The sequence below is a fragment of the Temnothorax nylanderi genome, unplaced genomic scaffold, assembly GCF_030848795.1.
Source record: "Temnothorax nylanderi isolate EJ_2023f unplaced genomic scaffold, tnyl_v1.0 TNYL_tig0755_pilon, whole genome shotgun sequence".
NCBI lineage: Eukaryota > Metazoa > Arthropoda > Insecta > Hymenoptera > Formicidae > Temnothorax > Temnothorax nylanderi.
The window spans coordinates 1-70,124 of NW_027249817.1; the positions used below are offsets into that span (position 1 = coordinate 1).

The 70,124-nt window shown below is 38.1% G+C and overlaps 7 protein-coding genes and 2 long non-coding RNA genes across 15 annotated transcripts; 5 read left to right on the plus strand and 4 right to left on the minus strand.

Annotated features, from left to right (window-relative positions):
* Positions 1 to 3,732: 3,732 nt before the first annotated feature.
* Positions 3,733 to 6,844, plus strand: LOC139785213 (uncharacterized). Its single transcript, XR_011721856.1, has 4 exons — positions 3,733 to 4,297; positions 4,867 to 5,074; positions 5,172 to 5,377; positions 6,656 to 6,844. It is a non-coding gene; the product is annotated as an uncharacterized lncRNA (long non-coding RNA).
* Positions 6,845 to 13,154: 6,310 nt separating this feature from the next.
* On the minus strand, positions 13,155 to 21,391 carry LOC139785209 (uncharacterized). Of its 3 annotated transcripts, none has more exons than XM_071724373.1 (8): positions 21,116 to 21,374; positions 16,835 to 17,048; positions 16,187 to 16,756; positions 15,908 to 16,102; positions 15,244 to 15,360; positions 14,746 to 14,975; positions 14,500 to 14,671; positions 13,155 to 14,420 (listed from the first exon to the last, which is right to left on the minus strand). In XM_071724373.1, exons 1-8 carry the CDS (start codon positions 21,128 to 21,130, stop codon positions 14,326 to 14,328), a joined length of 1,608 nt encoding a protein of 535 aa, XP_071580474.1. In that variant the 5' UTR covers positions 21,131 to 21,374; the 3' UTR covers positions 13,155 to 14,325. The 3 variants fall into 3 exon arrangements, 2 of the variants coding, with proteins under 2 accessions (XP_071580474.1, XP_071580473.1); XM_071724372.1 differs by lacking the exon at positions 21,116 to 21,374 and adding an exon at positions 18,219 to 18,708 and having other exon boundaries at positions 16,835 to 18,113; XR_011721854.1 differs by lacking the exons at positions 13,155 to 14,420; positions 14,500 to 14,671; positions 14,746 to 14,975; ... (2 more) ...; positions 16,187 to 16,756; positions 16,835 to 17,048 and adding an exon at positions 18,124 to 20,869 and having other exon boundaries at positions 21,116 to 21,391.
* A 4,032-nt stretch (positions 21,392 to 25,423) lies between these two features.
* Positions 25,424 to 34,088, plus strand: LOC139785205 (uncharacterized). Of its 3 annotated transcripts, XM_071724364.1 has the most exons (8): positions 25,424 to 25,683; positions 29,750 to 29,963; positions 30,041 to 30,610; positions 30,695 to 30,889; positions 31,436 to 31,552; positions 31,821 to 32,050; positions 32,125 to 32,296; positions 32,376 to 33,641. In XM_071724364.1, exons 1-8 carry the CDS (start codon positions 25,669 to 25,671, stop codon positions 32,468 to 32,470), a joined length of 1,608 nt encoding a protein of 535 aa, XP_071580465.1. In that variant the 5' UTR covers positions 25,424 to 25,668; the 3' UTR covers positions 32,471 to 33,641. The 3 variants fall into 3 exon arrangements, with proteins under 3 accessions (XP_071580465.1, XP_071580466.1, XP_071580464.1); XM_071724365.1 differs by lacking the exons at positions 25,424 to 25,683; positions 32,376 to 33,641 and adding an exon at positions 33,950 to 34,088 and having other exon boundaries at positions 29,496 to 29,963; XM_071724363.1 differs by lacking the exon at positions 25,424 to 25,683 and having other exon boundaries at positions 29,496 to 29,963.
* LOC139785207 (uncharacterized) lies at positions 28,108 to 29,480 on the plus strand. 3 transcript variants are annotated; one of them, XM_071724368.1, is made up of 2 exons: positions 28,108 to 28,579; positions 28,685 to 29,480. In XM_071724368.1, exon 2 carries the CDS (start codon positions 28,695 to 28,697, stop codon positions 29,394 to 29,396), a length of 702 nt encoding a protein of 233 aa, XP_071580469.1. In that variant the 5' UTR covers positions 28,108 to 28,579; positions 28,685 to 28,694; the 3' UTR covers positions 29,397 to 29,480. The 3 variants fall into 3 exon arrangements, with proteins under 3 accessions (XP_071580469.1, XP_071580470.1, XP_071580468.1); XM_071724369.1 differs by having other exon boundaries at positions 28,108 to 28,468; XM_071724367.1 differs by having other exon boundaries at positions 28,108 to 28,248.
* Positions 34,089 to 34,357: 269 nt separating the features above from the next.
* LOC139785206 (putative nuclease HARBI1) lies at positions 34,358 to 35,923 on the plus strand. The gene is made up of 3 exons (XM_071724366.1): positions 34,358 to 34,491; positions 34,566 to 34,803; positions 34,870 to 35,923. The coding sequence occupies exons 1-3, from the start codon at positions 34,358 to 34,360 to the stop codon at positions 35,575 to 35,577; spliced, it is 1,080 nt and encodes a 359-aa protein (XP_071580467.1). The 3' UTR covers positions 35,578 to 35,923.
* Positions 35,924 to 36,496: 573 nt separating this feature from the next.
* LOC139785208 (uncharacterized) lies at positions 36,497 to 39,141 on the minus strand. Its single transcript, XM_071724371.1, has 6 exons — positions 38,443 to 39,141; positions 38,280 to 38,372; positions 37,829 to 38,035; positions 37,589 to 37,760; positions 37,413 to 37,513; positions 36,497 to 36,863 (listed from the first exon to the last, which is right to left on the minus strand). Exons 1-4 carry the CDS (start codon positions 38,447 to 38,449, stop codon positions 37,735 to 37,737), a joined length of 333 nt encoding a protein of 110 aa, XP_071580472.1. The 5' UTR covers positions 38,450 to 39,141; the 3' UTR covers positions 36,497 to 36,863; positions 37,413 to 37,513; positions 37,589 to 37,734.
* Positions 39,142 to 43,435: 4,294 nt separating this feature from the next.
* LOC139785212 (putative nuclease HARBI1) lies at positions 43,436 to 49,992 on the plus strand. Its single transcript, XM_071724375.1, has 5 exons — positions 43,436 to 43,662; positions 43,759 to 44,088; positions 44,163 to 44,222; positions 48,887 to 48,971; positions 49,173 to 49,992. The coding sequence occupies exons 1-5, from the start codon at positions 43,462 to 43,464 to the stop codon at positions 49,580 to 49,582; spliced, it is 1,086 nt and encodes a 361-aa protein (XP_071580476.1). The 5' UTR covers positions 43,436 to 43,461; the 3' UTR covers positions 49,583 to 49,992.
* Positions 49,993 to 50,219: 227 nt separating this feature from the next.
* On the minus strand, positions 50,220 to 53,576 carry LOC139785211 (uncharacterized). Its single transcript, XM_071724374.1, has 8 exons — positions 53,356 to 53,576; positions 52,931 to 53,129; positions 52,471 to 52,659; positions 52,255 to 52,369; positions 51,678 to 51,956; positions 51,268 to 51,531; positions 51,048 to 51,130; positions 50,220 to 50,956 (listed from the first exon to the last, which is right to left on the minus strand). The coding sequence occupies exons 1-8, from the start codon at positions 53,454 to 53,456 to the stop codon at positions 50,750 to 50,752; spliced, it is 1,437 nt and encodes a 478-aa protein (XP_071580475.1). The 5' UTR covers positions 53,457 to 53,576; the 3' UTR covers positions 50,220 to 50,749.
* Positions 53,577 to 54,545: 969 nt separating this feature from the next.
* Positions 54,546 to 55,480, minus strand: LOC139785210 (uncharacterized). Its single transcript, XR_011721855.1, has 2 exons — positions 54,911 to 55,480; positions 54,546 to 54,832 (listed from the first exon to the last, which is right to left on the minus strand). It is a non-coding gene; the product is annotated as an uncharacterized lncRNA (long non-coding RNA).
* Positions 55,481 to 70,124: the final 14,644 nt, after the last annotated feature.

Genomic DNA, 70,124 nt, shown 5'->3' on the forward strand with positions numbered 1-70,124 from the left:
CGCCTTAACAGAGAGATCCGGCATGTCGCGAATCACGGGGAAATCTGGCGTCCCCGTCGCCGGTGTCTGCCTCCAACTGCTGCGCCGGCGATGCTATCCCGACAGATCGTGCGGATCGCCTGGTCCGTCATCCGCCGCAGAATTACCCGCGGTGACCCCACGCGTCCGCGTCGCGACGCTGATGCGCGCGGTCGCAAGATTCCAGTGTGATAGAGAGTCCCGGCGCAGATCTTCGTAGCCTATTAAGGACAATCTTATAAGGGAGACCCCACGGGTCGTCATCTAGGGTCAATATTAACTCCTGCCATGACTGTGTTTTTGCTTTCCGAATTTCCAACTTAAATTCCCTATTAGCAAGAATAAAGACGGCACGCTTGTGAGCTACATCTTCGGGTGAATCCCTGTGACGACTTCTCGACCAAAACTCTTCTCGCAGCGATAGTCCTCTTCCTGAGTCGGGCAATTTCCGAATTCCACCAATACGTAGATCTCTTACGGTCGCGAACGCGGGGAACTGCAGCCTTACACGCGTTAGAAATACATAGGTGAATCCATTTGTCTGGTTTTAAAATCTATCAAGTATCATCGTTATTAGGAGTGATTGCACAAGTCCACTCTATTGAAGCTTGGTAAATATCCGTGTCCATCCTGCGGAAATTCCATCTAGGAGCTCGTCTCGGTATGGTATTCACGGTCGGAGAATCGGAAATCGTGAAGGTTATGTATGCGTGGTCAGACAGAGATTCCATCTCGTCACGAACGGCCCAATTGCGAATTCTGCCCAAAAGACCAGGGGAAGCCCAAGTAAGGTCTATAATCGAGCTTCCCTGTGCGGAGGCAAATGTAGCTTTGTTTCCAACGTTAATCAGTCGCACGTCCATTTGGGCCGCCCAATCCTCCAGCAGGTCGCCCTTATAATCTCGATGCCGAGGGTCCCAAAGAGAAGAGTGGGCATTAAAATCGCCACAAATCAGTAGATTGTGATTGTTCTGAATGTTCGAACACAGAATGGTGAGTTCATCGATGAAGCTGGAGTATCCGTTGTAATCCGTATTGGAGGACATGTAGCAAGAGGCGATGCATATATCTCCATATCCAATGATGACGGAGAAACGACCAGCGGCGAGTAGGGTCGTGGGGTACCTCGCGACACAATTATTAATATAGAATGATGCAAGACCATTTCCACTGCGAAACCATTGTTGGGAGTCGGGTGTGCGGGCAGGCTCAGATATCACGCACACCGCAGCCCCCAACTCCTCGGCCTGGTGCAGAAGTAGATCCTGAGCCTGTCTACTTTTGTTCAAGTTGGTTTGGATCAGAGTAATGAAAATTCAAATTAAAAATAATGCATTACTTATTAATTTTTTAATAAGTAATTATTTCTTTATTTATTAATTATTAAAAAAGTAATCCGAAATGGAAAAACCGCATTAATTATTTAAAAAATAATGCGTAATGAAAAAAATCGCATTGATTATTTAAAAAGTAATGCGTAATAAACAAAATCGCATTGATTATTTAAAAAGTAATGCGTAATAACAAAATCGCATTAATTATTTAAAAAGTAATGCGTAATGAAAAAAATCGCATTAATTATTTAAAAAGTAATGCGTAATGAAAAAAAATCGCATTGATTATTTAAAAAGTAATGCGTAATGAAAAAAATCGCATTAATTATTTAAAAAGTAATGCGTAATGAAAAAATTGCATTGATTATTTAAAAAGTAATGCGTAATGAAAAAATCGCATTGATTATTTAAAAAGTAATGCGTAATGAAAAAAATCGCATTAATTATTTAAAAAGTAATGCGTAATGAAAAAAATCGCATTGATTATTTAAAAAGTAATGCGTAATGAAAAAAATCGCATTGATTATTTAAAAAGTAATGCGTAATAAAAAAATCGCATTGATTATTTAAAAAGTAATGCGTAATGAAAAAAAAAACGCATTAATTATTTAAAAAGTCATCCGTAATGGAAAAAATCGTTGAAATTTTTGTTTATCATTCGTTTTATGTACGGATTATTGAAAATAAATATTACTGTTCATCCCTGCTTAATACACACATATAGTAGGCGAAGAACGAATATAGTACGTAAATTGTACGTGTACATAACATTGTGGTCCTCTCATTTTCCATGGGCGCCATCATGTTGATTGACGAGAGACATAGCAGTAACATTAATTGTCATGTATCTATAGATATGATCCTCTCAACGGTCAATCGATTATTGCGAATATCGGGAGATAGCGTTGTCACTTATAATTTGGCAAACTTTAGACGGATGAGATCATAGAGATATAAAGCCTTGTGTACACGCTACTAGAAATCGGTCCGAGTTTCGGTTTAAACCAATGAAACTGCTGCTTTTCTGTAAGAGCTGCATGTTGATTGGCTTAAACCGAAACTCGGACCGATTTCTAGTATCGTGTACACAAGGCTTAAGAATAGAGTGCGCTCGCTCGCGCACTCTATTCTTATATCTCTATGGATGAGGTGCACGATAGAGGAGGGTCACCATCTTGGTGTCATTTACTCTGTGGATTCCATAGAACGTGAACGTATGTTTGTACTCAAAAACATTATATCGCGTATTATTGTGAGATATATAATCAGTGCAGGTGATTATTGAGTGTGACTAGTTGGGGTGTTTGATTATTGTGCACAATTTTTCGATTACAGCGGATTGTAAGTATTTTTTGTATTATGTAAATGTAGAGTGTAACCACGCTTGGCACCGGTGTTACCAATTCCATTGTTAATTATAAATTATAATACATAGTGAAGCAGCAGCAATAGTTATTTGTGTAACAAGTGCGGGAAGTTGAGAATTGGACACGAGTGCGAAGTGGACGCACGAGCCGAAGGCGAGTGCGATCACCCGCACGAGTGTCCAATTCTCAACCCGCACGTGTTACACACCCTATTTTATATTACAAAGTGCGTGGAAAGTGGCCTATTGCGCGCGCGCCATCCGTCGCACAGATGGCGCGCGCGGAATGGGCCACTTTCCATGCACGTGTGATATAATAATTATTTTCCGGATTCTTTTCGTATTTCAGTGTATACCCGTTCATTATCCGCTTAGTTAAGAAATAATTGTTTAATATATTATTTTTGTTAAAAAGTTATTAGTGTCGTTCGAGAGTGCCAGCACAAACAGTGTTATATATAATCATAGTGTACAGTCGGTACCAAAAATTTTTCACTTAGGTTAATAATCCATTGTTTGTTTATAGATAAATTTATAAATTATTAGTGATTTAGAGAATTATATAACAGTGATTATTGGAATATATCGATAATAATACAATTTCATTCAACAATCAGATAACATAAAAAGAAAAGATAAATTTTTGTTATATTTTGATTGTATCATGAAGGAGAATAATTATTCAAGTTGTACAATTCTTTGTCGGATTACCCACACAATAATACAGATTCATTTTTTTGAAATAACTTTGTTAATTTAATTGAAACAATACTCAATTCATTTTGTGATTAATTCTTTTTGCATTAATATTCGCCAAACAAATTTAATCTTTGTGATAGATATTATCATTTTTTTGACAAGTTGAATATTTCCATTATTAATAATTTAAGTAAACAATTCACATTTTGCTTTTAATTTTTCAATTCAATTTTTAATTATTGTAAAATTTGTTAACTTCAATTTAACTATTATTGTAGTTTATTTATAAATAAAAATAATAATAATAATAGACCTAAATAGATATAATTGGATCTTTTAAGATCTAGTTTGATTCAGTTAGATTCAAAATTTGGGAAAAATTAAATCTAACTAGATCTAATCAGGTATTAGATCTACTTGGGTCAATTTTTTTTCGAGCTATTTATCGAAAGATTTTTATGATTTTCTTTTTAGATTTAACATGGACTCAACAAACTCTCCAATTTGCAAAAAGATAAGAACAAAGCAATCAGGTTCTGTGATTTTAAATAAAAAAAATCAAAATGTGGAGTTACAAAGAACTCTTAGTCAAATTTCAATTGCATCTTCTATCTCAAGTATTGATGAAGAGGAAAATAACAGTGAGGAAAATTCCGATGCAAGTAATGATGATGATATAAAGACTAATATAACTGAAGAACAAAAGATGTTAGCTGCCATCAATAAATCAACATGTCTTGATGGAACGTACTTTAAGGTTGACAAGTCAAAATCAAGTACAGTAACAGGAGATGTTGTTGCTGTATGTCAATTTTGTAATCCTACGAGAGCACTTAAAGGAAAATTTAGAATTATTTCTAACTTTACAACGCATTTGAAGGTAAATTAAATTAATCCTAATGCATTATTTAAAATAAATAACTGAAGATAAACAATTTTTATTTTTTAAAAAACAAATTGATATTTTTTTATCCGATTTTTGATCACGTGACGTCTTTACACCAATAACGAAAAGTGGCTTCACTCTTTTGGGATTCTGCTCACGAGCTTTAGTATTTGTTAGCAATGTGTTGTTGAACCAAATAATTTTCTTCCAATCATCTCCATGACCAAATTTCTACTCAATTTTTTTATTTTCTCCTTAATTTTTTTGAATTATTTCATGCAACGGTTTTTTTTATTTGAAAAATAATTTATAAAATTCACCAAATAATCTATAGTATTAAAAAAAATTCAAAAACTCTACTTCTTGCAAATTAGAATAATATCGATGACTTATAGTTAATTATCAGAAATAATATTTATATTACGAATTATTGTAAAAAAACGTTTATTGCAACTTTAAAAAAATCTCATAGCTATTGCCAATTAAAAACAATTAAAAAAAAGTATATCATAGAATATTTCCTTATTATCAATTTTATTTAATATTCTATATATTTTTTCTAGAGAAAACATGCAAATGTTTATAATGAGTATTTAGAATATGCAAAACAAAAGCGACATGGTGTGGAAAATACTTCCGTTATTGATAGAAAGCGCTGGTCGTGTGTTTTAAATCAAGAAGAATTTGAGCAAAATATCACAAATTTTGTATTAAAGTATATGATACCATTCAGAGCGGTTGAAGATCCGTCTTTCAGAAAAATTTTTGATGGTACGTATGATTATACAGTTATAATATTTTAATAAACTGAAGACTGCCGCAAAATTCTGATTTTGTCAGCCCAACTTATCACCTATTTGCTTTACAGATTTCAAAATAAAGAGAGGTGATACTCGGTTGAAGCACTTGACATGTTACTCTTTGGCAAAAAGAGTCGACAGAAGTTTTAAGGAGATGTTACAAGAAATTGGTGATGCAATGAGTTCGGTGATCAATGGTGGTGGTTTTGTTTGTACTACGGCTGATGTATGGACAGGAGGATCACGCAGATATCTAGGTGTCACAGCTAGTTGGGTAAACAATTTCACTTGATATGATATATACAATTCAATATTGTTTCTTATTTGAAATATGAAATTATAGAGAAATAAATTCGGGGCACGTACAATTACATAACTGGCAGTTTATCATAAAATACATTGCGACAAATTATGAATAATCGTATATAATAATTTAAATTTATCTTAACCCTCTTATTTACCAATGTTCTCCCCACTTTCAAACCGCACGATCGTGAGCTGTGGAGGGGCAGTGGTACGCAGTGCCGTATCATTTCCGTCATTGGCGCCAAATAGCAAATTCGAATTATACTTACCGCTAAACTTTCAAAATATGTTTTATTTTAGTGCAAAACGTTAAAAATATTTTTGTTTATTTTAACACATTTACAAATACATTCGCAAACATTTCATTTTTTTTCATGATTTAACATTAAATTGTGCATTATACCTTTTTTTAAAATAAATATAATTCAATTTATAATTTTCATTTGCCTACAAAAATTTACTTTAAAGAGTTCTAATTGTTATTCCAATCCTCATTGTTATTATTATTGTGAAATTTCATGAAACATTTAAACTTACAAAGCGCTACCAGACACTGCTTGCAATGCCATTTTGTTCGAATATTTAATCAACTGTCTGATCTTCTCCCTTCTTTATTATATTGTTTGCACAGCTTTGCTGTTCCACTGACCAAAACATGCTTTACATCAATCCTCGGTGGGTTGATTTCTGACATTAGTTTCTTACGTGAACAAAAATCGCCAATGAGTTTTTTTTATTCATTGTTGCCGAAGTTGTAGATGATTGAGTGATTTGGATCGATCTGGTGAATTTTCCAATGAGTACAATTCGAAGGCATTTATGATACAAATATCAATCACGTAGTGAAATACGTATTTCCCCCATTTTTTGCTAGGTCTTCCTACTTTGTAGTAAGAGCGTTTCTGATCGCTCAAGTCAACGCCACCTATTCCTCTTATGTATTTTTCAACTGACAGTGGACATTTTACGATAATTTTTTCACTGTTTCTTTGTCGCCTTCCTATATATAATTTTTCTATGCACGAATACTGCTAATACATAACTAAAAAAATTTATTATTTTTATTTCTTGCATTTCATACATATTTCCTTCAAATTCATAAGCACGCTTTATCATTCATTTAAATTATTAGTGTCTCAAGAAAAAAATTATACGTCTCACATGTACTCTAGTGAATATGCTTGTAGTCCGCATTTCCTGTGTTTTGATATTGAATCAATACAACAATTTAACTTTACTTGTACAGATACATCCTGAAACATTGGAAAAAAAGTCGGCTGCACTTGCATGCAAGAGATTCTCCGGAACGCACTGCTTTGATGCTGTTGCAGATCTGTTGTCAAAAATTCATGTTTCATTCAAGTTAACGCCTGAGACAATAAGAGCGACCGTTACCGATAACGGATCTAATTTTATTAAGGCTTTCAAAGAATTCGGTATTGTAATTCCGAATGACTCTTCTAGTAGTAAGTAAAAAATAAGAAATTTCTCTTTCTTCAACTTGGCTAATTGGCTTTTACGTCTTATAGTTCTTGAATATAGTTATTCCAAGTGTTTTCTTTTTTTTATTGTAGATAATTCTCAAGATGAGTATGAAAATAATGATGATGCTTTTGACGTTAGCATATTTGACGAGGATGTTGATTCTGATGAAAATTGTATTCAGATTGACAATGAATTTAGCAATGAGTGTGACGCAAAATTACCTCGGCATATCAGATGTGCTAGCCACACATTAAACCTTATAGCTAAAACTGATGTTTTGAAAGCTATAAAAAATTGTAAACGATTAAATTCAAAGCATAATAATGTCATGCACAAATGCACAGCAATATGGAAGTCGTTGCGTTCTCCGAAGTTTAATGAAAATTTGAAGGCATACCTTGGCATTGCACTTCAACGACCAGTCGTAACTCGCTGGAACTCGAGTTATGATTGTATCAAAAAATTATTGACTGTGAAAGAGAAGCTATTGAATAACGATTCAATTAAATTCAAAAAACCCTTGAATGACTTAGATTTTCAATATTTGGAAGAATACGTGCGATGTGCTGCTCCTCTCGCAAATGCTATTGATCGTTTACAAGCTGATAACTGCTATTACGGTATTCTTCTTCCGACATTGGTGTCTTTAAAGTATCAAATGAATATGTTAATCATTAATGAAGATATTATTGACTGTAAACCAATGATTGAAGCAATTGTTGATGGTGTTGATCGTCGTTTTGAGAAAATTTTCGATTTTTCGAAACCCGATATCGATGCAGTCATAGCTGCTATTTCTCATCCCCAATTCAAAGGTCGTTGGCTAGTACCGTATTCACGAGATGTGCAAAAAAATATTCATGAACGCTTTCTTGTGGCAGTATCTCGAGAATCGTCACAAGAAGTACAAAGCTCTGTCAATCAGAACTATGACGACGATTTTGAATTTGGACACACCAATTTGACAATCGATGAGTTCCGACCATCTCTATCTCAGGGAGAATTAACAGCAGAAGTAACGCGTTATTTAAAAAGTAAAGAAATCCAACTCGATATGTTGGAAAACTATCCATCGATTCGGAAAACGTTTGTAAAGTATAATACACCGTTGCCGTCATCTGCTCCCGTGGAAAGGATGTTCAGTTATACAACTATGATGAATTTACCAAAATACAATCGACTTAAGGATGAGCATTTTGAGCAACGAGTATTATTAAAAGCAAATGCAGGAAAAAAATACCGTTAACTTAGAACATTTGTATGTGTAACATAGTTAAAAAATGTAATGTAAATTAAAATATAATATGAATTTGTTTCGGTACCGAACATGAGAATAAAAATAAAAAATAATCAATAGTCAATACTAATAATAAATAACAATAAAAGGCAAAAAAAATTGGATGGATAATCGCATTCTCAATACAATAGTAATACGCAAAATATAACGTGTAATAAAAATATTGATTATTATAATGTATATCATATCCATTAAATATTTATGGTGTGTAAAATTTAACTTCATACCGTGTGTTTGATAAAGCGTAATTTAAATAAAATAATTTTTAGTTTTCAACATGCGAATAAGTCCAGCGAAATTAAGAAAAAAAAAGAATGATATTACATTAGTTATTTATCTCTTGTTCCCGTCCTCCGTCTCCACCCCATCCCCGTCCCCGTCCCCCGTCCCCGTCCCCGTTGCTCCCAATATTACCTCCTACCCACTGTTGGGAAAGACGTAGTTCTACGTCAAAAATATATATACTTGTACAATTTATATTGATTGTATTCAATTAAACCATTAATCAAAATTTTATTTTCATTATTATTTTTTAGCAAATATATAAGAATCCTGATTGAGCATACTTGGGTGAAGTAGTAAAACATACAAAAATCAAAGAAATTATTTCAATAATTTATAAATATATAATAATTCGTTGGAAGAATGGCTGAAAAGACTCATCATAACCACAATAATCACAATGCGTGCTGTAACGCAAATGTAACTGGACTCAGAGTAATGAAAATTCAAATTAAAATTAATGCATTACTTATTAATTTTTTTAAAAGTAATTATTTCTTTACTTATTAATTATTAAAAAAGTAATCCGAAATGGAAAAACCGCATTAATTATTTAAAAAATAATGCGTAATGAAAAAAATTGCATTGATTATTTAAAAAGTAATGCGTAATAAACAAAATCGCATTGATTATTTAAAAAGTAATGCGTAATGAAAAAAATCACATTGATTATTTAAAAAGTAATGCGTAATGAAAAAAATCGCATTGATTATTTAAAAAGTAATGCGTAATGAAAAAAATCGCATTGATTATTTAAAAAGTAATGCGTAATGAAAAAAATCGCATTGATTATTTAAAAAGTAATGCGTAATGAAAAAAATCACATTGATTATTTAAAAAGTAATGCGTAATGAAAAAAATCGCATTGATTATTTAAAAAGTAATGCGTAATGAAAAAAATCGCATTAATTATTTTAAAAGTAATGCGTAATGAAAAAAATCGCATTAATTATTTAAAAAGTAATGCGTAATGGAAAAAACCGCATTGATTATTTGAAAAGTAATGCGTAATGAAAAAAATCGCACTAATTATTTAAAAAGTAATGCGTAATTGAAAACCTTCGTATTGGTTATTAAAAAAATAATCTTTAATGAAACCGTAATACATTACAAAAAGTAATGCATTATTTTGAACCCTGGTTTGGATTATGATGGACATCGCAACTATCTCTTTCTAGAGCCAATTCGTGGCTTCGGAGCGTTATCCCTGGCAAAGCAAACATTAGAGGATCCTAGTCGGTGGTTAAACTGTCTGCCAGCATCCTCACATACCACGCAGTGTGGAACCGCGTCGCATGTTCCAACCTGGTGGTCACGCGCACCGCACCTGAAACAGGACCCGGTACGGTCCTCCGGGTAGTTGCATGTATTTCTAACATGACCATACCTCCAACATTTGAAGCACTGGACGGGTCTCGCGTCCAGAAGCTCCACGCGAGCAACCGTCCAGCCTAGCTTCAGTTTTCCAGAATCACTTGCTTTAATAGCAGCGGCCAACGGACATTTGATCCATACGGAGTTTAGGCCGTTTCGCATTGATCGAATATTTCCAATCTTTATATCGAATTCTTCACAATCCCCGATGGTAGAGACGATATTCAGGATATCAGATTTAGATATGGAATCGTCGAAATTCCACAGTCTTATTTCACCCATGGCGGTGGGTCTATTAATTCGAGCCTCGGAACTACCCAACACCTCTTTTAGTTTCTTAAATAGAACATCAGCTTTAGAAGTAGCATCCTCGCCGGGAATTTCAATAACTACGCCTCCATTAATTCCTCGGCGTATTTTAGAATTCTCAATACCAAGAGAATTGAGTTCGATTTTTTCTCGTGCCTTCTTGAGAATATCTGCGTACGAGGTTTCCGAATTTATTTTAGTTATTGTTATAGCCGCAGATTTAGGAGGTCTACGACGAGGGGCTTTATGAGGGGTTTTGCCCGTACCACTAGTTGTCGGATTTTTGGAAACACGTCGAGCCTCATTCTCAACAACACTGTCGAAATTCTTGGAAATTTCCCTTTGGGTGTTCCCAGGCGTCTGTAGCTCTGTATGTACCTCTGTATGTGTTGCAAGTTTTAGACGAATTTGGCGTTTGCGATCAGCTAGACACTTCATCTGTTCTTTAATTTGGTTTAATTCCGAATCAAGTTCCTCACTTTCAGCCGCTTCAGAGTCGTTGATGAACTCTATGTCACGGCCAGAATCGTCTTCCGGATTTTCGATCGGAAGCTTGTTGAGGCGAGGACGAACCTTCTCAGATTTATTGCTATTTAAAGGAGAAGTCTTCGTTTTTCTTCCGGAAACGCCACGTCTTCTGGTACGGTTTGCAACAGAGTGCGATTCCGTGCCGGATTCACTAGAAAGCAGTGGGGGGAGTACTGTCATCTTATTTGTAAAGAGTTGATTCTCAGAAATCCTTGGTTTCCTCTGCGGGAGAGGACGTTCCATGCTTCGATTATCATCAGGTCTTTTAAATGGTTCTGTATGTTTAACCTGTTTGGAGGTTTTACCATTTTTGACAGGTGTTTTCTTATTTAATTCCTCCTTTTCTGTTTCCTCGGTATCAACCTGGAAGTCAGAGAAGTCGGTGTCTATCTCCTGGTGTTTTCCACACTCGTTCAGTCTTTCGTCATTCCTCGTAATTGGAGAAGTCTTCGAAAAGGAACCGGGAGGTTTTTGTTTCTTCCATTTTGTAACCTCCTCTCGAAGAACCTTGAGCTCCTCACGGAGTTCTTCATTTTCTCTCCGCAGCTGGGAGCATTCTTGCTTCTGTATTTCCTGTTCTCGTGTGATGTTGCGTAATTGAGCCGTTAGGTTTTTGTTCTGGAGTTTTAGGTTCGAGATATCTCCAGCAGCTTCCAACCGTTCTCCATATACAGTGATGATTTCCATGACGTTACTTAGGCCGTCCCTGAGGTATCCGGTGAAATTACATTTAATATTTTTACTACGAGAGCGTATAGACTCCATTTTACTAATGCAATCAGAAGCATATTCTGTTAATTGTTCTGTATTATACTCCCGTAGTTTGTCAACAGAAATTAATTTTATACTATCTTTGTGAATGGTTTTCACAACTGGGGAGAGAACCATATCACCAGAAGTGGTAGACCTCCTTTTAACGGGAAGTTTAGCAGGAGGAGAAAGAACAGGAAAAGAAAGATCTCGCGAATGGGGCGATGATTGTGCCTTCCTCTTCTCACTCCGGAATGGAGTTGGCGGAAGCCGAGAGTCCTCATCATCGTCTAACATAATTATCTCGTCGGCAATCTCTTCGTCCTGTTCCTTATGCCGATCCTCCCTAGAGAGGGTTCTAGTGAGGTCAGATCCCAAGTCCTTATTATCCAAAAGAGATGTTGTCTCTTCAGTATCAGGTATTCTTCTGGTAGAATTAAACGCTGGGAAGTCTTCGCGAGTGAGATCATCCAACGGAAGATCAATATTCTCATTCTGATCCATTCTGGATAAATATTCTCCCTCCAAAATGTACTTGGTTAATGTCCTAGAGGGGGATCCTAGGTTCTCCCCAGTATCGCTTCTACCGGTGCCCGTGGGTAACGCCGATGGCAATCGTGATTCAGTCGCCCATTCTGGGCGTAGATTCGCATCAATTGCAATTTCCTTTCCTTTTTTATTTCCTTTTCCATCTACGGTTGCTTTATTTCCGCCATCGCCCGTAGGTAACGCTGACGGCCCCTTGCTCGTTAACGACGGCTCCTTCGGGGGAGGAGAGCGCCGGTCACCAGGCATCCGACTTCCTGGTGGGGTTTTATCTCTGTCCGTTTGCATTGCCATATTCATTATAATGGTTTTTTATCGGGGTGGCCTTCCCCTAGGACTATTGCCAGACAGATACAATTCGTCCGTTTTGTATCCGATCGTAGTTGATGTTGAAACTACGAAAGAAAAAACTGCGTCATCAGGCAGTACGCAGAGAATGTTGTATATATCCTCGGTTTGAAGATCCCTCATAATAGATAAGACTCAGAGAGTCAATAGTCTATCCTAATAGTTAATTGTGTTCTCAAAAGAATTGAGGATCCTATTCTAGATACAACGCGGTTTCATAATGAATTTGTATCCTCATTATTAGAAATCCCCTGTATAATATACGAAGCAGGATATCTCAAACAATCAAACATTCATTGCCTGGCATATCTTTATTTTATTTTGTTTTGTGTTGTTTTATTTTGTTTTTATTTATTTTTATTTATTTTATTTGTTTTATTTTATTTTACTTTTCTATTTTGTTTATTTTCATGTTTAGACCGCCGTGAGACAGGTTAGTTTTACCCTACTGATGACCAGTCATTGCGATAGTAATCCTGCTCAGTACGAGAGGAACCGCAGGTTCGGACATTTGGTTCACGCACTCGGTCGAGCGGCCGGTGGTGCGAAGCTACCATCCGTGGGATTATGCCTGAACGCCTCTAAGGCCGTATCCCCAAGTAGAACAAATCAGTCACGAAAATATCAAAATGACATCATTTTGTAATCATTTTTTAAGCGTCATCGTGACGTCAAAATGGCCCGTTAGGAGCATATAATCTTGACATCATCTTGACATCAAGATGACGTAAAAATGACCTTTTTTTACAAAGCAGGTATAATTGATGTTATACATTAGAAGTGTGGATTGGAGTAATATTAAATAAGCATAATAGAGGACAACATGTAAGGAATATATAATTACATATGAGACTTCTTTATTATATAAAAATATGTCTTACAGAGACGAAGCTATTCTAAATCTTAAGAAAAATTAAATACTAAGGCATGGTTGCATAACTTTAACCAACGTCGCATAACTTTAACCTTAGCTTAATTCACTCTTCGTCTGTTTCTAAGGAAAACAGTTAGACTAACTGTTCCCCTTAGAAAGAGACGAAGATTGAGTTGAACTGAAGTTATGCGACATTGGTGCATTTCGGCTTAATACAATTTGATAAAAAAACATAAAACAAAACAAAATAATCTTTGGTAATTATTGAAGATTTTAAGAACAATTAAATGTACTAAATACGTGTACTAAAATGTACAGACGGCGTCATTAATGCCTTCCACCTGAAGTCACAGTACATGTAACGTGCACTATAGAAATCTCCAGAACACAGCTAGGAAAGCATTAATGACGCCGTCTGTACTATACATATAACACAAAATAACTTTTAGAACTTATCTAATACCTGAACAAAAATAAATGTATTTATACATTCTATTATTGCACGGTATTATTGCATGGTATTATTTCACAGTCAAAATAAAAGTTTTTTGTCATGGTTTCATAACATCAAAAATAAAAAAAAATAAAATTCTCGTTGATTGGCTTCTGGTCTTTTTCCGTCATCATTGAGATCGTGACGTCAGAGACGAGAAATCTGCACACGCTAAGAATTCTTGAGTGCATTTCCAAATAAAAAGATATTTGCATAAAATAACACTTCAGATCACTTCAGCATACTTCAATAATACTTCGAAAATATTTCTTTTCTTTGACAATTAATAAATAGGAGTAAAAAGAATGTAATATGAATGTAGGCTTATAATATAGACGCAGTCGCATAACTAGGCTTTGTATTATATTTATTTTACGGCTGTTTATTAACTGTCAAGGGAATGGAATAGTTTTCAGGGTATTTTTGAAATGTGCTAAAATGATCTAAAATGTTATTTTACGCAAATATCTTTTTATTTGGAAATGGCACTCAAGATCGAATTCTCAGCGTGTCATTTCTAGCCTCTGACGTCACGATCTCACATAATGACGGGAGAAACCCAGGAGCCTTAACATTAAATATCACAAAGGCAAGTAATTCTCCCATGACTAGAAAAATTTGAAAAAATAATTAAATTTTTCTTTGGTTTCCCGTATAAAGCCATCTTTGTATTTTTAACTTCACTAGTTTTAAATCACTTTTGGGATGGTTTTTCAGAACAGCGCCTACAATTTTAACTTATTATTTATTTCTTATCTACTATATTTTAGTAAAAGACGGTAATTTATATAGAATTGTACTCACAGGAAACAGCGTCCATAATTTTACTGTTTGCTAGTGCGATCTTGGTGTCTTTGGTACCTCCCCAACTTATTGCTCTTGCTAATTTGTTACTTATTAGCAGTTTCGATACTAAGTATACAGCACTTTGCCAGTCACTACCTTGACTAACCATACGGCCCGCAAAATATTGTACCTAAATATCACATATTTTAGTACAAAGAACAAAATCATAAATGTAACAAATAATTCTATTTAGTTCAAACGTACCACTGTTGAGAAATTCGTGCCATCATTTAAAAACTCTTCAAACTTATCATATTCATCAACTGACTTCAGAGGAAGCGCTGGAAGGTTATCTGGTCTTAAAAGAAGACTTTCCTCTGGTGCTAAGTAGGTAAGTATTTTTGTTGTGTTCATCATTACAAAATCAAGTTTACTACTTATTTCTTGAAGTAACTCTGTCTTAATTATTTTTATGGCAGCATCAGTGTTATCACCTAATTAATGCAAACAAATTATTAATGTAATGTAAAAAATATTCTCAATCTCCAACGAAAGATCGATCACGTTTTGAATATAGGCAAAGTAAAGTAGGGAGAGCGTGTCGCGCTACTAAATACCATATACGTAAATATGGCACGTTCGCTGTGGAGGAGGGCTTTCTAGACGTTCTATAGACAGACACCTGCGCAAAACATACGAGTTTTCGTCCAATCTCTGTGATCGATTTTTTGTTGGACGGAATATACATATATAAATGCTTACTTGATGATTGGTGCTTACTGGAAGAAGGAGAAACCGATTTTGTAAGTAAATTTTTACAGTTTGCATCATAAGATCTATTTTCTTTGGAATGCTTTCCACTGGATACAGCTTTAACACCTGAGTGTAAATACATAAAATATCAAAAATATGATTACTTGTACAGAAATAATAAATATACAATTACTGATTGAATTATAGAAAATGTGTTTAATTTGTAAAGAGTAATAACTCCTTTTGTAAGTAAGATTTTTTGTTCATGTCTAACTTATATTTTTTATCTCAAGTTATAGACAGCAAATTTCTATATAAATAAAATTATACTATTGATGAAATAAATAAATAGCTGTAGTATAAATGTATGTGCATAGCATTGCCAGATGTGTTATAAAGCTTTGTTTCAACCACTTATTTTTCAAAGGACTGAATAATATAAAAGATGTTTGTTATCTCAAGAATAATCTCATGAAAAAAATACATAAAATTTTTAGAAATCTGTTATAACTTAAGACTACTTATCAAAAAACTGCTGCTAATATAACTTTTTTGCTTTTCAGTAGTGAAACACGAGAGTTTCGGAGAGTAAGTATTTGAGAAACTTGCTTAGTTATCTTCTAACAATCTGTAAATGTTATTGTTTAGAAACATCCTGTACAATTATATTTACCTGTAGGTTGATCTGTGACAGAAGTAATTATTTTTCTCTGTTCATCACTTAAGTCAGAAGACTGACTTAATTTCTGCGAGATATTTATGCTCCCATATTTATTATCTGTTGCAGCATTAATTTTTTCTCTACTTTCTTCTTGTATAATTTCTGGACTGGATGGTAAAACAGATTCTGACTGTTGAAGATCATTTCCTACAGACGTATACAAAAAATAAATTAATGTAGCAGTCAATACTTTCTTGTACTGACTAATTTAAAGCCTAGAAAATTATTTACCTAACAAAAGTTGTTCTTTCATTCTATCTATATTCATTCTATCATCATATTGTCGGTGAAATTGCAGAGGAGACGAAGCAGGGGTACTAGGAAACGACATAGGGGTTATTGCTTCTGTTGTTGCATGCGAAACATCTGTCAGATTATATGTTTTTTTAGAACGTGGGTCACTTCCTATAGTATCATTTAAACCAACAGAACGGTTCTGTTCTAAATCGAGTGTTTTAATTAAATTTTTGGATTTGGTAACCATGGAAACCTCCTTGTTTTGAGAAACTTGCGGTTTTCTATTATTTCTCTTGGCTAGTAATGCTGCAACTTTTGCCCGAACAGCTTTTTCTTCCATTTCTTCATTTTCACTATCGCTAGACTGATCTCTCAATTTATTTTTTCTGCTCTTCTTAACAGTGTGAGTATTACATTTATATTCGGATTCGGATGACTCTGTGACATTATATTTCGGATTTTTCTTTCTTTTTCTGGGCTGGTCTATATCACTAACTTCTGTCCCTACTGTTCGATCTTCATCATTTTGAAGATTAGCTGCCTTTCGTGCCTTATTGTACGTGTCTAAAAAAATTTTGCATTAAAAATGATAATTACAAATCTTAAAAAATGTATATAAATGAATGTAATATAAACATTTACCATAGCCGTGACAAAATTTAACATCGTATGTAGGCCAGCTTTTATCCGGTTCAGCTAAACTTAATATTAATTTTGATCGTTTATCTGTATTCCCACGTTTAGGAAAATTAGGCCAGTAAGCCTTTGTATTCTTAGCAAGTAGCCAACAAGTGGGTACAACGTCACTTGTTGGTTCAGTATCCTTATCATTTGGAAGAAAAGTAACAACTGCATACTGAAACAGATACAAATTTTCAATAGGCACAAAATAAAATGGTGGATTGTTAAATAATACAAAACTCGCACTAACCATATTTAAACAATATTAATAATAAAATAGATATGTGAATATTCTATATATGTATGTAAATTTATTGCCTTCCCCGCAGGGTTTACAAGGCGTTTTTGAGAGGAACGTTCCCAAACCTCGTACAACACACAGTACCCTTACCCTGGTCTCTTACGACCTCACAATTATTAATTTCCCCTCCCCCCCTCGCATCCTGCCCTCTCCTCTTCCTCTTCCTCAGCATCCTCCGCGACTTCTTCTGCTACCTCCCTCCTTCCTTTGCGTCTCCCTTCCGCTCTCTATTTTGCCCATTCCCTCTTCCTCTTGCCTTTTTCCTCCTCATCCGAATCCATGAGGAGCTTCTCTTCCATTCCTCTAGAAATCTCCTCCTCCTCGGATCTCGTTTCGCTCCTGGCATCCTCCCTACTCCTTTCTAACCTCTTCCCTTTCTCTTCTCTCTCTCTATCCCTCCTCTCCACCGATTTATCTTCATCTAACTTCACCCCCATACTGCTCCCTGCTCTCCTCCTTGCTTCCAGGACTCGCCGCTTCTCCTCCTCGCCCCCCAGTCTCACTAAGAACGTCAGCCACGCACCTCTCTGTCCGATCAGCCTTACTTCCCTTACCTCCACTCTCACCTTTAGTCCTTCTGTGAACAATTCCTTAACCTTCTCCCAATTCGATTCTTTTCCTTCCCATTTCTCTTTCTCTATCCTTAGAATCACATTTCTCTTCCTCAGCTCTTCCTCGTTTTCACCCCCCACCCCCCACCATTTCTTCTTCTCAGGTCTCCTTTCCTCGTACTCTTCCCTCTTCCTTTTACCTCCATTCTGCTCCATTCTTTCCACCTTCCTTTTCAATCTCCTTACTTCCTCCTCCAGCTCCTCCATCCTCTCCTCCTTCCTTTTATTGTCCTCCTTCCCCTCCTTCAGCATCCTCCTCACTTTCTCCTCCATCATCCTCTCTACCGCGTCCACTAAAGCTCCTCCTTTTTCTTCCATCCTGAGACAACTGAAAATGCACTTATATTAACCACCTCTCTTTTGCTCCGCTCTCTCTCTCTCCTTCCTCTCCTCCTCTGACCTATCGCCCTTCTCTCTTTCACCTCCACCTTACCTTCGCTCCTTCCGCCTCCAATTCTTTCTCTGGCAACCGCTTACTCTTTTCCACCACTCGCACTCGTCTCCTCGGTCCGCCTTCTCTACTGCCGCCACGTGTTTACCTTACCTGTTCACCTCGCTCCGTTGTCCCCTCCCTTCGCTCTCTCGATCTCGCCGCTTGTCCCTGCCACCCGTTGCAGTGCTGCGTGTTGCGAATCCGCCTTAACTGTCGTGCCGCTCTCGCCTCTCGTGCCATCTGCTTCCTCTCCCGTGTTCCCGTCGACCTAACCTCATTCTCCGGCCTCCTCATCTCTGACCAATTTCTGCCGTCTCCTCTTCCTATTCACCTCACCTCCATTTGCTCCACCTCCTCTCTGCTTCCTTCACCCCTATCGCTCTTCCTCCGCCTTCCCTCCTCTCCGTGTCACCCTTTTCCGTAACTCTTCTTCGCTCTCTCTCTGTACTGCCTGTTCCCCCGCCGAGGGCTACGGGGGACCTCTCTCATGAATATTCTATATATTTACACTATATTATTTACTTATAAAGTCAGTTATGACTATGTATAAGAGGAATTGTAAGAAATTCTTCATTTTCCAAAAGTAATAAAACACATTTTGCAGCAAATTGTGAAATATTCCAAGCATAAACTTGAAGATTTAATGAGCTCACTTTCCAGATACCCAATTGTGAAGAATTACATGGATAAGTGTAATAGTCAGTCATAGTGCAAAATTTCTGACCGTTTAATTTTATCCTGCCTTCAAATGTATGAATGATATTTCTTAGCAGTACTACTGTATTGCATTTGGTAAGAAAACATCGATTAGCTAGATTAGTATTTAAACAAATTCCATCAATCTCAATGGAAGAGTACATGTCACCTTCTATATTATCTACTATATTTTCGCATAAGCCATTTAACTTTACTGTTCGATCATCTGGCTGGAATATTTTCGATGTTAGACGACCTTTGGTCTCAAAATCCCTGTTAACCAGTTGCTCAAGAGGTTTATAAGTTGAACGCAAACAATTCTTTATTGTCATAAAAAAATTCTCATACTTAAATGCGCTAAAAGAATCAATAGCACCGTGCAAACGACATTCCTCTGACAAATGGCATAAGCTGTGCACATTATATACCACAAACTGTTTTCCAAATACTTTAATGGCATGTTTTATAAATTGGCGGATTATTACATCAGCTGCAGGTGTCATATGTTGTACTAAATCAGGTCTTGCCAACATATAAATTGATGATTGCAAGAGAATATAGCTTTTCCACAATTTCTTGTCTAAGTGTTTAAACACAATTAATCCATCATAAAGCAGCATACGTCTGAACTCTGTACCTTTAAATTTTGCAAAATATTTAACTGTTCGTGGTCTTCGATTAAAGATCTTAGGAATGTACGGTGTCAACTGTAATATTTTATTGTTTATTTCTTGTACGTCAGCATCTGATGCAATACCACGTCTGTTCTTTAAACCCAAGACAAAAGTAAGCCACCTTTTCCAAACACCTGCCCAAACTAAATGTAAAGCATCCAACCTAAATTGTGAAACCATTCCAGTAGGAATTCTTTCCAAAGGTGAATTACCAGTATGATGAAAAATATTTGATCGAGTACGAAATGACTCATCCGTTCTTAACTCAGCATCCAAATTTAAAAAGATTTGTCTTGACAGATAGTATTCTCCTTTAACTTCACATTTCTCACATGCAAAGCGACCATTATGACCAATTATACATTTAATTAATGATCTTGCCGGGGCATCAAGCACATAATTGCGGACTCGAAAAGGATAAATATGTTTGAATATTTCAACACCTTGCTCCTGTAATTCTTTTACTTCTTCCACATATTGTCCTAAAAATGTTTCCATATCGGAAGGCTTTCCTTTTCCAAAATAGACAGCAATTATAAATGGCTGAGGATCATCTTCAAAGCAGCCAATTATTGGCCAAAAACAATCATTTGTACTTTCAAATGGATCCAAACCATCTATGTTTACATCAATTATTATCTCTTGATGATCCACGAAATACTGTTCTAAAAGTCTTTCATCAATATTTTTTCTGATACCTTTGTAAAAAAATTGTCCATTTCCAAGAGCAACAGTAACTGTTTTACGAGGTGTATGCAAAAGACTTTTACAGCTCTTAGGCAGATTGGGAAATAAGGTTCTAAGTATTTTCAAAAGATTATCTACTTTGACAAAGCTTACACCTTTCATTGCCCATTCTCTTAAATTTGTTAACAAATACATTTCCTTTTCAATATCATTCTGTAGAAAGTGATCTATATTATTAGTATTTATTTCAAAAATTTCACTCAAAGTACTTAAGACTTCATTGCTATCATCGGTACTGTGAGTGTTATCAATATTAGGATCGAGCTCATCATTGTTCATATTATTATCAACTGTATTACAGTTATCTGTGTTAACACTGTAAAAATTATTGCCATTTGTGTTGTCATATCGAATATTACCACTGGCTGTATTTATACTACTGTCACTATTATTTCTGCTCAAATTTGAAAAGTCGTCAAGCAACTGCAAATCATCATCCATAGGAATTCCTGCATTAACTTGAAATCCTAATTTAACCACTTTCATCCTTTGCGTTACTTCTCGTTTAGCATGCCTTGCTCTACGCCGTTTACTCTGTGACAATATTTATATGCAATTATAAATACACTAACGTTCAACATAGCTTTAATAAAGGATTGCACTAATATAACGAGTTGTATTAATATAAAATTTGAATGCTTGAGTAAGGCGTAAAAAATCAAAAGTAAAAGCACTATTTTTTTTAAGTATCTATATTACATGCAATTATTGTCAGTATTCGTAAAAAAATACTACATGCAACCTATCATATATATATATTTGCAAGAATTAACTACTTACCGGTCTATCAGTCATATTGAATCACCCAATGTCCACATGTATCAATGTTGTTATAGGTTAGGGATATAAAACTTACAGTTTTCTCAAAGAAAAGAAGAAAATTTCAAGCACATATATATGTACACACTGAATAAAATGTTAAGATTACACGATAGGAATGACGCCGAGACATATATGTACGGATCGATATAATTATAAGGACTATAAAATTCTCGCGACGAGACACGACGGATGATGCAAGATGGAGGGAAAAAATCGCACAAGCGCACGAGTACGTTCCCGCGCGCGGTGCTCGCGATCGCGCGATGTCTGCGCTCCGTGATCTGTTCTTTTTCGCTGCACTTTCTGCACTAACTTACACTACAATACTTCTCTTTGACTTTTATTTGATCTTTTCGTTGACTTTTATTTGATCTTTTCTATTTAAGGGTATACTCGAAATATGTTATGAGAACTGAAGAAAATTATGACTGATCATGCAATTTGTAACAATATATACTGTTACATATATCGCGAGTCTCATAAAACAGCATATCACAAGCCAGTCATTTCAAACTGATTCTTGACATTGACCATATGATGACAAAAAATTCATCATTTTAATGTCATCTTGACGGTTTTGTGATTAACTTGTTCTACTTGGGTCCTCTCTAGTCAAAGGTGGCAATGATATCTCTAGGAGTCTCGTGAGTCGAAAGGCTCAAAACAATGTGACACACTACTAGGCGGCCGGTCCTCGCGGGCCGGTCGTCGCACGAGCCCGGTTTGCCGTACGGCGCCTCTGCCCGTCGTCGGGATCTCACCGCTTACGACGGCACGGCGTCTAACGGTCGAACATGAGTTTCGCGAGTTCGATGTCGAGACTCGGAATCGTCTGTAGACGACTTAGGTATCCCGATCCTCGCGCGCGCGCACGCACGAAAACCGCCGATGCCAGTACAATATGAAATACAAGAGCCGGTGTATAGCTCGGTAATGCGTAACGGCATTCGGCCGCACAACCCACGGCACCCGTCCCAGTCCTCCGGGAGATCGGCCCGACGGTGCCGACCCCAGAACACGCAACGATTCGCATAGACACGGCCGAGCATCGGCCACCATTTCGCATATGCATAATTCGTCACTAAGTCAACCATTATCACAAGGCGAATATAGTTTAATTCACATATAGCTATTTATGCTCAATCTTCAGTAGACAGGATCTCGGTTTCCTCGAATATTGGCCACTATTACAACACGAGGACGAAATGTCTCGATCTCAAAAGATGGCGGCGTAACGGCAAATATAAAGACGAACATTTAAAACAAGAATCACACTTATTCACACTCAACTCACCGCAAGAGATATGAACGTCTTGCGTCCTTCAATAATTATTGTTAATTTGTTAATTTGGAGCCCTTAGGACCGGGGGGTTTTCCTTCAGATTTAATCAGCCGTTATATAAAGTTTGTCCTCTCATGCGTGCCAGTCGTATCATACGTGGAAAAGTGATATGCCGATTCATGGGCGTGGCCGTATGAAGTATAAAATTATCCATATCTTAACAATCTTTAGGATATCAGTAATAAATTGTATATCACTCGAGTCAGAAAAACGGCACAGATCACCACATATATAAATATATTCAGTAAAACAGTTTTATAAAGTACTTATATAACACATATGCGGAGCGTGCACGAGGCACGTCCACACCCCACGAAGGACCAAGCGGACTCAAACTATCCACCTTGAACTGCGTGACACGACCAGAACCAATGACTTCTGTAACAGAAGGCTGTGTCAATGATTTCTTGGCCAACTTGTCAGCACCTGAATCATCCACCTTCCTCTTGAGAGTATTTAGCTTTTCAATTGCGCTAGGATGTGATGTCTGTAACATAAATTACATAATGTAACTAATTTTACTGTAATTTTAATTATAATACTGTAATTTTATAATATGGTAATAAAAATAATAACAGTGAACAGAGCACGGGAACACGCATCGAAGCGTTTACAGCTAATTTACAGCCACACGATTTACAGCTAATATCGTCCCTGAACTCAAGCGTCTGAAGTTTCCGCGAGTTGCCAAGATTTTACGAAACAAAAGGAGTGAAGATGGCAATAGATAAAATCGGCCGAAAAATGCAAACCGGCCGCAGGCCTGTCTTAAAAGCTCAGGATACTGTCATTGTCAGTCTGTCAATAGCGGTTCGTCTGATTTTTAATTCCTCATTTCACCAATCACCAGTTTTTCACTTTCATAGTCAATCTTAGTCCATTTCACTTTTAGTTTCTCATCAATCATCTCATTGTTTTAAGATACTGGCCAGTTTTCGGACAACCCGCATTCACGTCAATGCAGGCAGTACGGTTTAGGGTTAGTCGGTTAAGGTTATGTTAGGTTAGGGCTCGCATTCGCCGCATCATCCCGCATACCCGCATTATTCTAAATACACACACTGCCCGTATAATTACTAATTTCTTAGTTCTTACCTCCAGATGCTTCTTTAAATTCGACGTACTCTTCACCGAAGTTCTGTAGGTCTTCTTTGTCGACGGACATAGCCGACATTTCACATCGATGTTTTTCCCATCTTTCGTAATCGTTCGGAGTTCAAAGAATTCCGTGTACACGGATCGTTCAAATGAACTTCGACCTTCCATTGGGAATTAAATACTATTTAGCGTGAATGAAAGCGGAAAATAAACGCACATCACGTGTGACGTCACCATAGAGTAGACATAGACAGTGATGCCAGGTTTCGAGACGCGCAACACGCCAAATTGTAATAGAGGGGAATCCTCCCTGATTCAGGGGATACATACACAAGGGACAAGGGTGACCGTGTACACTACCCGACAATGGCCGCGTTCAGCAGACTCAACAGTTGAGCAACGTTACTAGATTTATCTATATTGGCTGCATTCCGATATTCACTGTCAGTAACTTTCAGTACTAAAAAACTATAGTATACGTGACGTAAAATATAGATTTGCAGTACTGACAGTGAATATCGGAATGCAGCCATTATATCTTCATATATTATAGAAAAATCTAGTAAAGTTGCTCAACTGTTGAATCTGCTGAACGCGGCCAATAATTCGTTCCTTGGCCCCTCCACGGGGCAAGGGGAACGTACAAGTAAATCCATGGCGCCATCGGCCGATGACCAATCAGCGCCAGTCGTAAAAGTAACGCAAAAGTAATGCACATTTGCGTTACTAGTAACTGTAAAAAGTAATATATTACTATTACTACGTTACTATATTGAAAAGTAGCGCGTTATATTACTAGTTACTAGCAAAAGTAATATATTACAGTAACGCGTTACTTTTGTAACGCGTTACTCCCATCACTGGTTATATGTCTTTACTGTTCACTTGCTACCTTTAGATACACACATATATATATGCACTCATGCCTTTAATACGAATATCACTTTGATAATTATTTTGTCACTACGGTAGGTAATTGTTTACATTTTTATTATTAAACATACGCGTACAGGTTATAAAGATCGATTGCGCGCGTGAGTTCTTCTGTCTATGCACATATTTTGTACATAGAAGGGAAACCCTCTATGATCTAGGGATTTTTCACTAGGGTTGATCCACATGTGTACATATTATTCTAGAGTTTTCAAATAAGTTTGGACAATCTCTATGAATGTTATTAATTGTAAGTTTTACTTGACTTTACGTTAGATCTTTAAGCATAAATTAAATATTTACATAAATATTCAGACTTGTCCAAACATTAGCGATATTTCTTATTATGATAGTCTTGACGACTCAGCTATGGATAATCCTGTATATATGCGCTTGGTTTTCTGAGTTTAATTTATTTTTACATGAAATTTATAAATATTTAGTTATTCTAGTCACTCTTTGAAATGCTGGTTAATATTTTATTGCACTTCTGGGCATATATACCGGTACCCAAGTAGAACAAGTTAATCACAAAACCGTCAAGATGACATTAAAATGATGAATTTTTTGTCATCATATGGTCAATGTCAAGAATCAGTTTGAAATGACTGGCTTGTGATATGCTGTTTTATGAGACTCGCGATATATGTAACAGTATATATTGTTACAAATTGCATGATCAGTCATAATTTTCTTCAGTTCTCATAACATATTTCGAGTATACCCTTAAATAGAAAAGATCAAATAAAAGTCAACGAAAAGATCAAATAAAAGTCAAAGAGAAGTATTGTAGTGTAAGTTAGTGCAGAAAGTGCAGCGAAAAAGAACAGATCACGGAGCGCAGACATCGCGCGATCGCGAGCACCGCGCGCGGGAACGTACTCGTGCGCTTGTGCGATTTTTTCCCTCCATCTTGCATCATCCGTCGTGTCTCGTCGCGAGAATTTTATAGTCCTTATAATTATATCGATCCGTACATATATGTCTCGGCGTCATTCCTATCGTGTAATCTTAACATTTTATTCAGTGTGTACATATATATGTGCTTGAAATTTTCTTCTTTTCTTTGAGAAAACTGTAAGTTTTATATCCCTAACCTATAACAACATTGATACATGTGGACATTGGGTGATTCAATATGACTGATAGACCGGTAAGTAGTTAATTCTTGCAAATATATATATATGATAGGTTGCATGTAGTATTTTTTTACGAATACTGACAATAATTGCATGTAATATAGATACTTAAAAAAAATAGTGCTTTTACTTTTGATTTTTTACGCCTTACTCAAGCATTCAAATTTTATATTAATACAACTCGTTATATTAGTGCAATCCTTTATTAAAGCTATGTTGAACGTTAGTGTATTTATAATTGCATATAAATATTGTCACAGAGTAAACGGCGTAGAGCAAGGCATGCTAAACGAGAAGTAACGCAAAGGATGAAAGTGGTTAAATTAGGATTTCAAGTTAATGCAGGAATTCCTATGGATGATGATTTGCAGTTGCTTGACGACTTTTCAAATTTGAGCAGAAATAATAGTGACAGTAGTATAAATACAGCCAGTGGTAATATTCGATATGACAACACAAATGGCAATAATTTTTACAGTGTTAACACAGATAACTGTAATACAGTTGATAATAATATGAACAATGATGAGCTCGATCCTAATATTGATAACACTCACAGTACCGATGATAGCAATGAAGTCTTAAGTACTTTGAGTGAAATTTTTGAAATAAATACTAATAATATAGATCACTTTCTACAGAATGATATTGAAAAGGAAATGTATTTGTTAACAAATTTAAGAGAATGGGCAATGAAAGGTGTAAGCTTTGTCAAAGTAGATAATCTTTTGAAAATACTTAGAACCTTATTTCCCAATCTGCCTAAGAGCTGTAAAAGTCTTTTGCATACACCTCGTAAAACAGTTACTGTTGCTCTTGGAAATGGACAATTTTTTTACAAAGGTATCAGAAAAAATATTGATGAAAGACTTTTAGAACAGTATTTCGTGGATCATCAAGAGATAATAATTGATGTAAACATAGATGGTTTGGATCCATTTGAAAGTACAAATGATTGTTTTTGGCCAATAATTGGCTGCTTTGAAGATGATCCTCAGCCATTTATAATTGCTGTCTATTTTGGAAAAGGAAAGCCTTCCGATATGGAAACATTTTTAGGACAATATGTGGAAGAAGTAAAAGAATTACAGGAGCAAGGTGTTGAAATATTCAAACATATTTATCCTTTTCGAGTCCGCAATTATGTGCTTGATGCCCCGGCAAGATCATTAATTAAATGTATAATTGGTCATAATGGTCGCTTTGCATGTGAGAAATGTGAAGTTAAAGGAGAATACTATCTGTCAAGACAAATCTTTTTAAATTTGGATGCTGAGTTAAGAACGGATGAGTCATTTCGTACTCGATCAAATATTTTTCATCATACTGGTAATTCACCTTTGGAAAGAATTCCTACTGGAATGGTTTCACAATTTAGGTTGGATGCTTTACATTTAGTTTGGGCAGGTGTTTGGAAAAGGTGGCTTACTTTTGTCTTGGGTTTAAAGAACAGACGTGGTATTGCATCAGATGCTGACGTACAAGAAATAAACAATAAAATATTACAGTTGACACCGTACATTCCTAAGATCTTTAATCGAAGACCACGAACAGTTAAATATTTTGCAAAATTTAAAGGTACAGAGTTCAGACGTATGCTGCTTTATGATGGATTAATTGTGTTTAAACACTTAGACAAGAAATTGTGGAAAAGCTATATTCTCTTGCAATCATCAATTTATATGTTGGCAAGACCTGATTTAGTACAACATATGACACCTGCAGCTGATGTAATAATCCGCCAATTTATAAAACATGCCATTAAAGTATTTGGAAAACAGTTTGTGGTATATAATGTGCACAGCTTATGCCATTTGTCAGAGGAATGTCGTTTGCACGGTGCTATTGATTCTTTTAGCGCATTTAAGTATGAGAATTTTTTTATGACAATAAAGAATTGTTTGCGTTCAACTTATAAACCTCTTGAGCAACTGGTTAACAGGGATTTTGAGACCAAAGGTCGTCTAACATCGAAAATATTCCAGCCAGATGATCGAACAGTAAAGTTAAATGGCTTATGCGAAAATATAGTAGATAATATAGAAGGTGACATGTACTCTTCCATTGAGATTGATGGAATTTGTTTAAATACTAATCTAGCTAATCGATGTTTTCTTACCAAATGCAATACAGTAGTACTGCTAAGAAATATCATTCATACATTTGAAGGCAGGATAAAATTAAACGGTCAGAAATTTTGCACTATGACTGACTATTACACTTATCCATGTAATTCTTCACAATTGGGTATCTGGAAAGTGAGCTCATTAAATCTTCAAGTTTATGCTTGGAATATTTCACAATTTGCTGCAAAATGTGTTTTATTACTTTTGGAAAATGAAGAATTTCTTACAATTCCTCTTATACATAGTCATAACTGACTTTATAAGTAAATAATATAGTGTAATATATAGAATATTCATGAGAGAGGTCCCCCGTAGCCCTCGGCGGGGGAACAGGCAGTACAGAGAGAGAGCGAAGAAGAGTTACGGAAAAGGGTGACACGGAGAGGAGGGAAGGCGGAGGAAGAGCGATAGGGGTGAAGGAAGCAGAGAGGAGGTGGAGCAAATGGAGGTGAGGTGAATAGGAAGAGGAGACGGCAGAAATTGGTCAGAGATGAGGAGGCCGGAGAATGAGGTTAGGTCGACGGGAACACGGGAGAGGAAGCAGATGGCACGAGAGGCGAGAGCGGCACGACAGTTAAGGCGGATTCGCAACACGCAGCACTGCAACGGGTGGCAGGGACAAGCGGCGAGATCGAGAGAGCGAAGGGAGGGGACAACGGAGCGAGGTGAACAGGTAAGGTAAACACGTGGCGGCAGTAGAGAAGGCGGACCGAGGAGACGAGTGCGAGTGGTGGAAAAGAGTAAGCGGTTGCCAGAGAAAGAATTGGAGGCGGAAGGAGCGAAGGTAAGGTGGAGGTGAAAGAGAGAAGGGCGATAGGTCAGAGGAGGAGAGGAAGGAGAGAGAGAGAGCGGAGCAAAAGAGAGGTGGTTAATATAAGTGCATTTTCAGTTGTCTCAGGATGGAAGAAAAAGGAGGAGCTTTAGTGGACGCGGTAGAGAGGATGATGGAGGAGAAAGTGAGGAGGATGCTGAAGGAGGGGAAGGAGGACAATAAAAGGAAGGAGGAGAGGATGGAGGAGCTGGAGGAGGAAGTAAGGAGATTGAAAAGGAAGGTGGAAAGAATGGAGCAGAATGGAGGTAAAAGGAAGAGGGAAGAGTACGAGGAAAGGAGACCTGAGAAGAAGAAATGGTGGGGGGTGGGGGGTGAAAACGAGGAAGAGCTGAGGAAGAGAAATGTGATTCTAAGGATAGAGAAAGAGAAATGGGAAGGAAAAGAATCGAATTGGGAGAAGGTTAAGGAATTGTTCACAGAAGGACTAAAGGTGAGAGTGGAGGTAAGGGAAGTAAGGCTGATCGGACAGAGAGGTGCGTGGCTGACGTTCTTAGTGAGACTGGGGGGCGAGGAGGAGAAGCGGCGAGTCCTGGAAGCAAGGAGGAGAGCAGGGAGCAGTATGGGGGTGAAGTTAGATGAAGATAAATCGGTGGAGAGGAGGGATAGAGAGAGAGAAGAGAAAGGGAAGAGGTTAGAAAGGAGTAGGGAGGATGCCAGGAGCGAAACGAGATCCGAGGAGGAGGAGATTTCTAGAGGAATGGAAGAGAAGCTCCTCATGGATTCGGATGAGGAGGAAAAAGGCAAGAGGAAGAGGGAATGGGCAAAATAGAGAGCGGAAGGGAGACGCAAAGGAAGGAGGGAGGTAGCAGAAGAAGTCGCGGAGGATGCTGAGGAAGAGGAAGAGGAGAGGGCAGGATGCAAGGGGGGGAGGGGAAATTAATAATTGTGAGGTCGTAAGAGACCAGGGTAAGGGTACTGTGTGTTGTACGAGGTTTGGGAACGTTCCTCTCAAAAACGCCTTGTAAACCCTGCGGGGAAGGCAATAAATTTACATACATATATAGAATATTCACATATCTATTTTATTATTAATATTGTTTAAATATGGTTAGTGCGAGTTTTGTATTATTTAACAATCCACCATTTTATTTTGTGCCTATTGAAAATTTGTATCTGTTTCAGTATGCAGTTGTTACTTTTCTTCCAAATGATAAGGATACTGAACCAACAAGTGACGTTGTACCCACTTGTTGGCTACTTGCTAAGAATACAAAGGCTTACTGGCCTAATTTTCCTAAACGTGGGAATACAGATAAACGATCAAAATTAATATTAAGTTTAGCTGAACCGGATAAAAGCTGGCCTACATACGATGTTAAATTTTGTCACGGCTATGGTAAATGTTTATATTACATTCATTTATATACATTTTTTAAGATTTGTAATTATCATTTTTAATGCAAAATTTTTTAGACACGTACAATAAGGCACGAAAGGCAGCTAATCTTCAAAATGATGAAGATCGAACAGTAGGGACAGAAGTTAGTGATATAGACCAGCCCAGAAAAAGAAAGAAAAATCCGAAATATAATGTCACAGAGTCATCCGAATCCGAATATAAATGTAATACTCACACTGTTAAGAAGAGCAGAAAAAATAAATTGAGAGATCAGTCTAGCGATAGTGAAAATGAAGAAATGGAAGAAAAAGCTGTTCGGGCAAAAGTTGCAGCATTACTAGCCAAGAGAAATAATAGAAAACCGCAAGTTTCTCAAAACAAGGAGGTTTCCATGGTTACCAAATCCAAAAATTTAATTAAAACACTCGATTTAGAACAGAACCGTTCTGTTGGTTTAAATGATACTATAGGAAGTGACCCACGTTCTAAAAAAACATATAATCTGACAGATGTTTCGCATGCAACAACAGAAGCAATAACCCCTATGTCGTTTCCTAGTACCCCTGCTTCGTCTCCTCTGCAATTTCACCGACAATATGATGATAGAATGAATATAGATAGAATGAAAGAACAACTTTTGTTAGGTAAATAATTTTCTAGGCTTTAAATTAGTCAGTACAAGAAAGTATTGACTGCTACATTAATTTATTTTTTGTATACGTCTGTAGGAAATGATCTTCAACAGTCAGAATCTGTTTTACCATCCAGTCCAGAAATTATACAAGAAGAAAGTAGAGAAAAAATTAATGCTGCAACAGATAATAAATATGGGAGCATAAATATCTCGCAGAAATTAAGTCAGTCTTCTGACTTAAGTGATGAACAGAGAAAAATAATTACTTCTGTCACAGATCAACCTACAGGTAAATATAATTGTACAGGATGTTTCTAAACAATAACATTTACAGATTGTTAGAAGATAACTAAGCAAGTTTCTCAAATACTTACTCTCCGAAACTCTCGTGTTTCACTACTGAAAAGCAAAAAGTTATATTAGCAGCAGTTTTTTGATAAGTAGTCTTAAGTTATAACAGATTTCTAAAAATTTTATGTATTTTTTTCATGAGATTATTCTTGAGATAACAAACATCTTTTATATTATTCAGTCCTTTGAAAAATAAGTGGTTGAAACAAAGCTTTATAACACATCTGGCAATGCTATGCACATACATTTATACTACAGCTATTTATTTATTTCATCAATAGTATAATTTTATTTATATAGAAATTTGCTGTCTATAACTTGAGATAAAAAATATAAGTTAGACATGAACAAAAAATCTTACTTACAAAAGGAGTTATTACTCTTTACAAATTAAACACATTTTCTATAATTCAATCAGTAATTGTATATTTATTATTTCTGTACAAGTAATCATATTTTTGATATTTTATGTATTTACACTCAGGTGTTAAAGCTGTATCCAGTGGAAAGCATTCCAAAGAAAATAGATCTTATGATGCAAACTGTAAAAATTTACTTACAAAATCGGTTTCTCCTTCTTCCAGTAAGCACCAATCATCAAGTAAGCATTTATATATGTATATTCCGTCCAACAAAAAATCGATCACAGAGATTGGACGAAAACTCGTATGTTTTGCGCAGGTGTCTGTCTATAGAACGTCTAGAAAGCCCTCCTCCACAGCGAACGTGCCATATTTACGTATATGGTATTTAGTAGCGCGACACGCTCTCCCTACTTTACTTTGCCTATATTCAAAACGTGATCGATCTTTCGTTGGAGATTGAGAATATTTTTTACATTACATTAATAATTTGTTTGCATTAATTAGGTGATAACACTGATGCTGCCATAAAAATAATTAAGACAGAGTTACTTCAAGAAATAAGTAGTAAACTTGATTTTGTAATGATGAACACAACAAAAATACTTACCTACTTAGCACCAGAGGAAAGTCTTCTTTTAAGACCAGATAACCTTCCAGCGCTTCCTCTGAAGTCAGTTGATGAATATGATAAGTTTGAAGAGTTTTTAAATGATGGCACGAATTTCTCAACAGTGGTACGTTTGAACTAAATAGAATTATTTGTTACATTTATGATTTTGTTCTTTGTACTAAAATATGTGATATTTAGGTACAATATTTTGCGGGCCGTATGGTTAGTCAAGGTAGTGACTGGCAAAGTGCTGTATACTTAGTATCGAAACTGCTAATAAGTAACAAATTAGCAAGAGCAATAAGTTGGGGAGGTACCAAAGACACCAAGATCGCACTAGCAAACAGTAAAATTATGGACGCTGTTTCCTGTGAGTACAATTCTATATAAATTACCGTCTTTTACTAAAATATAGTAGATAAGAAATAAATAATAAGTTAAAATTGTAGGCGCTGTTCTGAAAAACCATCCCAAAAGTGATTTAAAACTAGTGAAGTTAAAAATACAAAGATGGCTTTATACGGGAAACCAAAGAAAAATTTAATTATTTTTTCAAATTTTTCTAGTCATGGGAGAATTACTTGCCTTTGTGATATTTAATGTTAAGGCTCCTGGGTTTCTCCCGTCATTATGTGAGATCGTGACGTCAGAGGCTAGAAATGACACGCTGAGAATTCGATCTTGAGTGCCATTTCCAAATAAAAAGATATTTGCGTAAAATAACATTTTAGATCATTTTAGCACATTTCAAAAATACCCTGAAAACTATTCCATTCCCTTGACAGTTAATAAACAGCCGTAAAATAAATATAATACAAAGCCTAGTTATGCGACTGCGTCTATATTATAAGCCTACATTCATATTACATTCTTTTTACTCCTATTTATTAATTGTCAAAGAAAAGAAATATTTTCGAAGTATTATTGAAGTATGCTGAAGTGATCTGAAGTGTTATTTTATGCAAATATCTTTTTATTTGGAAATGCACTCAAGAATTCTTAGCGTGTGCAGATTTCTCGTCTCTGACGTCACGATCTCAATGATGACGGAAAAAGACCAGAAGCCAATCAACGAGAATTTTATTTTTTTTTATTTTTGATGTTATGAAACCATGACAAAAAACTTTTATTTTGACTGTGAAATAATACCATGCAATAATACCGTGCAATAATAGAATGTATAAATACATTTATTTTTGTTCAGGTATTAGATAAGTTCTAAAAGTTATTTTGTGTTATATGTATAGTACAGACGGCGTCATTAATGCTTTCCTAGCTGTGTTCTGGAGATTTCTATAGTGCACGTTACATGTACTGTGACTTCAGGTGGAAGGCATTAATGACGCCGTCTGTACATTTTAGTACACGTATTTAGTACATTTAATTGTTCTTAAAATCTTCAATAATTACCAAAGATTATTTTGTTTTGTTTTATGTTTTTTTATCAAATTGTATTAAGCCGAAATGCACCAATGTCGCATAACTTCAGTTCAACTCAATCTTCGTCTCTTTCTAAGGGGAACAGTTAGTCTAACTGTTTTCCTTAGAAACAGACGAAGAGTGAATTAAGCTAAGGTTAAAGTTATGCGACGTTGGTTAAAGTTATGCAACCATGCCTTAGTATTTAATTTTTCTTAAGATTTAGAATAGCTTCGTCTCTGTAAGACATATTTTTATATAATAAAGAAGTCTCATATGTAATTATATATTCCTTACATGTTGTCCTCTATTATGCTTATTTAATATTACTCCAATCCACACTTCTAATGTATAACATCAATTATACCTGCTTTGTAAAAAAAGGTCATTTTTACGTCATCTTGATGTCAAGATGATGTCAAGATTATATGCTCCTAACGGGCCATTTTGACGTCACGATGACGCTTAAAAAATGATTACAAAATGATGTCATTTTGATATTTTCGTGACTGATTTGTTCTACTTGGGTACTTCAACCTATTATAATGACTTTTGTTACTTTTGTTAATTTTGTCTTGATTATTGAATCTCTCTGATGTTTAAGGTACAATTTCACGATGACGCTCGACGCTGGATTCGAGCGTCAAATCTGGTCACGTGACTACATTTGACGCTTTATCTGTGGAGGGGGCAATAGCGTCAAACAGCCAGCATCCATACTTGTTTGAGCGTCTGCGGAGTCTATGGGTATAAGTGACAACACGCGCAATGTTTAGTGCATACAAATATCAGGCATGGATTACTGAGTGCCAGAGAATTATTGATAGAGAAAACAGAAATAAATTGAAGCTAAAAAGAGTTGCGGCAGCTCTTATTATTAATGAAATGAGAAAGAAGAAAAAGAGGCCTTATAAAAAGAAAAGTTTTTGGGTTCGTCCATTAATTATTTGAACTGCGACAGATTTATGGCTTTTACGAAGCCATATTTTCTACACTTTCTTTGGACGAAGACATGTTCAAAAAGTATTTATGTATGACAACAAGTCAATTCGAGGAACTGCTTAGTTTGGTTGGGCCTCTTATTTCTAAAGAGAGTACAATAAGAAATCCTGTACCTGCTGCAGCACGATTGGCTATGACATTGAGGTTAGTTTCTTATAGCAATTTTAATTCATTATTTTCGATTGTCTACATTGTTAAAACTAATGAATTATATGCAGATACTTGGCAACAGGTGACTGCATGACTTCGACTGCCTACCAGTATCTTGTTGGGTTTACTACAGCAAGTAACATTATTGGGGAAACATGCGAAGCCCTTTGGAATTGTCTCAACAAGGAAGTACTACCGTTTCCATTGAAAACAACAGACTGGTTGAACATTGCTCAAGAATTTGAAAACCAATGGCAGTTCAATCATTGTATAGGTGCTATTGACGGGAAACATATATTAATTAAGGTATGTAGAAATATTAAAGAGTTTAATGAGTGATAAATTACATCAGTGAATAATATTTTTTTGTAGTGTCCTGACAATGCTGGCTCCGCATATTTCAACTATAAAAATGCTCACAGCATTGTATTGTTGGGAATCTGTGATGCCAAATATATATTCACATTAGTCGAAATAGGTGCTTATGGCCGTCGCAGTGATGGCGGAATTTTTAGAGATTCCATAATGGGCCAAAAATTCAACGAGAGACAAATGAATGTACCGAAACCAAAACGGCTGACAGTTGATGGAATGCCTTTGCCGTATGTTTTTGTCGGCGACGAAGCATTTCAACTAAGTGATTATCTACTTCGGCCGTATCCTGGCAGAGGAGGTCTTAGCCAAGATCGGAGTATTTTTAACTATCGTCTCAGCCGTGCTCGAAGAACTATTGAAAATGCCTTCGGAATATTGGTCAGTCAGTGGAGAATTCTGAAAAGACCCATCGATGCTACTGTTGATAACACAATTAACATGATTAAGGCCATCATATGTCTCCATAATTGGCTTCGAAAGCGTGACGATACAAATGAGTATGTTTCACCAAATATGATTGATCAATATGGCTCTAACGGTTTAATTCCTGCATCTTGGAGACAAGAAGTAGGGGATTCGGCACTCCAAGATGTTAGTATTTACGGTAACCATAACAGTAGCCGATCTGCCATAGCTATTAGGGAAGAATTTTCTGATTTTTTCAATGGAGAAGGAGCTGTTCCCTGGCAATATAATCGTAATTAAAACAATCCCTTTAATTTGAGCGATGATGAAATAGCTTAGTACATTTTAAGTAGGATTAATTCATATGCGCGTGTAATTTTTTTTAATTTTATTTTTAATACGCTCTCTGTCCGGTATGTAAATATTCTGCTGTAAATAAATTTCGCAAAAATTCGCAAAATAAAAATAAAGCACCCGTTGCAGTTTCATTATAGGTAAAGGATTAAATAAAAATTACAACTGAATTTGGCACTTGTATTGCACGCTTCAATGTCGCACGCTGTCATATTAATGTATTAAACTATTACATTTTTATATGTAATGTATAAACTATATTTTAAACGAAAACATAATGTTTTTATTGCATTTCCTCGATATTCGTTTTATTGCGTTTCCTCATTCATCAGTCGAGTGTGAACCATTTGTATGATGTCCAAAAGTGTTTCCATCCGTCTCGCGTACGGTACACGGGAAAAAATTTTAAGTCTCTACAGCCGATGGCCACGGCTATTATGACCTGACTCTGTTAAGCCGGCGGGTGAAGTTACAGAAGCTTCGGCACTCAGGCAGTTTTAGCCTGGGAGTGTCAAGCAGTTTGTACGGTACAGCGAACAAGCCGCGCTTGCCTGAGAGACCAGTCATAGAGGCTAACTCTCACTGTATATTTCTTCTGTGTGTGTATACACACACACACACGACTGACAGATGACAGAAAGATATATAGATTATGTAAACTAAATACGTTGTATAAAATTATCAAATTTCCACTCCTTCAATATTTGCACTGTAAAATTGTCCATTGTTTCTTCAAACAGTCTCAATGTATTTGTTAACTATATATATTACGCACAACAACACAAATCACAATCACAAATCACAATATGAGCGACGATTGAGAGACGAACTTACGTATGTGCTTACTAAAACGGTCACATATGCCGGTCCGCACGGTAATTTCGGCAGGACAGCTGTTTGGTTAAAACAACCGAAATAGTAAACAACGACAACTGAAGAGCGCCGTAAAAATTACTTTACCGTCGGGCCGCACCAGCTTGACAAGACCAAGGCTATTTTGGCCTGGCAGTTTCAGGTGATTTTAACTTAAAATTTTTTCCCGTGTAGTCGACGCAATTGAAGTCCTGCTGCATGCAACATAGCGTCAACTTCATCCGATTGAGGGAGTGCTGGTAAAACGATATTTGACTCCTCGCTAGACAAGGCATCTGCAATTCTATTCATTACGCTTACAGATTCTTCATCTGTGACTGTGTTTCTACGAGATCTTCTATTACGTAAGTCTGCTGAAGCTGTAACATAATCATCATTGCCATTATTATCATTATCACTATTGCTATTATTATTATTATTATTATTATTCATCTGTTTACTCTAAGAAAAAGAAAGAAATAGAAGGATATTGGTATTTGACCTTAAGAAAATCGATAAAACATTTTAAGGAGGTTCGAGTTTTCAGAAAATGTGTTTTTACGCTGGAAAGTTCTGAAAATTTGTGATAGCTGGCTACATTTTTATACGCTAATACAGCATCATAAAAGATATGTATGTATAAAATATAAAATTGCTAAGAAAATTTAGATTTTCAGAGAATTGAAATTTGAAAAAAAATTATTTTTCACGCAAACTTTATAAAAAAAGCGTGCAAATTAGAAACTTGCCATTGCTTTCTCATCAGTTCAAATCAATTTCGTTCTCGAAGCTTCCTCTATGGGGAAACAAAAATTGAAAGATCCTCTTGCTCAGAGAAGCTTTTTATGATCGAAATAAAATAATGATGCAACGTGCAAGTTTCTAATTTGCACGATTTTTATAATGGAATATCTATGAATTTCCCATACTTGATATTGTGGTGCTAATGTCATCTCTGTCGCCATCATTTGGTGTAGTTGTATGATCAGCTTCTTCTTCTTGCAAATCCTGACTCACATTTGTGTGGGTTCTACCAAAAAATTGTAATAATAATTATTATTATTATAAAGCCAACACTAATAAGATTTAAAGAAAGAAGTATTACGGTCGTAACAGGCAAGAATCGCGCAGAAATTCCATCGTGTCGTAATATTTCCACTTCTCCTTGATGTCAATTCTTGCGGAACCGCTGGCATGCTGCTCAGCTTGAACAAGTTTTCGGAATGTGTCTCGCAAGCTTTTAAATTTTTTTTAAGCTTCTGCTGCATTTAGTTTGCCTATAACGGTAAATTACAATCAAGACGAGGCTCAAATCACTTATGTGAAGAGACATATTATTCCTCACCATTCAGTTCTGCGGAGACTTCATCCCAGAGACGCCGTACAGTCTCTCGATTTCTTTGCTCCAACGGTAATGAGATATCCCATAAAGGAGTTCGTTTCTGCACTTCCAGGATGAGAAGTTCCACGTCTACATCGGTCAGTTTTTTGTTTCGGGCAGTTTTTGCGATGGGTACTCCAGTAGATTTTCTGGAGAGTCTGACCGGTTCAGCTGCAAAATGACGAATTACAAGGATTTGTCATTCTCAAAGAATTTTCAAAGTGTCTGGTTGTGCGGCAACCGCACGAATAACTATATATTAATGTCCAAATATAACGTAAATATTGACTAAATTTAAGGGGATTTTGTCGAACGAAAAACAGACGTTTATTCACATGCGTTGCCAGATAAGCAGACACAGCCAAAAGTTTTAGCAAAATTATATTCTAAAATTCGTGACGTGTTGTTTACTTACGAATATTCGGATTTAAATTCTCCTGATTATCCATAACGATTGCCTCTTTGTTGCCTGGCATCATACTCCGTCTGATAATACTTTTTCCATCATCTGTAAAATTATTTTTTGTTGTTCATTTGCCTAATTAACTTTAAAATAAAAACAATTATACATCACATACCTAACATGGGGTAAAAGTAGTGATTCTGGTCAATGTAAAGCCTGGTGTAACCCTCTAGACAGGGATGACCTGGAATCTCCTCGCAAATTTCTTCGCACAAACCACAAGTATACACAACACGAATTTGCTAAATATATGTAAAAAAAATGTATCATTAATTATTCTATTTTTTTCTGTAAAAAAAGCATATTTGGAGGTTAGATTAATACCATTATAATTTTGATATTTACCTCTTGGGAATCCATCTTGCTCTTTATTATAATAGATATTTAAAATAATACCGAAATCAATGTGACTTTGTAACAAACAGGCCTTTGTTTAAAAATTCAGAGGGACGCGAAATATAACCTAACCACTGGATTGACTGAAATGAGCGTCGAGCGTCAAAGCTAAACACAGTTTAGCTTTTTTCACTCGACGCGTAATTAAGAAATCTATCACGTGACCAGATTTGACGCTCGAATCCAGCGTCGAGCGTCATCGTGAAATTGTACCTTTATTGTTTATTGTTAAATACTGAACTTTGTTGATGCGAAATTTGAAATCTGATTCGCTTTTGTAAACTGCCTGGTATTGGAATAACGGAAAAGAAAAGAAAAGAAAATATAAATAAACAAGACAATTAAATAAAACAAAATAAAATAAAATAAAATAAAATAAACAAAATATAGACATACCTGGCAGTCTATTAGTATTTATTAAGTTTATTATTGTATTGGTTATTAGAAGTTTATGAGAATCCTGATTTTACAAGTTTGATAATCTATGGCGTGTAAATTGCGATCTCTTTGTAGTTGCATTATATTGTGGGATCTTCATATTTGAAGATATTATACTATTTCCCTGCGTACTGCCTCTTAGCGCAGAGATTTTCTCAGTAATCATTATTTCAAGAAAGGTGCGTTGAGTACACGACCCGTCCTTGACTGGGATGTGATTTAAACATACGGATTACATAATTATCGATTTTTTTTATATATATTGGCACTTTTGTTAATGACTATTTTGACAAGGACACACTTACATATATTTAAAATTAGTTAGCTAGCGTCCACATTGTCTAACTATGCTTTTGCGAAACTGCGAACTATTTTTCACAACTTTGTCCTTTGAAAATTAACCTCTTCGATACCAACATACTTTGTGAAATTGAATTTGTTTAGACATAATCCTCACGAATTTGAGAAATGTCTTTCATAACTTTTTCATGTAACATGCTGGGAAGAATATTTTCCACGACTCGCTGTGTAGAAATCTCAGCGTGTTTTCATAATTATATTCGGGCTCGTTCCTCGAGCAATATTAAAATCACCCACGTATTGCCCATGTTTTGCGAGGGTCCAGTTTTAAAATTACAATTTATAACAACAACTGTAATAATTGCAAGAATGCACTCCGGACAGGGCGCATCTCTTGTGGGTTATGTCCTAGGGGAAGGTCACCCCGATAAAAACCAATCTATAATGACACATGGCTATGCACAAAGGTAAAGGAAATTCACCGCTGGATTCGGATACCAGCGACCGTCGCGTCGGCTCTATTGTCCCTGGAGTCGGCACGACGTTAGTATGCGAAGGGCTACCGCCGGTGTTGACCTCGGGCACCGGTGAAGAATTGACTACCGAGAAGACCGGAGGTGGAACACAACACCCGTCTACCCCGGTTACTACGTCTGATGTGGCAATGCACAAAGACGAATCTGGCGGAGAAACTTCGACTCAGTTAACTTCGACTTCGACTGAGATCGATCCCGCCATCACTTTGATGAGAGACATTCTCGACTACGATCGTTTGGAGCGACCTGTTTCTCCCGACCCTTCGGTTACGGAACGAGATGCGGATGAGGAATTTATGCCTTTCAATGTGAGGCCGCCACATGGATATAACGTGGACGATGGGGACTCTGCTACCGACGACAATCGGAACGAGGACATGGTTATAGTTCTCTCTTCGGACGAGGAAACCTCATCTAAAAGAGGATTAAAGAGGAAGGTGGTGTCTTCTCCACATTCTCAGAATTCGGCTGAATCACCGTTGAATAAAAGCTTTAGCCTCTCAAAAAGCCTAAACCGTCACGGGTTAAAGTGAGAGACCCGCCATCATCGGCGACTTCTTTGGATGGAAAGACTCGGATGGAGATTGTGCCAGTGGATGAGTTGAGGAGCCTGGACTCGGACGGGCTGTCCGATCTTACTTCGGGTCTTCTTGAGAAGATGGAGATGATTCGCAACGACAGCAAAAGCATACAGGGATCTCTCAGTGGCTCCCTCAAACGCGGTCTTTTGAACATCTCTGAGATCTTTTGCATCCTGTTTGATAGATTGGAGGCGACGGGTAATGATTCCTCGCTCAAGGCGCAGAATGCGGAACTCACCGCACAAATGAGGGCCCTCAAGCGTGAGGAAATAGTGAACAAGAAGGAGCAACTTTTACTAAGAAGCGAAAATGACGATCTTAGGAGGGAAATCAAGGCTCTTCGAGACAGAGTATCTAAACTCGAGTCTCAGAATACTGAACCTATACCTCCGATTACTGTTCCGAGTTCACCGGTCTTCGTCTTCGGAAGACCTCAACCGGATGACCCGAATTACGGTGGGACTTCACCGCAGAAGAAGATAAACGCTAGTAAAAATATATCACGAACTACGGACCGGATGCCCCAACAGGAAAGTGCACCGTTACCGCAGAGATTGCCGAGAAAGATTGATGATCGACCCTTCACCGGCAAGTTGACCATTACTAAGAGACCGGATAGTGACACGGTTAAATTTAATACCCCTACTACTACAAAAAGCAGAGACACTAATAGGACTGCTCGCAGCACCAGACATCGTTCTGGGGTGTCCACTTCTGATTACCCTGACGATTCAGATGATGGAGCTAACACCCGGGAGATTGCCTGGATTAATGAGGAGATGTCAAAATTGGCAAATTGTCGACGGGAGCTGAAGTCTGTGAATTCGGATCGAGCACGGATTTCTTCGAAAGTAACTGCTGCCTATAATTCCACTGACGCTGAGTCTCAAAGAAGGGGACCTACCGTTAAGAACAGAAAATCTCGGGAACCTTCGTATGATCTTCCACAAGTCCGAGAACCTCTTCCTCCTCCTACAAATAGGACTGGAGGAGCATATCGCGGAGTCAACCGTCGCAGACCTCCCAAAACTGCGGCGGTATCTATTACTAATTTAGATGAAAATATGACGTATGCTAACATTTTGAAGAAGGCTCGCGATAAAATTGCCCTCGATGAACTCGGCACTGAGAACTCGAGAATTCGCAAAGGTATCAGCGAAGGTCTCATTATAGAGATACCAGGAAGTGATGTTCTGGCCAGGAAGCTTAGGGAAGTACTAGGTCCTAATTCACGCGTAACCAGACCAAAGACCATGGCGGAACTAAGGATTTGGAATCTGGACGATTCAATCACCCCAGTAGCGGGATTCTCTAACTCATTAACGACGAAAATCGCTATCGTTAACTATCGATATCGATGATTATTGCAGAAGGTTATTTTGCAACTAGCAGTTATCGACAACTCTCGATAATGTAAGTCGTTATATTCCGACAAATGTCGAAGTCGTGTCGATGCGTTTGCGATCGATACCGGAGGTCTCGCTAAGCCGTTAACGATAGTCGGTGTGTCGGTGGTATGTTGGTGTATGGAACGTATGCATATATGTGTACATAGATGTGACTTGAGCATGAGCGGCGATCCAGTGACAATCCACTTAACCCTAACAGTAAGTAACATTGAAAATACTTCGAAGTACTCCTTTTCTCCTCTTTCAATAAAAAATAAAGACTTAAAGCATTTGTAGCATTTAACTGTAGCCAGTGTCGGAAGTTGCTGAATAATATCTAATGGTAAGATGAATAAAACATAACCTCATTGTTAGATGAGCAATGCAAAATAATGCTCAGTACGTGATCGAAATCTTTCTCGCCTCTTGTTAGAAATTGTAGATGATTCTTCTTTTCACCGCATTTTGACATAAATTATCACAATATTTGTTGTGCTACGTATATTTCAACACACGTTGTACTGTCTGTGTAGATCCCTAACCCGGATTCTCGTTTGAATCCGAGCCAGTCCGAAAATCCATGTTGATTCTAAAAGTCAGGTGGGTTCGCATTCTCTCTCTCTCTCTCTCTCTCTCTCTCTCTCTCTCTCTCTCTCTCTCTCTCTCTCTCTCTCTCTCCTCTCTCTCTCTCTCTCTCTCTCTCTCTCTCTCTCTCTCTCTCTCTCTCTCTCTCTCTCTCTCTCTCTCTCTCTCTCCTCTCTCTCTCTCTCTCTCTCTCTCTCTCTCTCTCTCTCTCTCTCTCTCTCTCTCTCTCTCTCTCTCTCTCTCTCTCTCTCTCTCTCTCTCTCTCTCTCTCTCTCTCTCTCTCTCTCTCTCTCTCTCTCTCTCTCTCTCTCTCTCTCTCTCTCTCTCTCTCTCTCTCTCTCTCTCCTCTCTCTCTCTCTCTCTCTCTCTCTCTCTCTCTCTCTCTCTCTCTCTCTCTCTCTCTCTCTCTCTCTCTCTCTCTCTCTCTCTCTCTCTCTCTCTCTCTCTCTCTCTCTCTCTCTCTCTCTCTCTCTCTCTCTCTCTCTCTCTCTCTCTCTCTCTCTCTCTCTCTCTCTCTCTCTCTCTCTCTCTCTCTCTCTCTCTCTCTCTCTCTCTCTCTCTCTCTCTCTCTCTCATTCTCGTTTATGACCTTGGTTCTAAAAAAGTTTGTATTATAGTTGATTTAACCCTGAGTCCCTTCAAGGAGACACTGGCCAGTTTGCTGCTATTTGCATGCAAATAGGAAATAGGACTGAACAATATATCGGAAGTCTTTCTCTGTACATTTTTATTTTAATATCTCTGTTTTCTTATTTCCGCTTTGAATGCAAATAAAGGCAAAACGGTTTCATCTTTGGCCAATCTCTCCCTGGAGAATCTCAAGGTTTGACCGGTTTTACTTTTCCCGATAAAATTATTTCTCAACTTTTTTTATAAAATGGCTCTCGACTATCTTCATTTAGATTTATTAATGATGGAAAATCGTGTTCAACGCATTGAACGAAGGGTGCAACGACAAATATGTAGAGCAACAGAGGATCCGTTTGATTTGACAAACAATGAATTTAAAGAACTATATCGCCTAACACCGGACTTGATTTTTGATCTCGTCGATGTATTAGAACCTCGATTGCAGCGGACAAGGATTACCGGGCTGTCTGTAGAAAAGCAGGTAATACAAATTGTTGTAACTATATATTTTTCTGTCATTACAACGATTATATTAATTTTTTTATTTCAGTTTGTTTATAATAATTATATATTACAGGTATTATCGGCAGTAAGATTTTACGCAACTGGCTGTTTTCAACGTCCTGTGGGTGAGCAGTGGGGCATTTCTATGAGCCAGACATCGATTAGCAGAACTGTACACAAAGTGACTGATGCGATCAATGACTTAATATTTAGACAATGGATACAATTTCCCATAACTCCAGGAGCCAGGCAACTAGCAAGAATGCAATTTCAAAATGCACATCAGCCGTTTGAAGGGGCTATCGGAGCGATTGATTGCACTCATGTTGCGATCCTTGCCCCTAAAGAGCATGAAGAAGCCTATATAAATCATCACGGATATCATTCATTGAATGTGCAAATGGTAAATATTTAAATCATTAATTCGTACAACATGCTTTGTGTATTAATAACTAATTACAATCAATGATTTCTTAGATATGTGATCCAAATTTAAAAATATTAAATGTCAATGCAAGGTATCCCGGAGCACGTCACGACCCGAGAAAAAATGATTAGATATAATCACATATAATTATATAAAATCGACATTAGATATAATTAGATATAAAAAATGAGCTGATAAAATTGTATATAATTGTATATAATTATATATAACCACATATAATTATATAACCATATATGGTTATATATAATTGTATGTGGTTATATGTAATTATATACAATTATATCGGGCCATTTTTTATATCTAATTATATCTAATGTCAATTTTATATATAATCATATGTGATTATATCTAACATAATAAATATTTTATATATATTAAAAAAGAATTCTGTTAACTTCGATTAAGGAATAAAGCATTGATAAATTTAGTGTATATTTTTTCAAAAGCTAGAATCAAAAGTGAAATGATTTACATATAACTTGGCGCTGCTTGGCGTGAGATACTGCCGTGTCTCTTGATATCATTCTTATACCATTGTTTGTCAAATTTTAAATACGAGAAATAAATCCTATCGGATGCCATCTATCGGATAATCCGAATTTAAGTTTATATATGGTTATATATAATCATATATAATCTACATGGATAAATGCTTAATTCTTATATATATACTTTATATATAAATTATATGAACTTATATATAATCATGTCAAAATGTATGTGAAACTTTTTATATAATATATATATTCGATAGGATTCGTTTCTCGTATTTAAAATTTGACGGACAGTGGTATAAAAACGGTATCAAGAGACACGGCACTGTCTCATGTCAAGCAGTGCCAAGTTGTAATATATGGAATAAATTATTTCACTTTTGATTATATAGCCTTTGAAAAAATATACATCTTAATTTATCAATGCTTTATTATCGAAGTTAACAGTTCTTTTCCAATATATATTGACTATATATGGTCATATATGATTATATATGATTATATATAATTATATATGATCATATAGAGACAAAATTCATATATAATTGCATTATATATAATCATATATATTTATATATAATTATATATAATTTTTTTTTCCCAGGCAAGTTCCATACGCACACATGACCTGCAATATTATTTTATAATACTGAATTATATAATATTATGTAACGAATTTTTGAATTTAATATCTATAATATATATAAAAACAATTAAAATAAATTTTTAAATTTAGGATTAAATATCTGCAGCATATATGATGACTTGCGAATCTATATCTATACAGATATAGTGCTATATCTGGTTGTACATAGGACAAGATTAGTCACATTAATATATCTGGCTATATATGACTTCATATATAGTTGTATATAATGCTATATCTAGTTATATGTAGGGTGCACTACTCATATATCATTATATCTGGCTTCACATACATTTATATACGATTAGATATGGTGCTATATCTGGTTGTATATAGCGCCAAATTAGTCACATTAATATATCTGGCTATATATGACTGCATATATAGTTGTATATAATGCTATATCTAGTTACATGTAGGGTGCACTACTCATATATCATTTTATCTGGCTTCACATACATTTATATACGATTAGATATGGTGCTATATCTGGTTGTACATAGGACAAGATTAGTCACATTAATATATCCGGCTATATATGACTGCATATAGGGCTGCCATCTGTAATTTCACTAACCTAGGACTGAAAGGTTTAAAACCCCGGACTTTTCCGACTAAAACCCGGACACCTATAATTTATAACGTGAAATTATTGCAATTGTTGATAAAGCGAATAAAAGTAAAAGAATCTTTTATTTTGAATTACAAAACATACAAATAACATACCATACATACAAAATAACGAATATATTGTAAAATAATCTAAATTTTTCTCATATTTTTCACCCTTTCCAATTGCAATTAAAACTTCTTTTTTTGTTAGAAGAAATTTATAAAATTCAGAGCAACTAAATTGTTTAAAATTGTATTTTAACTTTATTAATGAAGAAACAGTATTTAATTCCAAAGCGTTACGTTCCTTAGTCCACTGAGACGTTATTAAAGAGAAAATTCTTTCAATGGAAGCGTTGTGAGCAGGAATGCTAAAAAAATACTGCGTGATTTTTATTAATTCAGTATAAATATTAGCATTAGGCGTTTTGAAAAATTTTAGCCATAATTCATTCATATTCAATTTTTTATCTTGTTCAGTTAGATCTTGACAGAATGTCTTTAAATTTATCCATTCATCAAACAATTTGGAATCATCTATTGTAATATTTTTTTCATTTAAAAATGAAATGCAGGATTGAATACTGCTCCATGGAATATGTTCAGTTATCGTTGCTAAATCCATCCATTCAAATACAGTAAACTCATTTAAGGGTTCAATCCAGCTTTGGATATATTCTTTTATTTCTTTATAAAAAGATATAGAATTGTTTAGAAAATCTTTTTTTATATGTTCATCTGAGAACTTTTTCAAAATACTTTGAACTTTGAGCGGTATGAAATTATTTGTTATTCTGTCTTCCAAATTTTTAGTGATAGATAGCAGTATCTTTTTTGTTTCGATAATAGAATTATCATCTTTTTCTAATTTTTCGATTTTTGTATGGAATATATTCATAGTCGAGTGAATGAGGAACATGAAGGATTCTGATAGTTCATTGTCGAAGAATTTTTTTATCAGAACTGGTGGTTTCTCTACAGAGTCAAAGTAATCTTTTAAGGGCTCATAAAGTTGAAGAATTCGTTCAATCGCCGGAAACAAACTTAACCACCGAGTTTTTGAATGATACAATAACTGTCTATGTTGTATATCAGCCTCAGCACAGAATTCTTTCAAAGTTTCAGTCCGTACTGTGTAAATTGAAAAATAGTTATAAATCTTCATTATAATAGATTCCACATCCAGAGGTAAGATGTCACATCCATGTTGAACAGCATTGTTGATAATATGCGCTGAACAACCTACACCCATAATATTACTTTGCAATTGTGATTTTAATTTGGTGAAAACATTATTTGTTCCTGATCGTTGTCTTCCGCCGAAATTTGTGTTGCAGTTATCTCCGGAAAATGCAATACACTTAGATAAAATATTGAATTTTTTAAGTTGTTTTATAATCAAGCCAGTAATTGTATCAGATGTTTCATTTACGGCATTTTCTATTTCCAACAGCTTTGAGGTGATTCCATTTGCTCGATAATCGAAGTACTGAATAACAACCGGAATTAATTTGATGCTTCCGTGATTACTAGCATCAGTAGATACGCTTACAAATTCAACGTTTTGCAAGTCGTTCAGAAGTTCAGTGGTTGACAAAGGAGCCAGCACGTTGTTCACTATTGCAGTTGCCTTAGTGCGATTGCACGATATCTTCTTTGCCGTATTTGAGTCCGAAAACAATTCCTTGTTCAAGGAATTTGTACAGTCTAATGAATTGAAAGACATATGGTGACTAACTGTGTGAAATGCTATAGCACCTTCTGCTGCTCTAATACTGTCATCGGTTTCAAGCTTAGTAATATATGTTTCCATGACAGATCTTGAAGTTCCTGCTTGACTTTGGAGTCTCGTTTTATGTTTTAATGTGGCAATATGCTCATTTATATCAGCGACTCCCTTATTAGCAATTGAAATTTTTGAATTGCATATTGTACATAAAACTTCCCAATCAACTTTCTGTTTTTTGAACATCGGAAACTTTTGTTGTAATTCAGTATTGAATGTACATTTACGTTTTGGCATATTGATAAAAATATAATGTTTGCCCTGAAAATGTAAGTTAGAAAAGATTATCCACGAAACAAAAAACAGAATAACAAAAATTTATTGCTGTAGTACCCAAAAAAGCAAATTTCCTCGCTCGGCTCGCTCCACTGCCACCCTTCAACCGCTACAGCTACAGGCTAATGTATACAATACAATTATCAACAGACACAGAGCGTATTCAGCAGAACAAACCGCTTAGTAACAATCGAACGTGATTGGCTCTTAAGCTTAAGTCTTACTTTCAGAACTAACGAATCAACGTAAAGTGTTGATGCTGATACAAGATATACCACTGCGCATAATGGCGATTTTAGGGACAATCTCTGATTGGTCTGATTAGGCACATATAGTGTAAAGAAACAGTTTCGAAATGTGACGAGCGCCGTAACGCACCGCCTTATGTCACGCGCTCGAAAAACCCGGACTAATTTGAAAAATCCCCCCGGACGTCCCCGGACGCTCGCAAAACTAGGACAAATCCGGGGAAAACCGGACGGATGGCAGCTCTAACTGCATATATAGTTGTATATAATACTATATCTAGTTATATGTCGGGTGCAGTACTCACATATCATCATATCTGGCTTCACATACATTTATATACGATTAGATATGGTGCTATATCTGGTTGTATATAGCGCCAGATTAGTCACATTAATATATCTGGCTATATATGACTGCATATATAGTTGTATATAATACTATATCTAATTATATGTAGAGTGCACTACTCACATATCATTATATCTGGCTTCACATAAAATTATATACATTTATATACAAGTAGATATGGTGCTATATCTGGTTGTATGTGGGACCACTGATTGCACATGTGGCCATGTATAATTAGATATGACCCCATATAAAAACATATATAATTATATATAATTATATATAATTATATATATACCAGATATAATTATATATGATTATATCTAATCATTTTTTCCCGGGGATGCATATATATGGAGTGCTTCTGCGGCGCGACGAGTCATGGAACGCGCATACAATCGTGGTGAACGACGAACATATCTCATTGGTAATTGTTGTCTTAATTTTCTATGTTAGAAATTATTGCTGTGGAAAGCAACTTTCATTGTCGATTTTCTACATAGTACATTATGTATTTTAAATTATTTGTTCTAGTTCATGAATTTTTTAATTTCTTTTATTTAATCTAAATTGTATTGAAAAACTTTAAATGGAGTTGAAATAAATATAGCATATTTTGTTTACGTAGGTGATTCAGGTTATCCATTGGAACCGTGGCTTTTAACTCCTTTACCCCGAGAGCCAGAAGGAACTCCACGTTTCGCATATAACGAAGCATTATGCAGCGCAAGAAATTGTGTCGAACGTCTTTTTGGTGTATTGAAATCTACCTGGAGATGTCTTTCTCGACACAGAGTCTTGCAGTATGAGCCTGGCTTCGCTGGGAGAATTGTCAACGCTTGCGCAGTTCTCCATAATATACGTAATGCTCACGGCATATTTAATGATGATGATCTATTCAATGAAATTGATCATGAAAACGTGTATGATAATTATGATAATGCTTGTGATATTTATTTGAATAATAATGCTCGTGGACCTCTTGCTATCGCACGTCGTATCCAAGACCGTTTAATAGCAGAAAGATTTGCCAGATAAAATTGTACACAATGTCTTTAGACGATGTCTTGAAAGAAGTGACCCACAGTCTATCGAAATGTAACAATATTATTAATTGTGTAAAAGAATTATTTATCATGTAGGGTACCTATTCTTGAAATCGTTCATTATGAAACGAATTCGTTTATGAACAAAAAGGTGCGTTAACAGGGTTCCCATTGGCGCTCAACTAGGAAATCCCCACCTTTTTGTTTATAAACGAATACGTTTCATAATGAACGATTTCAAGAATAGGTACCTAGATTGTTTGTTAGGATAAATAGGCAACAGATTTTCTGTGATTGTTGTAAGTTTCTTAAAAACTCGTATTCGTTCACTATCATTAACGGTCTGTACAGCAGCAGTATCTGCCAATTTTTATATTACATACATGGTACAATTTCAGTCAATGCATGTACATTTATTTTAGATGCCTGTAGAGTAAGATTATTAGGTAAGAAAGTAAGATTATTAGAAATAATTAGAGAGTAAGATTAGATTATAACAATTTAAGATTAAGAATTCAAAAATTTAATTAGAAAATTTAAATTAATAAACTAGCTGGAATGTACAAAGTACGGATTGAAGTAGTAATTTTATTATGATATAGGTAAGACTAATAAATAATTACCAAACATTTTCACTCATTAGAAAAGTATATTTAGCATTAGCATAATGGAAGTCGAACAATAACGTACACATACACGTTTGAATGTGAAAACTAAAATAAACTTTTGGCTTTAAAACAAAATAAAATTGTTAAATAAAGATAACATAGTATCTCAGTTTATGACTATCACCATTACATTATCATATTTGACAAAATACTCGCAGTATTTTGTTCATTTTTGTAGGAACTCATTATTTAATCTCATATTTAATCTCATATTTAATCTCATTATTTAATCTCATATTTAATCTCAAACAAAGTAATAGGACCATTTCAACGTCTTCAAACGTTGATAATCAAATAATTCATAATCACAAAGATTAATCATTAAGATAATAAGACAACACGTTTTCTATAATTATTGTAAGTTTCCCAAAAACTCGTATCTGTTCACTGTTATTAACGTTTAAAGACGTTGAAAAAAGTGGCCCATAGTCTATTAAAAATGTAACAATAGCTAAAAGACTATATTATTAATTATATCAAATAATTAATCATCACAGAGATTGATCGTTAACATAAGTAGGCACCATGTTTTCTAAAATTATTGTAAGTTTCTCAAAAATTCGTATCCGTTCACTGTCATTAACAGCCTGTACAGCAGCAGTATCTGCCAATTTTTGTATTGCCTGTGCAATTTCAGTTATTGCAAGCGCATTCATTTTAGATGCCTCAGCTTGAACTTTGGCAGCTTCAGCATGCATCTGCAAAAATATTGAAATATATTTCACGATTTATGTATGTAATGTTTTTAAAAAATTACACATTTTAGGTCAATTAAAGATTTTGTCTTACAAACTCAGCATTAGCCTGTTTCTGAGCAACGGATTGAAAGACTTCCCTCGACGAGGACAATTGTTCAGGTGTAACTCGATTAACTATAATAATTAAAATGTCATGTACAGCTAAATTGCTGCGAAAAATTGTAACAGAACTATAAAAAAAACATTTTAAAATAATTTTTACAATTGCATATATATAATGTACAGAGTAAGAATTAAGAATTAAGCTATACATCTTCTTGATGAAATGGGCGCCTGAATATTTTTTGATGAACTATTCGAGTGTTCTGCTGAATTTGATGCTCTATTTCTACTTGTTCTAAAAGATGGAATAGTAGCAGTCTTTGGAATAGTAACTTTTCTTGCGCAGTTAGCAAGGTTCTGAGTAGCATCAGAATTTCCAATTTCATTTCTTGCATTATCAAAGTCTGTATCTTGTGAACAATCGTCATTAAGAGTCATTATCACATCCTCGTTGTTGCTATCTAATGAATTAACTGCAAACAAAAGAATATGTCGCACTTTAAATATATTGGTGTACAGCTATTACTGCGAAAAAATATCATAGACAGAGGTATAAAAAAACCATTTTAAGAAACAATTTTAAAAATTATAATCTACAGAGCAAGAACTGAAGCTTTACATGTTCTTGAAGAAGTGGGCGCATGAATATTTCTTGAAGAACTACCGGAGTGCTCTGCTAACTTTGATGCTGGAAGTGAATACGGGGAATTCCTACTTCTAGAGGATGGAATAGTAGCAGTCTTTGGAATAGCAATCTTTCTGGATGCGCAGTTTGCAAGGTTCTGAGTAGCATCAGAATCTCTAATTTCATTTCTTGCATTATCAAATACAAAGTCTGTATTTTGTGGACAATCATCATCGACAGTCATTACGTCCTCGTTGTTATCTAAAAAATTAGCTGCAAACAAAAGAATATGTCGCACTTTGAATATATTGATGTTTAAAGTTACCTGCGTCGACAGTAATTATATATTACATAGTTTTAAAAACATCTTAAAGAAATCAAGCAACTCAAAGAACGGATTTTAAAATTGGACAATAACAACAAATATTACAATATATTTTGATTTACTTAGGTATTATAAAATCAATCATTACTTAGGTATTATCAAAGACTTTTGAGGAGAATCTGTACAAACTGTATAAAATATATTAGCACTTTTCAATAATAAAAGTAATTACGTAATAAATTTCACCATTTAAATATTGCGAGTGTTGAGAAGTTTCTGACATATTTGTGCAAACACTTAATACTTGTGGAGTCGCTGACAAAACTGAATTATTTCCACGCTCGAGTTCTTCTATCAAATCCTATACACACAAACAAATAAGTATATTTGTAAAAAGCAATTACTCTTTTCATTGAATAAAATATATTGTGATACACATATTAAAAGGTTTATGAAAACTACCTCCTCATCAGGGATACTGTCTGCGCAATCTTTATTTCCTTCGACATATTCGGCTCCTATTATGCCAATCACGCGTAGCTCAAGTTCCGTCAGTTCAGGTTGCGCAATAGCTTTATTCCCCGTTAATCCCTTTGCCTTGCGCAAATCTTTCGCTTTTATAGAAGTGCGACTTTTTAAGTCCCTCCAAACCTTAAATGTATAAATGTATATATAATTATAAATAATATGTAAATATAATGTATAAATGTATAAATGTATAAATGTATAAATGTATAAATGTATAAATGTATAAATGTATAAGTGTATAAATGTATATATAATTATAAATAACATGTTATTATATAGACTACGTTTACACGGCCCGATTTACCTGCTATAACTTCGGCGTAAACGTAGTCATATAATTCATAAGATTTTATGCTTATACTAAACATATGTATGTACATGCAATTGTTCATACCACTTGCCACTGTTCAACCGTTTTCGTTGCTCCTTGAAAGCAATTCAATTCGTTTGCTAATTGTGTCCACTTCTTCTGAGCTTCTTCTTTTCCATGTAGAGCATGAAACTTTCCTTCTGCAAGGCCTTTGTGTAAATAAAAATAATCTACCATTTTTGTTAATTGCACCTGCGATGCTCTTGCAGTTCTTGTTTTTTTGCTGTGAAATAAAAGTCTCCTATTATTTGATTATTATATTTATTGGACTGATTTCACATTTCACCGTCTCCGATTAACGTGATCCTCCGATTAAACTCATTCTTTGTCTCTTTCTAAAGAGGACAGTTTTAGAAAAAGATAAAGAGTGAATTTAATCGGAGGATCAAGTTCATCGAAGACTGTGAAATCGGCTTATAATAATATTTTATATTTATTATAATACATACCTATACATTTGCGACATTTTCCAAACGATGATTGCGGTTAGGCTGAGAACAAAAACGTTTATCGTACTCGCGTGGACATAAAGTAAAGCAGAGAAAAACATAAAACGCGTAAAAGGCTATTGTACAATAGTATCTTTCGCGAATTATGCTTTTCTCTACCTTATTTTACGTCCACGATTGTGACAAATATACGTTTCCGCCTCGTCGGCAGCCTTATTCGAATAAACAAGATTGTTTATTTGCTCACGTTTATAAATCCCCTAGAAAATTACTACATTTTAACTGCTTAAAATCTGGCAACGTTGTACAGTTATCGAATTATTTCGATACGTCTGTAACGATATTTGCATCGATTAGAATCGTTAAGGCCATCTTACAGAATCACCTACAATCACGGTCGTCGGTCGCGCAAGCGACAACTGTCGGTAGTTAACGATAGCGATGTTTGTCGCTAAGGAGTTAGAGAATCCCGGTACAGGGCTGCGTTCGGAAACGTCACCCGAGTGCATACGAGTATACTCCCTTCTCTTTCTATCTTAGCGAGTTAGAAGGAGAAGGGAGTATACCCGTGTGTACCCGGGTGACGTTTCCGAACGCAGCCCAGTGAAAGTTTCCAACTCAGTCTCAATCACAGGTGATTGTGATGAGGGAGACATTAAACTTGGAAACTTTAGACGGATGACCAGTGGTTTGTATTCTGTTTGGGTAAAGTGCCCACTCGCGGCTGCGGTCAAAGCCGCCTCTACGGGCAAGTTAAGAATTGGATGGACCGTGGCGCGCATTGAAGTATTGGAGGCGCGCCCGGTCCAATGCTTCAAGTGCTGGAGATTCGGGCACGTGCGCACGACTTGCAATTTCCCTGAAGATCGCACAGGGAATTGCTTTAAATGTGGAGCCAAAGGCCACCAAATCGGGGCATGCAAGGCGGAACCTTGCTGTGTAGTATGTAAAGATGCAGGGAGACCATACAATCATCGTCTTGGTGCCTCCTCTAGATGTGCTGAAAAAGATCTGGCTCTTGGAAATATCAGATCAAATAGCAGGTTTAATTTTAGTGGACAGATTCAGAAATGACACTAATCATCTAAGCTAACATAGGTAAAAACAGAGAAGCACGTGACCTCCTGATTCAAACAATGTGAATAGGTGAGGCAATTAGAGCCAAGCGCGGTAGTCAAAGCGCAAAACAATTTAAAAGTAATAAATAGATATATTAACGAACGTTTCGACACATTTTTCGTGTCCTCTTCAGCGTTAAAAGTTACATAGTCAAAAACGAAGATTTACAGAAAGTCGAGTATAAGGCGTAGTCATCGACAAATAAAGTATAAAGGACGCAGTCTAAGAATAAAATTAAATCAGGATGTACCATAGTCGAAAGCCCGACATGCCGGTGTGCAATCGCTCCACATCCATCTCATCCTCGAATAATCTCGCCAGGTTGAAAGACCAAGTGGGTGAAAGATTCGAACCATGCCTGTACCATTAACGAAGTCACGATGTGGCAAGGGCGTAAATTATCTATGTTGATTAGATGACTAATGAATTTACTTACGGAGCAACTGCAGACCAGAATATCGCACCGCGAAAGCGACAAACGCCTCACATTGTAACGAGCTAACCGTTCGACGCGTCGCGAGTGAGTGAAGCATCGGTAGGAAGGTTAACACAATATACACCGAGGGAGGGGATAGATTATCGTATACAGTCGTTCTAAATTTTTGACAGTCTCTCGATCACACTTAGATACGTGTCAGGCAGACCCTCAGCATCAGTCTGCAAATTCAACCCTTTCGCCTGCCTTTTTATACATATCATCTCAGAAACTGAACGTTTATAATAATAGGATTCGTGGTCTAAAATTTCAACGTTCTTCCAATCGAAATCGTGATTACATTCTACTCTATGCTCGGTTATGACAGAATGATTCGGAGTATTCCAATTAATATGATTACGATGCTCCCTAATTCTAGTTTGCAATTGCCTACTAGTTTGGCCCACGTAAGAAGCATCGCAATCATTACAATTAATCTTATATACTACGTTACATTTATTAGACCGTGGAAGACTATCCTTCTGCGCCTTGATGAATGTGCGCATCTTATTTAGGCTGTTATACGACAGTCTCACGTTCAATTCTCTTATGGCGTTCTTAAATTTTTCTGTAATCGTCGGGATGTACGGTAAAGTGAAAAAAGGAGCAGCCTCCTCTTCATTCCGTCTCACATTCGTATTCGAGTCTCTGTTAAATAAAAACTTAAGACGCTCGCGCAAGATCCCATAGATGAATTCCAGTGGATAACAATTATTAAGTAAGATTCCAATGACCAGACTGAGATTCTTAGCATGCAAGGACGGGTGCGATAACAAAAATGCTCTATCTATTAAGCCTATGGCCGTCTCTCTTTTTTGGCATACCGGATGCTGCGACATAAAATTTAGATACCTGCCAGAAAAAGTTGGTTTATGGAACCAATCAAATGTTAGCCTATTGTTGTTCAATATTATCGTGATCTCCAAAAAATTTAACTTATCATCTTCACCGATTTCTATGGTGAATTTCAGCCTAGGATGGAAGGAATTAAAAACATCTAAGGTATGCTGCAGCAAAGTCGACGGTGCCGCCAGTGTTATGTCGTCAATGTATCTTTTATAAAAAGGAGGGATGTATTTTAAGGTGCAAAGAGCTATAGTTTCCAAATCCTGTAACACAATGTCAGCAGCCATGGGGGAAAGAGGAGAACCCATGGGAACCCCGAAAGTTTGCCGATAAATTTTCCCATTGAACATAAAAAAGGTGGAATTTAATATCAGCCTGACCGCAGTAAAAATCTATCTATTTATTACTTTTAAATTGTTTTGCGCTTTGACTACCGCGCTTGGCTCTAATTGCCTCACCTATTCACATTGTACTCCTGATTCAACATTCGGAGGAACTGGGAGCCGCGGTGTGCGTGGTATCTGAGCCTGCCCGCACATCCGGCTCTCAACAATGGTTCCACAGCCGGGACGGCCTAGCCGCGATTTTTATCAACACTAGAATTGCGAGCTTCCCGGCGGTTTTAGCCGCACAGGGAGAGAGCTCCGTATTGGTCAGATACGGTTCTGTGTATATCGCATCGTGTTATGTGTCACCGAACGTTGGCAACAGAGGCTACCCGCTACACGAGCTTCTTGGACGAGCTTTCCATCATGTGTTCTGGTACCGCGGGAAATAGGAATCTGCTAGTGTGTGGGGATTTCAACGCCCATTCACAGTAATGGGGCTCTAACTCGACAAATTTTAAGGGTGATCTTCTCGAAGATTGGGCTGCACAGTCTGATTTGCGATTAATGAACATCGGAAACAGGAACACGTTTGTGGTTGTGTGAACACCAAGGATCCTCAATTATCGACTTAACGTGGGCATCTCCTGATTTGTCCGGCCGGATTGGGGAGTGGTCGGTTAGGGTGTGACCGGACGGAGGTATCGTCGCGGTTAATCACACGAGAATTGTGCCGTTCAGGCCTATACGTTACGGTCGCCACTCGGTTTTGTCTCTACCCACCGAGAAAGAATATTTAAATTGTGATCTCTGACTTTTGTTTTGCCCACGCTAATTCCTCTTTTCTTTCTGTTTCAGGTTCCTCCTCGCCGCTGGATCGTGGATCGCCGCTGGACCTCGCGCCTTGGACCGACTTGGGACTGCCGCTGTGCACCGCTGGCTTCGCCTCTGGACCTTCGCTGGACCGCCTTTGGATCTCCCCGGAACGGACGTAGGATATGGATCGCCGACAGGTAAGTATTATTAGGTTAGGTAGGTATGACTTTAGGTATACGGATCGTATCACACGAGAGATGTTATTAATGTAATTCTTTTTTATTTCAGGTAAAATGAATTTTATTCTACCCTTAAGCGTGAATACAAAATATTTCTCCCGCACTCGGATGTATATAATCTCGATTTGTATCTCGATCAAATAATTGTAATAAACGGCCGAAATAAAGTACGCTTCGCAAAGTAAATTATAGTTATACTATCGCGTGGTTTTCAAGCGCACTGGCAATCTTACGCGTTGCCCGCGGGTATTGTCTTTTAGTTATAGAGACTCTCGTCGACCGGTACTGTTGAGAGCTCCCAGACAACTCTCCGTTGCTCCGGTCTCGCGGTACCTCCCGACCGTCGAGCTGGCTCCTCACTCTATGCCGCGTTCACGCACCTCGCGCGTGTATCTATTGTTCGCGGTCCATCGAGAAGATTCCGACGTTTCCGCATTCCTTCTTATTTATCATTTTGGCAGTGAAAGTTCACATTCTTTCACGTCTCCGTGAATTCCTTTCCTTAGTTTTTCTATGTTTTGCCGATTCGTTATTTCGTTTGCGGTGACGCTGGAATGTTCTCGATAATTTATATTGAATCGCTTGAATGTTCGTTCCCGATAGCATACCGCTCCACCGAGGCATTTTGTCACTTATTTCATGCTCGTGACGAGATCTCTCGTTTATATGATCCAGGTGCGCTCATACTATATAGGTTCGTTATGCGCTTGCGTTCTTCGCACACCTGGGTCATTCGCGTCCTTGTAGGACTTCCGGTTTGCTATTTCGCGATTCCGATATCGGAGCATAATTTGACTCAAGTGCCAGCGTTCGGGGCGTGCTCTGACGTAATTCCGTTGTTCGTTCCGTAATACGATTCGTGTTTCGCGATATCGCGAGCCGACGTCCGGATGACGTCGGGACTAGCTCAGGTGTGTTCATTGGACACCCCTGCGCGGGCGTATCCCGTTTGGACACGTAACGATTCGAAACCGCTTGATTAGACACGCACTTTTGGACACGTAACTATTGAACACCGCACGATTCGACACCGCATGATTCAACACTGCACGATTGGACACCGCACGATTGGACACCGCATGATTCGACACCGCACAATTCGACGCGAACATTGCACGATTCGACACCGCACGATTCGGCACCGCACGATTCGACACGAACATTGCACGATTCGACACCGCACGATTCGACACCGCACTTTTCGACACGCACGATTCGACACAGCACGATTCGACACCGCACGATTCGACACGCTCGATTCGACACCGCACGATTCGACACCGCACGATTCGACACCGCACGATTAGAAGCAAGAGCTGATATAAAAAATTAGAGAGTAACAGAACTCGCAAAGAAAGATAATAAATGAAAAACTATTACGTTTTTTAATTGTGTTTATTTTTAATTTTATATATCAAGAGACACGGTAGTGTCTCGTGCCAAGTACACGCGGAGCGAGACCGACCGTGACTCTTTTGCGCGACGCGACGGGTTGCGAGTACCCGAGATGTTGAGATCTCGATAACGAGTGAACGGATCAAGTTCTAAGTAGGCTTGATCGATAGCTGGGGTCCAATTAGGGGGAAGGTTTCTCTTATAATATTCCGCTACGTGCCCTACGAGCGGAGATATTGCGACGCAAAGTCCAAATGTGAAAATTTTTTATTAAGATACTCCTACTAACGCCGACGCCTTATGACATATACATAATCAGAAATGTCACTTTCACTTTTTCGACGCTGGCGGCGCAGGTATCGCCAGTTTCGATATCGCGCGCGTATTTCGATCGATCTAGTAGGTAAATTAAATTAGGTCGATAGACTTATCGGTCAGGCGGAAGATTTCTATTTAGGTAAATTAGGTATATATATAAGTAGGTAAGCTAGGCCGGTTCTACCCCAGGGATCCGAGGGGGGGTGAGGGGCGGGGGGTATACCGCGGGAGGGGGGAGTACCGCGGGGAGGGGGAGGGGGGAACCGCGTTTTCGGGCGCCGCGGGGAGGGGGAGGGGGGAACCGCGTTTTCGGGCGCCGCGGGGAGGGGGAGGGGGGGAACCGCGTTTTCGGGCGCCGCGGGTAGGGGGAGGGGGGAACCGCGTTTTCGGGCGCCGCGGGGAGGGGAGGGGGGGGGCCGCGTTTTCGGGCACCGCGGGGGAGGGGGAGGGGGTACCGCGTTTCCGGCGCCGCGGGGGAGGGGTCCGCGGGGTGAGGGGACCCGCGTTCGCGTTTTCGGGCGCCGCGGGAGAGGGGTCCGCGGGGTGAGGGGACCCGCGTTCGCGTTTTCGCCGCGCCGCGGGGAGGGGCGACCGCGTTTTCACCGCGCCGGTACGTGGAATTAAATAAATTTATATTATACATAGAAAATTTGCTTACCACCGCTGGATTTGAATCAGAAACCCCCGGCTCGTGAGTCAGTCACATCCCGCACTGTGTGACACAATATTGATGAATACGTTTTGTATTGTCTATATATGTTACAGTTATTGTTAGCAGTAGAGTCTCTTAGCAGTATAGGCCATAGTCTCTTAATTTTAGACAATAATATATACACTTAAAATAGTTAAAAAGATACTATTTCAAAGCAGTTAAAATTTACACAAAAACACACATAGGACACAGATTACATGGTGAAATTAAATATAATGGGTCTCCACATGACGAACAGAAGAGACCGTCCATTAGTATATAAGGCCTGGTGTCATGTTTACGATAAACGTACAGCTTTGAGAATAATCCACTGATTCTCACAATGCATGACGCACAAAACTTCACCTGTCCTGGAGTGAAATAACAGTATGTGCAGCACATCTTTGTCAGAGGATTTAACGCATTAATTTCAGCTTGATTCAACACTCTGAAAATTTCATCCGGAATATCCTCATCAGCCATTTCACTATCATAACATGAATCGTCTGACAATATAGCATCATCATCAACTTCCATTCCTTCCTCTTCATTCACTTCTATTTCTTCAGGCACTTCCATTTCTTCATCGTTTGCTTCAACTTCAATTCTTTCTTCTCCTTCAAACTGCAATTCTTCGAAATCCATTTTATATACACTCTGTTCCACTCACGCGCTAAAATATAAACTTTGGAAAATATCCGAAGTTTCTTTTCCAATCAAATTCGATGTTGAGAAACTCCCGGTTCAATCGAAGATCGGCGATTCCCAATTTGCGACGGATCAAATATCGCGCTACGTCGACGTTCCACATGTTCAATCTGCTACAATTTCTCATGCGCGGTTCGCTGATTTTCACGATCCTGAATTTAGAATTGAGCACCGGTTTGCACAATTTTATGTACTCGTCGCTCATATCGCGTCATGTGCTGTACTCGCGACTTTCGGTCCACGACTACTGAGCATACCCTCAAATTCATCCTTCTATATCCCACTATTGTCACATTGTTTGTTTAACATATCTAATTTCACAATGATCTCAGCATCCGTACGGATGCGCCTTGCGAAAAATCTACGATGTACAGTTTTGCACGTGTGCGATGAAGTCACCGCGAGACACGTATGTTCATGAAAACGATATCGCGCCATTAACTTTCAATGGTTTATCTGTATAACTGCTATTGAACCGCTATCAAACTTCTTTAAAACAGCTATAAAACAACAACTAAAAACAGCTATCAAACAACTAAAAACATCTTTAGAAACAACTAAAAACAACTAAAAAACAGCTATCAAACAACTAAAAACATCTTTAGAAACAACTAAAAACAACTAAAAACAACTATCAAACAGCTATCAAACAACTAAAAACAACTAAAACAGCTTTAAAAAACAGCTATCAAACAACTAAAAACAACTAAAACAGCTTTAAAAAACAGCTATCAAACAACTAAAAACAACTAAAAACAACTAAAAACAACTAAAAACAACTAAAACAGCTTTAAAAAACATCTATCAAACAACTATCAAACAACTAAAAACATCTTTAGAAACAACTAAAAACAACTAAAAACAACTAAAAACAACTATCAAACAGCTATCAAACAACTAAAACAGCTTTAAAAACAGCTTTTGAACAGCTAAAACAGCTTTTGAATAGCTTTTAAACAACTAAAACATCTATATTATATTACAAACTATGTGGGAAAAGGAAATAAAACATTTTATATATACATATATAGTTTATTTAAAAAAAAATCATAATTTTTTCTGGTGTCGCGACCACCAGTTACATATTTTTAATACATTTTGTAATGCGCAATTCTTAACATGTTTTTCACATCTTATAGTATTAGTAACATCTAGATTATTACAGATTCGATATCTTCGTAATCGGCATCCAAAGTCTCAATGTTTAGATTTTTTCTAGCTTTATTCTCAAGTAGATCCATCAGCCATTCTCGTTTCTGGCATCCCTTGACGTACACAAGAGTCGACGTCTCGTCGCCCTCTCCAAGCACGGCCGATGTAATTAAATGTTTCGCCATGCTGTATGGCACGTTTCCATCCTCCCATCGTAGTCCATGGTGATTTGCAATCAACCAAGAAGCGCATGATTTGTCGGATTTCGTGAGGAGACTCCATGGCATGGGACATGTAAAAATGTAATGCGCCAAAACGGTCCCGTTTCTCAGAACCGCCACCTCCTTTACGACAAATTTCATCCCGACGGTGAAGCCTTGCAGATCGACAAACGTTGGTACGATCATGACGAAACGACGGAGCAATCTGTATCTTATCGCGGTACATCAGTGTATCTTATATCGCAATACCCGCTGATATTGCAATTTACATGATTTTGCGCACTACGTTCGACAATGGACAGTATTCGATTACGCGATCATGCAAGATGAGACAATAGGCGGTAGTATTTGCCGGTACATTCTCTTTGCAGTCAAATTCTATTCGCACATCCACGGTGGCGCTCTTGACAGATTCGTTTTGTCGCGAGCAATCGATGACAACAAAAGGTCCTTCCATCAGGAATGTATACAAGCTGCAAAGCGTATCACTGGAATCGTATCCGTAATAAGCTTTACGAAAACGCGCATACATATCGAAAAGGACGGCGTATCGATTTTTGCCAAAATCCAGATTCAAGTCGTCGTACGGATAAAATTCAGAGTTTAGATAAAGTTTCATGTTGGTCAAGTTACAGTCATCGAATACGCTAACATTTTGAGACATGATATTCTTGCGCCCGGTCTGCAGCGCAAAGATAACGTATCGCGGCTTCTCCAGCTGAGTCGCCGTTTTGACGGCCCACGAATGCTTGGTCGTGCTCTGCAACATGGGGTACTCGTACAGATCCCACGAACGGAAACTAACACTAAGATATCGCCCGCTTTCCAAGGCCCGTAGCATGGATAGCTTATTGATCTCGTTTAATGTGACGTGAGGCATTCGCCACTGTACTTTAAACAATTCAATTTCCGGCTCCGTCGCCGGATTTCCCACAATGCAATTGTTGTCGCTGCGCGCTCGTATCAAAATTAATTCGTGACGAGCGTTAACAACCACGCGTTTGTAATCCTCGCAAAAGCCCAGCAACCTCTTGAGCGGTACGCAAAAGTTGAAGTATCCTTCCGGTATGCTCGATGAAACGTCCCATCCAGCATTCCGCATGAGTTGAGAATCATTATACGATAGCGATACATAGTTCTTGATGGTACTGGTTATTCCAACGTTTCTGTTGCGATCAATCTCCACACCGTTGAGCTCGTATCGAATCTCATCGAACATGAACGCTGCACAATTATTCGCAAGCGTTGCCTGAGACTCGTCATTCCTTTTCTTTATCGTCAATCTTCCTTCAACGTAGAGAAAGCTCTCGCACGGCAACGTGTATAAATCCTGTTGTTGTATGGGTATTCTTATCTCATCGTTATGTCCAAACGTTGTGTTGGCGTACGGATTGTACGTGTGTGTCTCAATCTTGACGACGCTGTCGTCAAAGATCGGTTCACCTCCAATGTTTAAGATATTAGCCATTTCGTACGACGAAACCCAATGATTTCAGAAATTCAACGTTCAACGCCGTGAGTTTCTTCTTTGGCGATCGGATTGTCTCTCTAATTTTGTTTCTCGTCTGTTGCACCTGCTCAGCTTCGTTCAGTACGAGCATCTCACGTTATCGCTGTCGTCTTCGTACATGCAGTCTAACGGTGATCTCCTCTCCACGAAAATCAATCAATCGGCCGTCCTGATCCACGACGCGAAGCGTCAAGTCCGAAATGCTCCGTACGATGATCGGAAGGTAAATGATCTGTGCCGGCGTTTCCGATATCTTATATCCTGGAGGCACACTCGGTGAAAACTCGTGTATCGTGTGCACGTACTTGTCGTTGCTGTACGCACCCGCGGTCACGTTACACTCTATGCGAATGATGTTTACGTTGATGATATTTATCGAAACATCCGATTCGTGCCATTGTCGCGACTCCAGCACGCGATTTGCTGAAAATCCCAGCAGCGATCTAATGTTGTTCGGTTTGGCGAAATTTATCCGATAAGCGCACTTGATCTCGCTCTTCATCGTATTGTTATTAACCCGAATAATAATCAATGGGTGTGATTCATCTTCGTTTATCGAGACATTATTGGATTGATCCCATAAAAGAGCGCGTTTCAGATACATGTCTATATCACGCAGTTCGTACGATCCTTCGGGTATGGTAATCTCCTTGTCGTCGTCATAGTAGAATTTATTGTTCGACGAATTTACATTCGGTATCGTGTGATAGGTTTCAAAATCTGTCAGACCGAGCTCGTAATCGCCATCGCTCAAATCCACGGCGGGAAAGTAGCTTACCGCGAGGATGCTGCTCTTGCCGGTGAGCGTAAATGTCAGTGACATGTTTGAATGAATACTGAGATTAAACAACGTAACGCCGGTCTTTAAATTGATTGTCAGCCGACTGTAGAAAACGCAGACACAGTTGTCCACAATTGCTCTGATCGTATCGCTGATATGGCGTGCGATTGTACTCTATTACATTGTTCTTTAGATACTGCGCCAATTCTCTCGGTGGTCGAAGATTGCCAAAACTGTCGAAATATATGGCACGATCTTCCCTCTTCGCGTACGCCACCCAGTGAGTACCCGGTCCCTCAGTATTATCCAAATTCACGATACCGCTCTCGTTTCGACGTACACCGCCGATCGGTAACGAGTCGCGCATGAAAATACCTCGAAAATATGGAATGCGCATACGTTTTGCCAATTGTTGCAGTTGTACGTTGGTAGTTACGCCCTGGGGAATTTTTAGCGTCTCTTCGACGTTTTTTTTTTTCTTGAGACTCCCCGTCCGCGTTTGTATGGAGCGAGATAAAGTCCGTGACCTTCCATGGCGCGATTGTGACGTTGCATCTCTTCCAGCTGACGCCGCGCGGCTTTGTTATCGTTCACGGCCTTTGCGACTCCCGCCGCTCCGCCGACCAACGAACCGAGAACCCCTAATAACGGCAGGATCGGTAGGATACCGCCGCGTTTCGCTATCGGAAGTATTCGCTTGTTCTTCTTCTTTTTCTTCGTTTTCAAACCCATACCGAGTTTCGTTTTAGCCTTCATGGCCGCCCAGACGGTTGTAGCTGCAGCTCTCTCTCCAAGAGTCGAATCGTTCGCGGTGACACGTTTTCGCGCTTTCGCGGCAAGTATATTGTCTGCCACGTGTCGTTCTGCGAGATCGCTGCTACGCGAGTAGGCTATGTCGTGCTCGCGACACGCTGCGTCCAATGGATTAATACCCCGATCACCTCTTGCCAATCGTGTTTCTAAATGAGTTCCCGGACCGCAAAATTGATAGCCGGGAATGTGTAATTCGATCGGAAGCGCGTTTATCGCGCGATTCAACAGACCTCGACCTATCTTCGGCGACATTCGCCGCAGTTTTTTATCAACGGCGGCGGACCGTCGATGTGCGTTTGCTGACACGGCAAATTATAATGTATTAAACAGCGACGGTATTGCTGAACCTCCGAATCTGCCTTGATATGTTCGGGAAGCTTATCCCACAAATAATCTATATGATTATAAAACTGCCGTAGTAGAATGACCTTTGGTATATACTTTAACTGCTCGGCGGTTAAATTGTAAATATCGCTGTTATCCGACACGAGCAAAAACATTTTAAAGACTGAGCATCTCAGCTCTACGCGCCTCTATAAATAGGCCAGCTTTCTCGATACTGTTTTTCATTCGTTGTGGAGGGGAGGTAAAATGCGGTTCGTACGACAATCGCGGACGATCAAAGTGACAAACTTTGACGATAGGATACAGTTAACGAAAGAGGTACGCAAACATGGAGACATGCTACCGATTTCTATACGTGGTATCATCTGCGGTCCGTCGAATTGCGGCAAGACAACGTCTTGATAAGCTTGCTGGAAAGTCCGCACGGTGTACGTTTCGAGAACGTGTATGTGTACTCGAAATCGTTGCAACAGTCGAAATACCGATATTTGGAGAATATACTAACACCGATAGAAGAAATTGGCTACTTTACGTTCTCGAATAACAGTGACGTCATTCCACCGAGCGATGCGCTTCCGAATTCTATTTTTATCTTTGATGACGTGGCATGCGACAAGCAGGATACGATAAGAGAATACTTTGCAATGGGCCGGCACGCGAACGTTGACTCCTTCTATCTTTGTCAGACGTATGCAAAGATACCGAAGCATCTTATACGCGACAACGCGAATTTATTGATTCTGTTTAAACAGGATGGTACCAATCTGAAACACATATTCAACGATCACGTAAACACAGATATGTCATACAATGATTTCAGTAAATTGTGTCATACATGTTGGCAACAAAAGTATGGATTCGTGGTGATAGACAAGGACAGCGCGATCTCGAATGGTCGATACAGAAAAGGATTTAACGACTTTGCGATACCGAAACGTGGTTAGTTGTTGTCGACGCGCCGATTGAACAACGTTATCGCGACATGGACAGCGGCGAGGAGATTAGAGAGCGCGAGAGGATAGCAAATCAAATTGCGAAAACGAGCGATTCGATTCGCAAAAAGTATCACGCCTTGAAAACCGGTAAAATGGAGGAAGATATCGCGTTGGAGAGACACTTTAAGCCCATCATCGAGCCTCTAAGGCAGATTGCCGAAAACACCGTTGGCAAAGAATCTGACGTGTCAAAGATTGAGAATGAAACGGCGTGGGAAGACGAAGAGCCAAAGTTCAAACGAAAACGACCAAACGCCTCGTTTAACGACTCTGTAATGGCTTCAACTCCGGTTACGTTGAAACGATCGATAAATGTGCCATCTAATTTGAGCGAAATAACCAAAATTTTACAACCGCATAAATCGAAACGATCGACAGGTCCATTGAATGAACCACCGATAACCTCCGCGCCTTCCGTGCAACCCACAATGCTCGAATCACTCGCAAACGAAGATGTTTTCGAAACCACGGATGACTCACTCGTGACGTCCGTTCGACAGCAGTTGCAAACATCTGAGGGTCGAGAAACGTTGCGAGATCACTTTGGTCTATTGGGCCAAAAGTACGTCGGGGCAGTTCTGAGCGGCGATCAAGAAAGCGGTATAGACACCGTATACGGCGTTTATTTCAGCAACGATGGAATGATGCTCGGTAATAAACGTTTTGACGTGAACAACGCGGACAACATAATTATCGTCGGCATACGATACGCTGGCACACGCGGTCTTTACGAGTTGATCTTTAAGAAATTTCCCAATGACGATATCTACACGGAGGACGATATGCAAACATACAAGAGCATTCTGTTGACGACGAGTGCTCATAAACGCAATTATGATGCTCACGCTCGAATAAATGGCAACAGGGGATACAAGTACACAGAAATAATCGCACCGTTGATTTCGGGTAAAAAAGCTGGAAAAGGTATACCGCGTGCCATGACATTAAACGGCAACAAGATCGACCATATAATTGCATCGTCGATTTCGGGTAAAAAAGCTGGAAAAGGTATACCGCGTGCCATGACATTAAACGACAACAAGATCGACTATGTTCATTGGGACGATCCCAACGAGCTTGTAGATCGTCTCCGATTGCTCGAAGCTTCGCGCCTAGCGGGTCACACCGGTCACGATAACGAGATCCTGTCGATTATCGAGGAACTTCGCGAGGCTGGACTTATTATAAATTAAACCGCGCGTCGGCGAGTCGTTCAATCAACATCGAAATGCCGATCAACAAGTTTGGTATATCGCTCGGAAGAGGCGGTGCGGAACCGTACTATCAATGGAGCGGATTAATCAGAAATTACGTGCGCGATAACGCTCTTTGCATGGTCGCCACCGACTTTGACGCGAAATCGCGCAAGATTCGACGGATAGCGCCGCCTGTAGATGATGGCGATGCAGCCAATAAACGTTACGTGCAGCAGAGCGTGCAAATTTTGAAAGATCAGCAGGATGAAATCGAGAGAAAGATGGCCGCATTCCAGAATAACGTGCAAATTACCCTAAACGAACTTCAAAAGATGATTAAAGATGTAATTGCGAATCATCGCGAATAGATAAGAACGTACATCTGGTCGCTGCGTCAGTTGCGCGTCAGCGTCATGGCTAGTAAGAAGCAATCAACTGAGAAACGGAGGCTGGTGGAAGAACTACACGCTCCTGCGAGAAGAAATTTTTCGCGAAGACGCGTCATAGTGCGCGGATACGATGACCTGTGGCAGGCGGATGTGGTCGAGATGCGTCCATACACGCGATTCAACAGAGGCTACTACTACATACTCACCGTTATCGACGTGCTGAGCAAGCACGCATGGGCCGTACCGCTCAAGGCCAAGAGCGGAACCGAGGTTACTACGGCGATAGCGAAAATAATTCGAGACGGCGGAAGATGTCCGACAAATCTGCAGACTGACAAGGGCAAAGAATTTTACAACGCAAACGTGCAGAAACTCTTGAAGAAACATAATATCAATCACTATTCGACCTATTCCGTAATGAAGGCATCGGTCGTCGAACGATTCAATCGCACGCTCAAGACGATATGTGGAAATGTAAGGTACAGCTAGGCCGGTTCTAACAAGGTGGCATCGAGGGGGGTTGAGGGTCCGGGGGTAACCGCGGCATGGGGTTATACCGCGGCGGGGGGGGGGGGTATCCCCGCGGGGGGGGGTATAACCCGCGGGGGGGGGGGTTACCTGCTCGGGGGGGATTACACGCGGGGGGGGGGGGTGTATACCGCGGGGGGGGTGGGTACCGCGTTTTCGGGCGCCGCGAGGAGGGGGAGGGGGGGAACCGCGTTGTCTGCCGCGCCGCGGCGGGGGAGGGGGTACCGCGTTTTCGGGCGCCGCGTGGAGGGGGAGGGGGACCGCGTGTTTGGCGCGCCGCGGGCGGGGGGAGGGGAACCGCGTTTTCGGGCGCCGCGGGAGAGGGGTCCGCGGGGTGAGGGGACCCGCGTTTCGCGTTTTCGGGCGCCGCGGAGAGGGGTCCGCGGGGTGAGGGGACCCTCGTTCACCTTTTCGCCGCGCCGCGGGAAGGGGCGACCGCGTTTTCGCCGCGCGCCTACCCGCGGAGTCCGCGTGCAACGCGCCGCGTCGGTCCGCGTGCGTCACACGGCACGCTCCCGCTCGCGTTATCTCCCCCTCGTAGATGTTCTCTCGCGCCCCCTTTCCCCCGTTCGCGCGCGTCTTCACGGTCGCGCGCGATCCCTCTCCCCCGTTCGCGGTCTCGTTCAGAAATTATGCGAAAACTACAAATAGAAAATTTGCTTACCACCGCTTGATTTGAATCAGAAACCCCGGCTCGTGAGTCAGTCACATCCGCACTGTGTGACACAATATTGATGAATACATTTTGTATTGTCTATATATGTTACAGTTAGTTGTTAGCAGTAGAGTCCTTAGCAGTATAGGCCATAGTCTCTTAATTTAGACAATAATATATACACTTAAAATAGTTAAAAAAATACTATTTCAAAGCAGTTAAATTTACACAAAAACACACATAGGACACAGATTACATGGTAAAATTAATATAATGGGTCCCACATGACGAACAGAAGAGACCGTCCATTAGTATTAAGGCCTGGTGTCATGTTTACGATAAACGTACAGCATTGAGAATAATCCACTGATTCTCACAATGCATGACGCACAAAACTTCACCTGTCCTGGAGTGAAATAACAGTATGTGCAGCACATCTTTTGTCAGAGGATTTAACGCATTAATTTCAGCTTGATTCAACACTCTGAAAATTTCATCCGGAAGATCCTCATCAGCCATTTCACTATCATAACATGAATCGTCTGACAATATAGCATCATCATCAAGCACTTCCATTTCTTCATCGTTTGCTTCAACTTCCATTCTTTCTTCCCCTTCAAACTGCAATTCTTCGAAATCCATTTTATATACACTCTGTTCCACTCAACGCGCTAAAATATAAACTTTGGGAAAATATCCGAAGTTTCTTTTCCAATCAAATTCGCTGTTGAGAAACTCCCGGTTCGATCGGAAGATCGGCGATCCCCAATTCCGCGACGGATCAAATATCGCGCTATGTCGACGTTCCACAAGTCAATCTGCTACCAATTTCTCATGCGCGGTTCGCTGATTTTCACGATCTGAAATTTAGAATTGAGCACCGGTTGCACAATTTTATGTACTCGTCGCTCATATCGCGTCATGTGCTGTACTCGCGAACTTTCGGTCCACGACTACTGAGCGTACCCTCAAATTCATCCTTCTATATCTCACTATTGTCACATCGTTTGTTTAACATATCTAATTTCATCTCAGCATCCGTACGGATGCGCCTTGCGAAAAATCTACGATGTACAGTTTTGCACGTGTGCAATGAAGTCACCGCGAGACACGTATGTTCATGAAAACGATATCGCAACATTAACTTTCAATGGTTTAATCTGTATAACTGGCTATTGAACCGCTATCAACTTCTTAAAACATCTTTAAAAACACTTTAAAACAGCTATCAAACACTTAAAAACAGCTAAA

Excerpts from the sequence above, each read along its gene's own strand:
- LOC139785209 (XM_071724372.1), bottom strand. The coding sequence starts at position 17,126 with ATGGTTAGTGCGAGTTTTGTATTATTTAACAATCCACCATTTTATTTT. Across the intron at positions 16,103-16,186 it reads GAAAGAACAACTTTTGTTAG|GAAATGATCTTCAACAGTCA; the intron begins GTAAATAATTTT and ends ATACGTCTGTAG. Across the intron at positions 14,421-14,499 it reads AATTATGGACGCTGTTTCCT|GCGCTGTTCTGAAAAACCAT; the intron begins GTGAGTACAATT and ends TTAAAATTGTAG.
- LOC139785205 (XM_071724363.1), top strand. The coding sequence starts at position 29,672 with ATGGTTAGTGCGAGTTTTGTATTATTTAACAATCCACCATTTTATTTT. Across the intron at positions 30,611-30,694 it reads GAAAGAACAACTTTTGTTAG|GAAATGATCTTCAACAGTCA; the intron begins GTAAATAATTTT and ends ATACGTCTGTAG. Across the intron at positions 31,553-31,820 it reads CAGTAAGCACCAATCATCAA|GTGATAACACTGATGCTGCC; the intron begins GTAAGCATTTAT and ends TGCATTAATTAG.
- LOC139785206 (XM_071724366.1), top strand. The coding sequence starts at position 34,358 with ATGTTCAAAAAGTATTTATGTATGACAACAAGTCAATTCGAGGAACTG. Across the intron at positions 34,492-34,565 it reads CGATTGGCTATGACATTGAG|ATACTTGGCAACAGGTGACT; the intron begins GTTAGTTTCTTA and ends AATTATATGCAG. Across the intron at positions 34,804-34,869 it reads GGAAACATATATTAATTAAG|TGTCCTGACAATGCTGGCTC; the intron begins GTATGTAGAAAT and ends ATTTTTTTGTAG.
- LOC139785208 (XM_071724371.1), bottom strand. Across the intron at positions 38,036-38,279 it reads GAATTTAAATCCGAATATTC|CTGAACCGGTCAGACTCTCC; the intron begins GTAAGTAAACAA and ends GTCATTTTGCAG. Across the intron at positions 37,761-37,828 it reads AGTCTCCGCAGAACTGAATG|GCAAACTAAATGCAGCAGAA; the intron begins GTGAGGAATAAT and ends TTACCGTTATAG.
- LOC139785212 (XM_071724375.1), top strand. The coding sequence starts at position 43,462 with ATGATGGAAAATCGTGTTCAACGCATTGAACGAAGGGTGCAACGACAA. Across the intron at positions 44,089-44,162 it reads ATTCATTGAATGTGCAAATG|ATATGTGATCCAAATTTAAA; the intron begins GTAAATATTTAA and ends ATGATTTCTTAG. Across the intron at positions 44,223-48,886 it reads GGTATCCCGGAGCACGTCAC|GATGCATATATATGGAGTGC; the intron begins GACCCGAGAAAA and ends TTTTTTCCCGGG.
- LOC139785211 (XM_071724374.1), bottom strand. The coding sequence starts at position 53,456 with ATGTTTTTCTCTGCTTTACTTTATGTCCACGCGAGTACGATAAACGTT. Across the intron at positions 52,660-52,930 it reads CGGTTGAACAGTGGCAAGTG|GTTTGGAGGGACTTAAAAAG; the intron begins GTATGAACAATT and ends TATACATTTAAG. Across the intron at positions 52,370-52,470 it reads ACAGTATCCCTGATGAGGAG|GATTTGATAGAAGAACTCGA; the intron begins GTAGTTTTCATA and ends TTGTGTGTATAG.